This window comes from Adiantum capillus-veneris, chromosome 24, assembly GCF_014529385.1.
Source record: "Adiantum capillus-veneris isolate H3 chromosome 24, ASM1452938v2, whole genome shotgun sequence".
Taxonomy (NCBI): Eukaryota; Viridiplantae; Streptophyta; class Polypodiopsida; order Polypodiales; family Pteridaceae; genus Adiantum; species Adiantum capillus-veneris.
The window spans coordinates 130,354,149-130,426,237 of NC_140954.1; the positions used below are offsets into that span (position 1 = coordinate 130,354,149).

A 72,089-nucleotide genomic window follows, 5' to 3' on the forward strand; every position below is an offset into this window, starting at 1 on the left:
GGTTGCAAATCAAAGCCAGGAACAGACAACAGAACAAGTTAACCATTCGGCCATGGAAACACAAGATTCCTGTACTGCACAACCACAAGAGGTAGATACCTTTGACAATACAGAAGGTAACATCGACACTCAACAACAGAATGTCAACATTAGACATGACCAGTATGGACTCTTGTTTCAAGTAGATATGGTTGTTGTGGTAATATCCAATGTACTTAAATAATATACTTTTTTTTTCTCTAACTACTTATATGTATACACACAATGATTGCAGAGACTAATTATTTTGGATCTCAATGAATTGTTGCTCCTACGAGAGCCATACAGTGGACCTACAGAGATCTCCAATTTATGTAGTCTCCACCTGGGAAATCTCATAGTAGTAATTTGACTAGGCACCAAGGAATTTTTGAATTTTTTGATTCCACAGTTTAGGGTTGCTATCTAGTCTTCAGTGCATCCCCAAAATTTGAATTCCCTTGTTACAATAGTTTGCAATTTCGTTGAAATTCATCAGATTATTATTTTGTGTATAGTCAAACACCCAACTAAACCTCATGTACAACTTTTCTACAAGCCCTTTGAAGAGACCAGTGTGCTTATGATGCTCTCAATGCTTTGTTGATTGATGACACACCACATAAGGGTTTACTTAATCTACCCAACACTACTATTTCCTCACCTTCATTTGAAGGGCATCTTCGCGATTTTTACCTAGAAGACATTTTGGTCCCATACCTGTAAGGATTGTACTTAAGCCCATTGAGCACATCGGAATTTGTACTTACAAATGTACTTAGTAATTCATTGTTTATACATTAAGTTGATAATGTCTACCTTTCTATGTGTTTTGAATACATAGAGAGAGAGAGAGAGAGAGAGAGAGAGAGAGCTCTTAATACACATTTAATAGTAGGCTCCCATATTTGCTATTTAAGCTGCTTGCACAACCCACAATTTGTACTTGGAAATACACTTCATAATGATTCGTTGTACCTGTTTTGAGAGAGAGAGAGAGAGAGAGAGAGAGAGAGAGAGCTATGAGAAAACACTTGATATTAAGATTAAACTAGTTAAAAAAGTTACATCTGGTTGAAGCCATTCAGGCTAGATTACGTGGGCACGATTTGAATACGGCTAGAAAAATCTCCACACAGAAAATGCTTCGCCCTTCGTTGCATTACTCTTCATCCGCCCAGCAAGAAATAAAAGTTTACGGAGTCAATGACGGCACTCTCCTTCACTATGTCATGTTGAAGTTGCAAAAGATTGCATTGCTACCTTATTGTAATTACTATCATAAGATTTAGGTGTTTGTCCACCACTTCCACGTCTATGACAGCATTGTTTGCCAAACTTGCTACCTCTTGATCCATAGGCACATAGCAACCTTCAACAAGGTGAGAACGCTTATACCAAAAGAAGATTATGAGTGTCTGTGTCGCAAGCATATACTTGACAATGAAAGTGTTAAGATCAATCTTGCAACATATTCCATCTGTTTCTTTCACATACCACTCTCGATCAAGAAGCTTATCACACAAGAGGGAATCAAATGGTTTGCAGAGCAGCATAGTTTTAGCAACATGTACATTGTAGGTATGAAATAACTCAACAAAGAGACCAACATGACATAAGTTGGTCTCTCTGTTACCTAATGGAGTATGCTGGTTAGCATATGGAGTATGTTGGTTAGCATATGGAGTATGCTAGTTAGCATGCCTTGTGTTCTACCTAGCATACAAAGTTAGCTAGTCAACACAAGATGTATGCTAATTAACATCATTTATGCTAGTTAGCACCTAGTATGCTCAATAGCATGATGGGTGTCCTAATGCGTATACTAGTTAGCATAGTGAGTATGATAGTTAGCATATGGAGTATGCTAGTTAGCATATAGGTTGTGCTAGTTAGCATATGGACTGTGCTAGTTAGCATATGGACTATACTAGTTAGCATATGGAGTATGCTAGTTAGCATGCCTTGGGTCCTAAATAGCATACAGAGCTAGTTGGTTAACACAATATTTGTGCTAATTAGCATACTTGGTATGCTAGTTACATACCTAGTATGCTCAATTGCATGATAAGTACGTTGTCTAGCAGAAAGTGATAATGCTAGCTAGCACATGGAGTTTGCTAGGTAACATATGGAGTATGCTAGTTACCAGGCCTTGAGTTCTAAATAGCATACACAGTCAATTGGTCAACAAAAAAAGTGTGCAAGTTAACACCACTTATGCTAGTTAACAACTAGTATGCTCACTAGCATGATGGCTATGCTATTTAAGATAAGGGTTATGCTAGTTAGAACTAGCAGCTGGACTGGGTATGCTAGTTAGCATGCCTTGTGTTCTACCTAGCATACAGAGTTAGCTAGCCAGCACAAGATGTATGCTAATTAACATAATTTGCTAGTTTACACCTACTATGCTCAACAGCATGATGGGTGTCCTAATGAGTATGCTAGTTAGCGTATGGAGTATGTAGTTAGCATTATGGTATGTGCTAGTTAGCATGCCTTGTGCTCTACCTAGCATACAGAGTTACCTGGTAAACACAAGATATATGCTAACTAACACTCTTTATGCTAGTTAACATACGATGTTGCATGTACATTAGGATGTTGATTGTGCTATCTAACACTATAATTTGTTTTCATGAAAATGTTGGATGTCCTAGCTAGCAATCTGAATACTGATCATCATTTGGATGTTGCAGGTTGAGTTCTTTCGTAGATTCAAGGAAAAGGAAAAGCATCCAGATTGCAAGATTGGCATGAGAATGTTTGAGATGTTGAAGCCATTCTTTTGTAGGCGGCTGAAGGATAAATACACGTGCTATTGTGAATCATCCATGTGCAAATGCCCTTTTTGAAGGACACACTGAACCACTTGCACTCTCGTGCTTTTGGGCTGCATAGAGCAGGTTGTGACTATATATGCAGTATTTGTGCCCTGGTTGAGAACATTAGCAAGGGTTGCTTGGCTTCACATCACACGTTCAAAGGTGTCACACATATGTGGGAGTCTGTTCTTTGTCCACAGCTTGCAGATGCAGTTTTCCATAGATGGGAAGTCCTGATGGGAGAGTGTTTGACAGCAAAGCCAGGTAATAGTATTAATGTGAAAGTATTTGCATATGTACAAGCTTAAGACAAGCAGGGAAATAGTAGCAAAAGAAAAGATATTTTGCACAAATAAATGCAGTGCTGGGAGTTTCTTCAACTCTTGAAGACCAAGTTTGTTAACCCTCACGGATCACGGACACCCTATCACCTACAGCGGACATTGTATTATTTATTTGGTAGAGTCAGGTACCGGGCTTGGCGGTCCAATAGGAAAAGGGTAAGAGTGATCGTCGATGAGAGGCGCACTCTAACTGGAACATTCAAGAGATTAGTTGGCTAAGCATGGGCGCCCAAGTGTGAATGGAGTGAGCTCATATAAAAGTCAACTAAACCTAAAATTCACTCATTCTCTCATTTGTGCAATTGAAGAGTGATCTTGCTCCATCTCCTTCTTCTTCTTCTTCATCTCTTTGTGTGTTAGAGAGAGAGAGAGAGTGAGAGAGGGAGAGAGAGGGAGAGAGTGAGAGAGGGAGAGAGAGGGAGTGTGTGGGCGATCGAGCATTGCGACGATGGCATGGCGGCGGTGAAGCGGTTGAGCACGGCGTAGCGGCGTCTCCTTCTTCTTCGCGGCGAGGAATCCTCCACGAAGCAAGCGTAGAGCGGTGAGTGACACACCATCGCCTTCTTTGAGCTTACTAGTTTAGACTTGTTGTGTGCTTGGAGCCATTTGTGGCTCTCACACGGTGTATCGGCAAGTTCCTTGCATTGACACGTGCGACATACGCGCACATTTTTGGCACCGTTGCCGGGGAATGTTGTGCATTAAGCTCGAGTAGCACTCTATGCTTCTCCGTGGTGCAATTTCAATTATAGGAAAGGTAGGGAAAGAGTGTGTGTGTGTTGAGAAGAGGGATTTGGTGTTATACTGTGTGTTTTTTTTGTTAATAGAGTTTTCAAAGGTTCTGTGTTTATTCTCTGTGTATTAAGGTATTTAGTTTTCTTTGTTAATGGAGATTTCAAAGGTTCTGTGTTTATTCTCTGTGTATTAAGGTAGTTAGTTTTCTGTGTACAGCAAGTAGGAAGTAGATTAGTGAGAGTTAATAGAGTGTGTTAGTGTGTAAGAGTAAGTGTATTAGTTAGAAGTAGGTAGATAGAGTGTGTGTGTGCTCTCACGCAGGCCGCGGCGACCTTATTCTTAAAAAAAAGAAAAAAAATAAAAAATGTAAAAAAAATTTTTAAAAAAATTAAAGGTAGGACCGAAATCGGGAATATCTCCCAGACCCAAGCCCAAGCTCACGCTCAAGCCTAGGCCTCAGTCGCCTTTTAAAAAAAACGAATTTTAGCTTCACACGTAGCTAAAAATCGATTTTTTGAGGATCAACGGAACGTTAGATGCCCGAAAATTGTGTTGTAAAGCACACAGCGACCCTCTAAGTGATACGCTCATTTCGAGCTATCACACACTTTAATCAAAAAAATCAAGCATTAAAAAACATTCAAAAAACATCAAAAACAAGAAAAAATCAAGTAGAAAACGGGGTGCAAAACACCCACAAAACAAAGCAAGTAACCTTTGAGGGTACTTGCCGACACTTGTAGGGCACCCAAAGCACATGTATCTACGCTTTGGTCGTGTGCTAGAGTCCGAACAACTAGCTAGTGCTTCGATTTATGGGGGTACTCACTATCCTTCCACGCTAGGGTCTACGCCCTCGGCGGGGACCTAGGGTAGTGCAACCCAAGACCCAAATATAGCGACTAGCGACTCTTCCTCTAACTACGATATTATGGAAGAGCATCTTACACAAAGCCCCGGGGGAACAAATGAAACCGTGCCTAGCTGGGCCCAACAACCTGGAACTAGTGTTTTTAGCTGTTTGATGGAAACTTTTAGTAGAACTACATGCTCTGAACCTACGGCTAGTGAAGTAAACGAAGGGGGTGGGGAAGTAGAATCATCATTCACATCTCCTATAGACCCCACACTCCCTCAGAGTGTCCACGTGGACATTCTACCTACCTCATTTAATGAGGGCCCTACCGGGCTACCACCTTCCAAAGTCGCCTCTAAGGTAGCAGTGACTAAAAGTCAAAACACGAGAAGCAACATTGCATCCACCTCACGGCAACCCTCTAGTACACCAAGTTTGGACAGGGTATTTCTTAAATGAAAATTAGGAATATGACCTACACACGGAGACTTTGACCGACCTATACATGGGCTACATATACCATGTGGGTTGGTTAGAAGTTGTACAATCCACATCTAGTGCCACTAGTCTAGAGGAACGACAACACATGATCTGCAATATCATCCATAGGATTATCCACTCCGAGAGGCAAAATCAAGGAATAAACATACCTTCGACAGGTCCTATGCGATTTTTAGACACGGGCAAAGGGAAACAACCCACTCTATCACAAATGGAGACTCCCCCAGTGAGTCCCATCGATCCCCCATATGTTGTTTCGCCAGGGGTCTCAATGCAATTTGAGCCCACAAGTGATAGCTTTACTTTTCCAAGTCTAGCTCATCTTTCCCTGGATGACACCACGGATACCATGCCTACCCCAATGATGGGCATGCCAAGAAACACACCATGGACCTTGTTTGTTATTAAAGCACCGCTACATGGTAGCTCAATGCCTGCAATAGTACCTACAAGTGCGTACCAATCATATGCACCTATGGGTCCACGTACTCATGTAGTCCCTACCCCTCCCATTGTTTCAACTACCTATGCTCCACAACCACAATACACAAGTTCTTATTTCCATGGGACTATACCGGCTAGCATTAGCATGTCACATCCGATGTCTGCTATGCCTAGGGCCACTCATATGAACTATGGACCACCACATGGCACAACATTGTACCTAACGTGGAACCCAAGGGCTTCCTATGCGCCAAGCCCAATGCCAATACCTACTCCACATGTAGTCTCTGGAGCACCTTCACCCACGATTCCTGCTCACTAAGGTGACTTGGCAACATTTGCTCAAGCTATCGGTCGATCTATTGCTGAGAATATGCGTAACGCGCCTGATAGAGAACCTAGAAGTAAGGCAGTACAAATAGCCAAGCTCACACAAAAATTTAGTGGAGACGGGGATGTGAGAAAGCATATCGAAGTGTTTGAAACAATATGCGATTCTCTAGGAGAACACAATGACCTACATAAGAGCAATGCTTTAACACTAGGTTGGTAACCTAACAGGACATAAAAGTGTCCTTTCAGGGTTTTGAAAAAAACCTCCAAAACCATAGTAGATCCACTCATTTTGTAAAATCCTTTCATGAGGTTATAGTTCAAGGCCTAATACACATGTAAAAAATAAGAAACTTGTAAAATGTCTCATCTTTTGGTCACACCAAGCCTCCAAAGTTGATGGACCAGTACATTTTCATCAAAACAGTCATTTCTTACGTTTTGTTGCATAAAACTAAGATTAGGGATTTTCGTAGGACTTGAGATAAATTCCCTAGTTAACTTCAATGGGTTGGTGATCAGAACATATGATTGCTTCTCACTCACTATTTTATGTTTTGCCAAAAGAAATAGGTACAAAAAAAGTTGAATTTTTACCATTCTGCAAACCTATCATCAAAGTTTCTATAGCCACGCTCGATACAAATAATATATGCATGTTTTCTTAGTTCCCTATTGTCCTTTAGGTTCATAAGGAGTCATGGAGCATGTCAAAAGAATAATACATCTCTTACCAAGGGGAATCTTGGGGACACAGATGAAGTGCTAAATACAGCAAACATGAAAAAACTAGGTTCAGCATTATGAGTTGTAGAATCCCATAGAAACTATTCAATATCTAGCCAAATTTGATCCTTATGACTAGATATGGTTACTACCTACAAAATGCATGTAGTTGTCACAAGAAACTAACAATATTGGAAAAGCTATACTTGATATACTAGAATGTTTCGTTTTCTTCTATAATTGAAAAAATCAACCATCGTTGTCTACTATGCAAAATAGGGTATTAGGTGCCCCAAAACTCAAGGAATATTAGCTTTATGTTACAATATGCGACATAGAAAATCAAAACTGCATTTGGATATTATGAAAGCCACCAAAAAAATCATAGAAGAGCTAAAATTGGCTAAAAAACAGGATTTGATAATTTTTGCAATTTGGTCATAACTTACAACTTTAACATTTATTTCTCCCTAGAAGCATCAGGACATGTTGAGGACTACTAAAGATAGTTCTCTAGCATTATAGACCTCACAAACAAATTCTAGAGTGGTATAGTTGCAAAAAGTTGAAAAAAGCCAAAAATAGGACCCATTTTTTCACACAGTTTAGGTTGTGAAATGTTGTGCAAGGACAAGGTTAAAGATGGAATTGATATTCCAAAAAAATATCGAGTTTTTTTCAGCTCATGAGACAACTTTCTAGACAGATAGCACCTCAAAATCCATTTTGAAACTCTTGACATAATTCAAGGAAAATGGTCACTTAATAGGACATAAAAGTGTCCCATTACCAACCTAGTGTTAAGCCTAACCTTAAGTGGAAAGCCTGGGGATTGGTATAGAACCCTAAGGGTGGAAGAAAAAACGATTTACCCTACTCTTAGGAGACTGTTCTTAAAAGAATACATACGAGAGGGAGTGCTTTGAGGTGTAGCCTCTCAACTTCAGAAAGCCCAACGAGAGGAAGGAGAGTCGGTGAGAGACTTTATAAGTCGCTTGAAGCATTTGAATTCTCGTTGTAATCCAAATGAGCGTTTCAACAATAACCAATTGCTTGATAGATTCATTAGGGGGTTACGACATGAGGATATCTACAATGGTCCAGTCATTAGAGGTATCACCACTTGGAAAGCAGTCACCACCAATGCGATCCAATTGGAGGATAATATATTGATTAAAGGAGAAAGAGTATCTGTTGAGCCTAAATCTATTAGCTCGCAAGCATCAGGGCATCAACCAATGACCCTAAAGCCTATTGCTAAGGAGCCAAAGATATCTGAGATGACTTTAGCAGATCTCACCAAGGCTATTCAAGAGAGTCTCAAAGACAATCGTGCTCCGTAGAACAATCATATGTATCCAAGAAGGGAGCAGCAATGGTGCTCAGTATGCTATGGACCGCATAGTACCAGTGAATGCCCTACTTTTAGAGTAAAATTCAATGGGAACTGCAATGCATGTGGAAGGTATGGTCATCAAGCTAAGGATTGCATAGTATTTAAGCGCGCGATGGCCAATAGACCAACCTTAGCATGGACAGACACACCTCGAGTGCCTACATTGATGCCGGACCCACCTCTTGAACAAACAGCAAAACACATGGTCCCTAGGGCCCAAAATGTTGTTCAAACAACACCCTTACCACCTCCAGTGCTAGGACCACAACCACCACATCCGAGAATCACTTCTCTGAATCAAGTGGGTTGTGAGTCATCTATTTCTTGTTTGGAAGGCTATGAGGAAGATATAGATCCTAATATCGCCTATGGGATGGATGTGCTTGAAGAAAGTCCACAATACTACATGGAGGACTATTGGGGACAAGTCAAACCTGTATATCAAGTAGTTGCTCTTGCGGCAAGAGGCCAAAATATCAATTACACTGCTAAGAGACCACCTCTTCAATGCTATGAGTGTGAAGGTCCACATCGTGTAGCCAAATGTCCTATTAGGATACAAAAGAACGCCACTCTTATGCAAACCAATCAAGCGATCACGTCTACAATGCCAATACTCATGTGTAATCGATGTGGCATAGATCATTTGATTTCCCAATGTCCAAATAATCCAAATGCACCGAAGATCACACCATTAAACTTGATTGAAGTTACCGAGGAGCCATCACAAAGTACACATGTGGTACCACTAAACGTACTCACACGATCGATGGTCCAAAAACAAAACTATATTCTTGAGGAAAGAGACATGGCATCAATCGCCCAATCTCAGAAAAAGAAGAAACCACGAAGAAAAAGATCGCAAAAAGCAGCGAAGTCAGACCCCAGTTCAAAGACCAACATAGGGACTGGTGATGACCCCGTATATATGAACGACGCTGAAGAGGATTCTGATTCAGGTGAAACCATGGAGACCAAAACGACCACTAACATAGAAACCAACAAGGAAGATCTTCATGAGCCACAATGGCAAGGATCCAAAAAGAAGATAGGAACTTACCCAAACCCTATAGAGGAGATTGAGCGAGTAAAACAATTAAGGAGTTTGGTAGAAGATACCCAAAGGGATCTAGAACCAGCACTTAGGAAGATCCAGATTACAAACACCGTGTTCCCTACGCAACAACAACCTCACCAAGTCCATAGACCCTTGGACATACCTAGTGTCATCCAAGAAGAAAGTGACTTAAAGTCATGGGAAAGTAGGCGTACTCACTTCTTGATGGAAAGAATGTTTACAGAGGGACTACCTGATCCTATCGAAGAAATGGAGATCCCATCTTCCCCACGTCAAGGGACTCAAGGCCAAAAGGTGCCGTTAAACATTGCCAAATTGATGGATTTCATGTCTTCAGAAGTTAGAACCACCATCATGTCCGAACTATATAAAGACCCCGAGCTATTCTCAGCTCTTCGAGCCTTCCTCAATGGAGAACTGAAGTTTGGGCTACCACAATTTTCACAGATGGATGGAGCTGGGGAGATGCCAATAGAGGAGGAACACTTAGATCCACAACCCAACCTAGATGAGAATCTTGTTATAGAAATACCTGTTAACAATTTGGGACAATACTTTGAGGGTGATGAATCCAATGCGACTATACCAATCACTACTAAGGGATTAACTGTCAAGGGAATCCTTGATGGTGGCGCTGGGGTTAGCATTGTGACTAAAAATTGTTGGGAAACTATGGAAAGACCTCACCTTGCGACCACAACCATAGTAGTGAAGATGGACATTGGGTCTATTGTTAAACCTATTGGGATGCTAGAAGATCTCAAGATCAAGGTCTTTGGACATAAAATAAAATTTACCTTCATTGTTATGGATTTCTCCAAGCACACTATGGCATCGGAGATGATCTTAGGACGTCCTTTCATGAGGGAAGCAAAAATGGTGCATGACTGGTCCAAAAACCATGTCTACTTGCAGTTCCAAGATTCTGTCATTCGAGTGGATCTTGTGACGGGTCGAGCACACCCTCTAGGAAACATGTTTATAATTGATCATAGATCTGACACCACAGTTCACTCGGCCCCATTGCAGTATTGTTACACGTGTAAAGCGGACACTAATGTTGGGGAAGATTCTCCTTATATGGATGTACTACCTGGGATGACTGAGTCAGACAATGTGGATTGGGTCCACCTAGCAACAACCATAGACACTTGGGGAAACAGGGGGACGACCTGGGTAACACCTGAGAGGGATGAAATGCCCGCACCTTTAAATATGCTAGAAGCGATGTATATAGCTTCTGACAAGACTCATCCTCATATAACAAAGAAAACATACAAGTGGGTCCCTAAATCTTCTTTAGTGACCATAGCTAGTGCTAAAAAACAAAAGCCTTGTAAGAAATGTCCCACTCGCTCCAAGAAAAGTAAGAAAACATGGCGTTGGATTCCTAAACGACTATTGGAAGCCCAAGGCTACTATAAAGGAAATGATCAAATCTGGGTGCCAAAATGTAGATTGTGTTCTTACTTGTCACCTGACCCATGTTAGCTCAATCTCGTAGCTCCAAAACAAATCAACAATCGTGGAAAGAAAAAAATCACAGAATGCTACACACCCACTCCAGAGCTAGTTTGGGTACCGAAGAAAGAACGATTTGTTCCACCTAGCTCAGGAAGGGGGGAGTCCCATGAAGCTTCTAGCTCCTCATATAATGCATCCATAGAGGTAAAAGCTTCTCCACAGCCTCAACCTACAATAGTGGACCTCCATAAAGCTACAAAGGAATCCACACCTCCCAGTGTTCAAGAATCACCTAATGAACCACTTCAAGTTCGATCCTGGGAGAGTACCTTACCACCCTTGCAACTTGACGAGGCACCTAAGGTAAGAGAAAACTAGTGGCAAAAATCCTCACCTATTACCAACTGGAATGATTGGTTTCAAAGGGTAACGAGCTCATTTCAAACGGTATGATCTATCCAAGGAAGGGGGGAGTGGTTGCTAACAGTCATCATTCACTTGCTTCCCTCTCAACCTTGTTTCCATGACCTCTTAATCTCCAATCTTAGGGAATGTATATATAAAGCCTTATACTCACAAAAAACAAAAATAATAAAGAGCAAGAGCAATTAGCAAACGAGTATGCACAATAAAAGTCAAAACATTGACTCAGACCTACACGTTCGCATTCGGTACACTGAAACAGAAACCTATGTCATAAAACACCTTTGATCCTCATCACTCAAGTGATGGAGGGTAGGTAGAATTAGTATGATAGGAGTGTTTCTGTTTTAGAGTTGAGTGATTAGCAAAGTTCCTTTTTCCCACTGATGTGCCTCCTAGAGGTATTCTTTGTGTTTCTTAGTGTGTACAGGAACGTGTTGCTGTGGTTAGAATTTGGACCTTCATGGAATCCTTCTCTCATCCACTTTTCAAATCAAGCGCGACCATCAACACAAACAGGTGTTTCTTGTCCATTAGCATTGCCCCTTATCTTTTTTGCATCTATGATTGTTTGCTTTGATTGTGATTGGTAGCATAATATCCAGCACATTTGCTTAGTATCAAACATTAAATTCAATGAATTTTTTGTCATAATGAACTTGTCTAGATTTAAAAATCAAGCAGTCCGACTAAGCTAGTTTGACCAAGTTAGGTGTTAGAGATCTTCTCTTAATACCATGGGGAATGCCTTCCTAATAATCAATGGTTACTTAGGTTCTTAATCCAATTTAGGTAGCATTGTGTGAAATGTACTAGGGCTTTCTAGTGGGTTTGACCCTATTGACCTTTAGCTTAAGTATTATAAAGGGCGTTTATTAATGTGATGAGCCTGGGGAGGGTAACAGTGTTATATGACCCCCTAAAAAGTTACAAAATTAAAATGCTGAAAACGAACAAACAAAAACAAATCAAAGTGCCACAATGTAAAATCTTAAGCTGGAAGAGAAATCTTAGCTTGATTTGGTACTTCACTCACATGTATCGCCTATGGTACTAGAGCCCTAGAGGTTCCTAGTGTGGGCGCTTTTCCTTGAAAAGCAAAAAACCCAAGGCATACAAAATAAGCACACACATCAAAATGAAATCACTATGAAAAGACTTTGGGGGGTCAAAGAAAAAATAATCAGTCAGACGATGATTTCATGAGAAATTCCTTTTATCATAGCTTAACTACAAGGTCTTCTAGGTATAGCCTCTAGTCAGTCCTCGAACATGAAATACTTGGCTCTCGCGATTAAACAACTTAATTGACCAGAGAAAATTAAGAAGCTTACCCATGGTATTAATAGTCGATCTCTAGTGCCTTTCGACCGTTAAATTAGCGACCCCAGACTTGTTTAATTTTTTACCTTTACATCTGTTTATATTGATATTTAATGTTTATTGCTGACAAATTGTCTAAAATTCTGTTACCAATCAATTTGTCTGCCTAAAACTGCATATGCTTTTTAATCGCTTATGAGAATGCAATTACTGTGCCAATGTTGTTTGATTTTGCAGTGACTGAAGAAGGCTAAGAACATTCATCTCAAATGCTCTGCCACCTTGACCAACGAGCTTCAACTCAACAGCTTCCGAGGACGGAATCTACATCAAGAAGGGGGGCATGTTAACCCTCATGGCTCACGGACACCCTATCACCTACGGCGGACATTGTATTATTTATTTGGTAGAGTCAGGTACTGGGCTTGTCGGTCCAATAGGAAAAGGGTAAGAGTGATCGCCGATGAGAGGCGCACTCTAACTGGAACATTCAAGGGATTAGTTGGCTAAGCATGGGCGCCCAAGTGTGAATGGAGTGAGCTCATATAAAAGTCAACTAAACCTAAAATTCACTCATTCTCTCATTTGTGCGATTGAAGAGTGCTCTTGCTCCATCTCCTTCTGCTTCTTCTTCATCTCTTTGTGTGTGTGTGAGAGAGAGAGAGAGAGTGAGAGAGGGAGAGAGAGGGAGTGTGTGGGTGATCGAGCATTGCGACGACGGCACGGCGGCGGTGAAGCGGTTGAGCGCGGCGTAGCGGCGTCTCCTTCTTCTTCGCGGCAAGGAATCCTCCACGAAGCAAGCGTAGAGCGGTGAGTGACACACCATCGCCTTCTTTGAGCTTACTAGTTTAGGCTTGGTGTGTGCTTGGAGCCATTTGTGGCTTGCACACGGTGTATCGGCAAGTTCCTTGCATTGACATGTGCGACATACGCGCACAAAGTTGGAGCTCTTTATCACTCATAACTATGTGGCTCGATGGCAAGGACAACAATTCAAGGATTGCCTTCTTCGGTTTTTGGACGATGTCCTCATGTCAATTGTTGATTTTGCAGATAATTATGCCTTCAAGGAACAAAATGAGATTCAATCAATGCATTGGTACTCTAGTCAAGTAACCATTTTTTGTACACATAACGTACTACCACATGGCAGGACAGGTAGTCAAAACCATCCACTTCTTCATATCAGATGACAAGGTGCATGACACGTTGTTCGTGCAACACTGCTTCATGCTACACCGTGACTGGTGACAACAAGAGGGTGTCACTCCTAAGCAACATTGGGTGTGGTTTGATGGTGCGGCCTCGCAATTCAAAGAAGCCAGGTCTTTTTACTTTGTTGTAAGATATGGTGGACTCACAGAGATGGGGATGAGCTGGTTCTTCTTTGGATCAGATCATGGCAAAGGAGAGCATAATTTTGCAGGAGCCGTTGTGAAAAGAACCTTGACCCATGCACAACTAAAACCTAATGGAGCTATTTTGCGATGTGCAGCTGACGTAGTTGCGTATTGCCAAGCCAACTTTTCGCAGGGAGCACCTTCACACTATCCTTCAAAAGAAAGGGAATGTGCCCGTGCGTTCTAGAAGGTTAAAGAGGGGGAAGTGAATAGGGAGGTGAAGTGGAATTGTGACACTGTGGAAAAAACTTGCTCTCTGCATGCTCTTCGTGGTCACAACCCTAGGGATCCAACTGCCCTTGCAACAAGAGCCTTGGCATGCTTCTATGATGCATGCATGCATGGAAGATGGAATTTTTGCGTCAATAAAGCTCACGTGCAGCCTTGGGATTATCATACTCTGTTGCCATTACCTGATGAGGCTGTGTCAAATTCTGAGCCAGAAGATGAAGCAGCCATCTACAATGAATTTACGTACGAAGGTCATCATGATGTGTTGAGTAGAGCTCTATGTGCTGGCGACACATTTGCTGTAAATCTAGATGCTTTGACCAACGTTGAGGATGTGGATTTCTACCTGGTCAAGTGTGTTGCAGCAAAGGAGAAGGTGGAGAAGGGGTACCTTGATGAGTGGGGCAATGCAATTGATAGAGGCTCATACGTTGTGCAAGGTCTATAATTGGATGCATACACCTTCAAGCTAGACCACAAGCAGCCCATCGTCCATGTACTTTCACATCTGGTACGATGTATCAAAATACCCATGGAGCACATCCCAAGGAGACGGTAGGTACACAATCAACCCAAAAACCTATGAAGCAATCTATAATATCATGCCCTTCAGCTTTTAAGTTGTAATCACCGCATCTTCAATATACTTCTTGCTCGGAGATAATGCAGTTTTATCAAAAACTTGGGTATCTTATGTCTCTTGCATCTCTTGTGTGCTTTGTGTATACATGGCTTTGGTGTCTATCACGGAGGGGTCTCAGCTTCAGATAGATCATTTGTACAACCTGTCTCATTAAACATAGAGTATCTGAGCTCATCAAGAAAATGTAGAACTCTAGAGAGGTGATCAAACAAGCTCAAAGTCCACCTCCTTTGGTGTCTTACAATTTACGCTTTTTACAGCAGAACTCCATATGGTTTGGGCAGGTAACCCACAAATATAAATGGAAACTGTAAAAGAAGGCACATCTAGCTTATAAGAAAGGCATCAACTATCATGCACAATGTTCTAATTAGCATAAAAAGTATGCTAATTAGCATATTAAATATACTAATTAACATACCCTGCTTGCTAGTTAATTAACAGAGTGTGCTAACTAGCAAACAGGGTATGTTAATTAGCATATTTAAAATGCTAATTAGCATACTTTTTATGCTAATTAGAACATTGTGTATCTGTGTGCTAGCTAGAAAACATGATATGCTAATTAACATATTTAATATGCTAATTAGCATACGTTCTATGCTAATTAGAATATTGTGTATGATGGCTAGCATGCAAGTATGATAACTATAAAAAAAGGTATGCTTATGCATGCATACCTTTTTTTATAGTTATCATACTTGCATGCTAGCCATCATACACGGTGTTCTAATTAGCATAAAACGTATGCTAATTAGCATACCCTGTATGTTAGTTAGCATACTATGCTAATTAGCATATTAAATATGCTAATTAGCATACCCTATATGTTAGTTAGCACACAGTGTGCTAACTAACATACAGGGTATGTTAATTAGCATATTAAATATGCTAATTAGCATACCCTATATGTTAGTTAGCACACAGTGTGCTAACTAACATACATGGTATGTTAATTAGCATATTTAATATGCTAGTTAGCATACCTTGTTTGCTAGTTAGCACATTGTGCCACTAATTAACATATTCAATATGCTGATTAGCATACTTTGTTTCTAATTGGGAAACTCTCTATGCTAGTTAGCATGCATAGTTTGTTAACTAGCATAGAAGGTATGCTTATTAGCATACACATTATGCTAACTAGCATATAAAAAATGCCAACTAGTATTCACAATATGTTAGCTAGGATAAGCAGCGGTGCTTAGCATACACAATATGCTTACCACCATGACAATGTATGCTAGCTATATATCATAGTATGCTAGCTAGCATAACTAGGTTTGACAACTACCATACACAATATGCTAGACACCATACCCATTAAGCTAGCTAGCATACCTTCTGTGCTAACTAGCATACATAGGGCTAGTGTAGGAATCAAGGATGGATAATTGTTCCTTAACATTATCTTTCTAGAACTTTGTGTGATTGGAGGTCCTTTCCCTGTGACCTTGCCACACCATTCAATTGGTATACTCTGCTGGCAGGTGGAAGCTCTACATTCGATCCCCAGGGAGCGTGCAACAACAAAGCAGATTAGGTGATAGGTATGCTCACATAGCATTTTGACGATTGCACTGATTTTGTGTACTTCTAGTGGCAAACCACAGTCAGTAGACACATTGCTTGTTGTCCCATCGTGTACCCTTTCTATACACTCTGTAAAAGTGTCCATAGCTATCTTGCATAGGACAGTGGGGATGAAGGAGCCTTGTATCATCCTACTTATTTGCATGAGTAGCTGCAATTGACTATCGCAGGCGTGCACTTTCGCTTCCTGCACCTCTACATTAATCTACAAACCAATCAAAACAGAAGCATGGTAAGTACATAGGATAGTTGTGCACATATTCAAAACGTAAGGTTCAATCACAAAAACCATCGACACGTACACACGAAGATAGGTTATGTCAATATCAACAGCAGTGGGGGTGTCCTCACTGTGAGGAAACCCCAAATCATCCAGTGTCTCTTTCAATGTCTCGATCTTTACCTTGAGCTCTATTTCTCTCCTTGCATCCACACTGTCAGTGAGGCCTAAACACCACAATTCATTCTCAGCATCATGAATCTTTTGTCTCATAGCAAGTACTACAAGGCTGACCATATCATGGCTTGCTTTCAGAACCCTCACAGCTTCAAGCTCCTAAACCCGCATTCTTGAGCTACTGTTTAGCATCCTGCAGTCGATTTCTGAGATGGTCACTTGTACTCATGATGTGCTGCAAATTGAAGAGCCCAAAATACGACAGGCTTGCTGTCACTTTGTGAGAGCTGTTAATAGAGAGGGTGTTTCCTTGGTAGCAGAAACAACGTTTGGATCTACTTGGCCAGTGCAATCGTCCTTTGTTTCCGCGGACCCCTCCTCTGTTTTTTGACTTGAGGGGTGGATATTACACACCCTCCACTTTTCAATATGGGCATCGTAGTATCCTTTTTCTTGAAGGTATTGCAAATGATGGACAACAAACTCGGTGCAATTTAACTGCATGATTGAGCCACCTGCAAGTTCCACTGGACTGAATTGTTTTACAAAACCCTTCGAAAAAGCCGAATTAATTTCCATGTTGGTGGGGGCCTTCTGGCACACCCTGTAGTGCAGCTGAAGTACTTGGTCGTACATGTCGCTACGAATGCTACTACATTTGAAGCGATATTTGTTGCGATCCTTTGTCTCTCTGAATACAGTGAACGACTCCAAATATGTAATCTGCTCCCACTTCACCAATTTGAAGTCAACATCGTCCATGGAGAGGCCATGGACAACATTAAACTCTTCTGCTGTTACACAAAAATTTTCCTGCAGCGGGATATTCAGCTTGGGAGCTTCCCATTGGCCTACACACCACACATGATTATAAGATTAAAACCTTATAGAACCCCACTAGAATAGGGCTGTCAAGTAATTTCTACACAGGCAATTGCGCGGGCTCTCCTTAGATGCAATCATCTAAGCATGCACCTTGAATGCCGAAGACAATGCACAAGCACCTGATTAGCGTGAGAGAATCCACAACTAGATTGCAGCTAGGGGCTACTGCAAAAACAAGCATATAAGTTGACTGCATAGTCCTCTATGTTGATTGCAGCATATGCTTAGCAACACAATTTTCTCATGGGTAAGAGGATTCACTAACAGATTAGTAGTCGGGGCATGCTGGAGAAACGTGTCATGCTTTGCTTGATTTACAACTTCCAAATGTGGCCCCCTCATTGAAAAGAGAGAGAGAGAGAGAGAGTACCTAAGTCCTGCTTCCCCTTCCCTGCATGCATGTACTTTGACATTGGGGATCCTTGGGAATTAGAAGCCTTCAATCTTTTGCAGGGTGGAGGAGAAGCAATAGAACCTTTGCCCCTCGACTTCCTTCTCAGTGGAGTACTGTCAAGATTGTTGTCGGACGTGGTTGGCTCTAGTGGTGAGCTATCCTCCACTTGGGCTGACTACTGGCCTCTTACTGTAGACCTGCTTGTAGCTCGCAATCACTTTCCTCCTTCTCTCTGACTTGTGGCCCCTGCACTGTGCTTCCCTCCATGCTTCATGACTACACCACTACCTCAACATAACGGCTAAGCTTAACTGTTAGAGATTTTAAAAATATTACGATTCATTTTTTCAAAGTCCAAGTATACACTTTGTATAATTCATGATGGTGGCCCACATACTTGAAAAAACATGATTGTCCTATATATGTGTTATGCTTACAATATGTGTTTGTTGGCATATGTTAACTAGCACAAAAAGCGTGACATGTTAACATGCTTTCACCCTGATACGAGTCACTATTTCCAACTGACTGGTTTGATATCTTAGAATTAGGATCATCGACCAAGAGAGCAAGGGTTAAGCTAAATAGGAGAGTCAGACCAATAGATTTTTAAAAATGGGTCAAAAAATACAATGGATCTAAGGATCCATATGACCACTTAGCTAGCTTCAAGCAAGTACTAAGGGCAAAAAGCATTTTTGACTTTTATACACAGTTTGAAGATTCAAAATGACTCTGGAGGGTAAGGCTTTGACTTGGTTTTAGAATATACCCCCGAGAACAATTATGGATTTAACAATGTTGGCAAAAAGATTTGTGGCAAGTATTGAAGCACTAGACGACACAAATCCAACACCTTCACAAAGACTACAGTAAGTGCAAATCCACATCACATTAAAATCAAATCACATAAAGTCCATCAAGATCTCAGCCATGATCTCTTAGCAACGTGTTTATTAGCAATCGCATCTAGATCCACACCGGATCTCACTGATGTCGGATTGACTAATTCTTATTGTTATCATGTCCATCTCATATGAAACCTCAAGACCGAAATGTTGAAGTCATTTCATCTTTTAAACATGCACTCAGACACTACTCACATGAGAGAACACACCTAAATCAAAATCATTTCGGGAATTCCCATGTTGAAGTACTTATTTTATAAAGTAATCCAGAAGATTATTGTCAGCCCCATCAATATCCCTAAAATCCAAAGAAAGTCAGTGACTTTATTCCATCTAGATAATCTATGAAAGGAGCGGAGTAACTCCCCTCTTGTGTAGTCCCGCCTGCACCATATTCAACCCGCTTATCTCTTGGAATAGTCGAAGCTAGACCAAAAGCGTCAAGGAAAAGTTCCCAATCTGAGGAGTATATGCTAGGTCCTCCTCCATCATCTACTTTGCATCCAATGCCGGATAGTTCTTGACTAAGAACTGCCGTTCACTTTACCTTTCTCTTTTCTTTCCATGTATGCCAATACTTGTTTTGAACAAGAATCTCCTCGGTCCCTTCCCTTCAGGTTGCTCCTCAGGCTCCCTGTCCACCTCACCTGGACCTGGGGAGTTCTCTGATCTACTAGCTGATTCCCTTTTCCGTTCTTTCCTTATGCCCTGGGACCTTGGGGTAGCTAGTCTCCCCTGTCCATCGGCACGTCAGTCTCAATGAGTAGAGTGAGGCCCCAAGGGCTCTTATAAAGAGTACAAGGGATGCCCAAAAGCAAAGCCCTAAAAGCAATCAATTCAAAAGCATCCTGGACCAAAAACTGGCGCTAGTGAAAACTTCCATAGTTTACAAAAATTCGTAAAGTGCCACGTTATCAATCAATGAAAAATCTGGAAGCGTCCATACAGCCATTGCCACGTCAACATCTTTTTTTATAATCTCTATGTGCCCCCAAGGGCCCCATCCGATGGATACTCTATAAGTTGGAACAACTTATAATCTTTTAACTCTGTGAGTTTCCTGGTGGACATGCATGATGCCACATGAAAACGCGTTGGCTACTAACGTGGCATTGTGTACGAATTTACGTAATTTACGTTGGCTACTGAGAGCGGTAGCTTTTGGGCCTCAGATGCTTTTAGAACCTAAAGCTTTTCATGTACTTCTTTTAGAAGACCATGGGCTTATAAATTGTAACTAGAGCCTCTTTTCCCTCTCAGATTTACCTAGGAGAAGCACTAAGCGGAGATAACCCGTGGAATTTGTACTTTGCTCGATTGTTAATATAAAAATAAATACGGAAAGGGACACCAACTTTGGGCCCAATACCTATGGGCATAGAACTACGTCGGACCATGTCGAATCTATTGAAAAGTGTGTGTGTGTGTGTGTGTGTGTGTGTGTGTGTGTGAGAGAGAGAGAGAGAGAGAGAGAGAGAGAGAGAAGAAGAAGAAGAAGAAGAAGAAGAAGAGAATTTTAACGTTGTAGGAAACTATCCAGAGAGAGAGTCTCCTGAACCAATCAACTTTGACAATGAATATCCGATGGGGGCAAGAGGTCACATATAGACCCACCTCAGTAAATTGCCCTACCTAGACTTTGACAAATAAATAAAGTAAATACCTAAAAGCCAAAATAAATAATGGGATCACTTTGGGCAGTTCATTTGAACCCCCTTTCACTAGCGGCGGGTGATATTGCCACACTATATCCCATCAACACCCAAAAAACCTTATTCGGATTGAAGTTACACAGCCAACTTTGCCTACCTGTTTCAGACAGACAAGTGCTGCAGCAAATCATATGAAGGGCACCTGCCTCCCAACAAGTGATATCACGCTTGCACTTCCCGCATGGCATCAGATCCCAATTCGTTGTTCACTGCATCTCCCACCCACTTCCCACTTGGATTTGGCACATCCTGTCCAACCTGCTTATTCCCAGTTCTCCGCCGTAATGCCTGTAGAGATGTCCTGTTTGGCAGTGAAGCTAGGCCGAAGCAGAGAGATGCAACCAAACTTCCTTGCAAGCGGCTAGGAGTACTAAGTATTCCGACGCATGTCAAACACCAGAGGTGGCACACAATGCCGATTCTTCGTATTGCAATGTGACATACAAAAAATGCCCCCATCAGCACAAAAACTGCTGTACTCAAAGTAACTATTGACCTCCACCTAGGTGGAGGTAGCAAGAACTCCCAAGCATCTAATTTGTCCCGGTGCTGGTTGCAACGTCTCCCACACTCCAAATCTGACTCTGGCACCATCGGAGCTGACCTAGAAAAAGTCTACCTTCGTACTTCACGACTAAACTGGGTTACTGGGCCACTCCCTCTCCCATCGATGGCCTACCGTTCATACCCTCACTGGTTTCCTGCCGATAGGGCTGCATGTATGATACGCAAGCAAGCAATGTTCGCCCCCGTCTTCAGACGACTCTAGCCACCAGAAATCCGCATCTAGCAAGCTCAGCTGATCGGATGATGAGCGGATACAAAAGCAACGGCCCTGACTTGAACGGAACCTGGCGGTTGTGAACAGCCTTCCAGCATGTGCTCCAAGATTCAACGAACTCGAAATAAGATGGCCGTTCCAGAGCAGAGAGGAGAAGGACGTAGTAGCAGCTTGGATCCTTCCCATCCAGAGAGAGTCATGGAGAAGAAAAAACTGGGTAGCCTTTCTTATAAATCCAGTGCGAAAGATGGGAGGTGGGAGCACTTTGAAACAACCGGTGAGGCAGTTGAAGACGATGAAGTCATATGAGCACACCATGGCCGAGAAGAGGCCTCCCGCAGAGGATAGATAGAGGTAGTCAGAAAGGGAGCGATCTCCACCAAAAAACATGTGCTTCTGGCCTATGTACTGCGAGCAATTGCGGCCGCCCAGTAAGGCAGAGAGCTGGGAATGGTGACGATTGGGATACGGGGGACCAGGCCAGCCCTTCTCCGGCGCGGCTGCTGTAGGCCCTGAAGCGCCATTCAAGATTTCCATACCTGTGGGGTCGTGACACCAGGCGCCTGTCATTAGGGCCATATATAACCTGGGGGGGCGAACCATGACAAACCAGACCTCCTCCTCGCCAGATCTCAAAGTACCCGGGTTATTCCAGCCCTTGCAAATACACTGCATCCGGCATTGCTCCCGCACAGGAAGCCTATCCAGAATCAGATCAAGGACGTGACCGGAAGGGAGCAGCAACCACTGACGATCATCCCGTGCAATATATTCCTGCTTGATCTGCTGCTCACCAGTCAGGGCACAATAACGTGACGATGATCCACAAGGAGCTTTAACTTGTTTCCTATATATGAAAACCGTGTTTATGCAGGGCTTGCTAGATAGGAGGAGACGTTTTCCCTATGTATAACTAAGAAAAATCATATATCTAGAGAAAGCACGTTACCAACTAGGGAATCGAATAGTGCAACTAAGGAAATTGAGTTACCTACATAGAGAAAGCTTATTGTTGACTAAGAAATTGAATATGTCACTGAGTTCCCTATATAGAGAAATCTTATGTTAACTAGGAAATGAAGTGAATATATTCCTTAGATAGGAAATAGGAGAAATTATCGAAATACCTTTCTAATTTTTGGAGATTCTCAAAATACCCCTCAAATTTCATAAATTTCCAAAATACTCTGTGTCTATTTTGGTTGGATTGTTCAAGCTTTTCTAATCTTTATTACGTTGTGACAATTGAGATCCGTTTTTGAGTGCTTAGCATGTAATTGGTCACAAATTACCTCGCAAAGAAGTCAATTATGTCCAAAAAATAGCGAAGCAATTCATCTCCGAAACCGACATAACCAACTCAAGTTATAGTTTTAGCATCTTGTATTTATAGACAATCAGCCTTCTTATGAAAAACTATAAAAGAAAATCTTTGGAGAAATTTAATCTCACAACCAAGGGAATTTTGGAAAATTCGAAGGGCATTTTAAGAATTTATGACAAAATATTGGGCGTATTTTGAGACTTTTTTAAAATCTGAGGGGTATTTTGTGAATTTTCACAAATTAGAGGGGTGTTTCGGTAATTTTCCCTAGAAATTAATATGTGGAACAAAGCGGCCTTCATATGTGACAACCTAGAAAGGTTCGATTGCAATACCCCGAGTTTGTGACCATAGATGTTGCCCCCATTTTCCCACCTGTACCAACCATCCAGCACGACAATGCCATTTGAGGAAGTTATGTCACTCTCACTCGCTCAAAATAGAGGATGGTACTTTCAATATAATGAAGAGCTTCATAAGCTCATCTGGGTTTCCTTTTGAAACTTGGGGTGGCTACGACAACCCTCATGAGAGCTTCTATTCAAGATATAAGCCGATTACACTACGATTTAACGTAATTAGTAAAGTTATTCCTTATCAAGGAACTAGTCTTGCTTGGTGGGCCTTACTATATAACATCTATAGAATAATCATGCAGCACACGCCAATTGCGATCAAATCTAGCTCATTGAACTTAGGGTCTAGAAGCCACTCCTGAAGGACATTTATGTTACCTCCGTTTGTCTTTGTTTCAACTTTTGTAATGTTAGTTTGATTGTACAACTTATTCAAGGCAAGGTTGTTATAGTGTTGGATGTCCGATCTGTGAGTACAAATTAATTATCGTAGCAGAGTTGTTGATGTAGTCATGCACATGAGCTTCATCTATAATACATGCACCCAAGGTACATTTGATCTCGTCTAAACTGGTTTTCTTTCACGAATAATGGTAAAAAACTGAAGCAGTTCAGGGTCCAGTGCATGACATCTTGTACAAAGTTGCATGTAGGCAATGGACTGAGCTTGTGATATGGCATGTGTTACAAAGATTCCGTGCGTGACTACAAACTGGGAATAGTTGGGCAAGATCACCGAGCAAGCAAACACATTTTTTGCTAAAGGGATCTGCCAATGTACCGCTTATTACGTTGATATTTTTTCTTACTATAAGGTCAAAAGTCAACTGGGTTAACATGGATAGCTCGTCTATAATTATAATATTTGCCTCTTTTATGTCCAAATATCACTCATCGGTCTCATGAACAGAGAGGGGATACTGTTGATTCGTGGTTGGTATCTTGAACTAGTAATGGACTATAGATGCAATGTTGCTAAGTCTTGTTGTTGCCGCTCTAAAGATCCATCAATTTTGGACCTCCAATAACCACTTTCCGCATGCAAGGGGCACTAATATCTCTAGTCAAAGGATGCAAGTTGAAGGTTGTCAAGGTGCGATCCCTCCAAAAGATGCAGAATCTAGTGCTTATGACAAAGGTACTAGTAGTTCTGTTAATGATGCAATTGTGGTGGCGGCATGAAGCATGCGAGAAATCTAGCCCTTTTTTGCATACAACCAGATTTCATATGTTCAGTCCAATTGATGTCGCCGCCGCCACCCCATGTGGCCAACTCTCTTTCTCAATCCCTGGCAACCCTCCAATCCACAACACCCAACCAACCCATTAGGAGATTTCGGAGGTCTTTTGGAGGGCCTTTTGGAAGAGAGAGGAAAATAAGCTCCTCCAATGAGAGAAGAGCCTACGTTACGTAGAAAAATAGATTGATATTAACAAAAATATAAAAGGTGTCCCTCTCCTCATTTAATAATCTAGTGGTCCTTGAAGACGAGCACTCTCTTTCATTTAATGCGAGCACCTTTTTCAGAAGGTAGATGCGGTGCATTTGATACAGGCTACGTCATCACTAGAACTCAAAAAGTCACAAAACTATCAAGTGGTGGAAGATTTTGAAACTTTTGATATTGTCAATGCGTCCGGAACGCACATATCTCCTAGAAATGAATGTCCAATTGCCTCGCTCAGACATCCAAAGAGGCAAAAAAATGTCAAAAAGCCCTAAAGGAACATTTTACTAACGGCGCGCGAGGGCCATTCCAAATTTTGTAATGCCTCCTCGCGCACCGTTAGTAAAAAGCCCCTTTTTCCTCTTTTTAGGGAGCTTTTTGAGAGGAAAATGTCCAAAAACCTCTAAAAAGGGGCTTTCTAGAAAGATAAGTGTCCAAAAATCACTAAAAGGAGCTTTGAACTAACGACGTGCAGAGGGGCATTTTAGAATTTTGGAATGCCTCCTCGCGCGCCGTTAGTAAAAAGCCCCTTTTTCCTCTTTTTAGGGAGCTTTTTGAGAGGAAAATGTCCAAAAACCTCTAAAAAAGGGCTTTTTGGAAAGATAAGTGTCCAAAAATCACTAAAAGGAGCTTTGTGCTAACGGCGCGCAGAGGGGCATTCTAGAATTTAGAAATGCCTCCTCGCGCGCCTTAAGTAAAAAGCCAATTTTTTGGGATTTTTTGACATTTTTTGCCTCTCCGGTTGTCAGAATGAGGCAAGTAGACATTCATTTTTAGGGTATTTTGGCGTTCTGGACGCATTGGTGGTGTCAAAAGACTTAAAATCTATCACTATTTGACAGTTTGTGACTTTTCAACTTTTAGTGATGACGTAAGCTGCATTGAATGCGCCGCACCTGCCTCCTGAAAAAGAAGCTCGCATTAAATAAAAAAGTGACCGTTTTCAAGGACGATTGGGAATATAAATCTACTTTTTAGAGTGTCTGGTTGTCCTTTTGGACGTACTCACAAGGTGCAAGTGCATTTTATAAAAAGTTTCTAGAGAGAGAAATACAATTTCTTACAAGGCCCTCCAAATGACCTACGAAATTTTCTAATGCCCTCTGTCCAGATAACACTCCTCGAACTTTTTCCGATGTAATGGATCTTAAATGCTAAGCCAGTAAGAGATGCAAAGAAATTTGACTCACCTCTACAAGAAAATCGAGATAAAATGCAGCATCATGAGGAATGTATTTGCACAAGAGGGTGCTTGGCACCCAGCATATATGATATATTGAGTGTATAACAAAATAAGATAATCTTGAACCTTGAGATGGAAAAATGCATTCAACAGTAGATAAAATCTACCTTCTTGACGGAGAAATTGGTTCCGCACTCACATAATATATTAACAACAGCATGCCTTGCACTATGGAATGTTAAGTCGCTATTGGTAATAATTGCACTCGGCCCGTTCAGCATACTATAGCTGCTACATTGAGTTTCTACCTCGATCGCCTATTGCACAAAAGACCTTTAAGGAGATGTGAATAAATTTTCACTGCCCGCCTTGGAGTAGCTTTCCTCCAAGGGAAAATGAGGGTTTGTGTTGGCTACAATACCAAACTGATGTCTATTGCATACATGGACCTTTGCTCATAGGATCCACCATCAAATCATGTTTATTGGCAACACTGCAGTATATTGTTGTTGCTAATCTCAACTGCGCCCGCGTTGGCTACTGCCTGTACACGGTTTAGCAAGAGAAGCTCTTTACATGCCACAATATTGGTCATATTGTTTTTGCTATCCCACCCACTTGTTGAATGGCCATCACTGAACTGCTATTGGAGACCAATAGGTGTTGCGCAAATGTATTTGTGTGGATTAAAAAAGAATTAGCTTCCGCTTCTGGTCTTTGACTATTCTTTTGATCCTGGTCGGCAATGTAGGCACTTGCATGATTGACTAGGCCTTGACTTCCACTGCAATGTTGAGCATTGCATCTCCTTGGAGCTACACATTAACCAGCTCCTATGGACACCATATTCTGCATTGAATTGGTCGTGAGAGATGTTTCTGTTTGCCTACAGATCATTTCGAAATGCTTGTCTCTTCAAAATTTTAGATAGACTATCAACAGAGCTAGACAAGGAGTGTCTCTGAAGCCAACGGCTCATCAGACCATGACTTGCACTAGTGGCAATATTCCCTAATACGTTTCCCTCGACATTGAGTTGTTTGCCACTAATCCCCTCACACTCTCTGCTAGAAGCGCAAGCAGCTAGCACTGAAGCCACTGGCTTAATGTTATTGATCTTGCTAAGCTTTTGTGTCCACATGTCCACTTTGACAAAAGGAGGTATGCTTGTGGCAACAAAATTTAATTTTAAACATTTTTGGAGCTAAACATTCAAATTTCACAAGGCACTAAGGGATCAAAGGCCAAGAAATAAGCTTAGACTACCGCCACCGCCATGCTACGTGTACAGAAATTAAGCGTGTATGTGTGTGTGTGTGAGAGAGAGAGAGAGACACACACACACACACACACACACACACACACACAATTGTGTTGCTACAGAACAACGTTGTTGCTGTGAGGGGCCAAAAATTGGAGAGCTGCGCCTGATCTGCGCCTCCTGCAAACTGCTTGCCCAAGCTCATCCGCCTACGGCTAGCAAGTCGTACTCCTGCGCCAGGTATCTTTTGACGTTTTCTTTTAATTATAGCCTAAAGGCCTTTTACCAAAAGAATATTTTAGTTTAATTATAGCTTAAAGGCATTTTACCAAAATTCCCAAAACACCCACCTTTCAGCCTTTCAGTGTTGCCAAAATCCCAAAATGACCTTCAATGTTGGCAAATTTTTTAAAATACCCCTAATTAACCTCACAAATGTCTCTAAAAAAGATTCCTTTTTGCCGGCTCTTCAAATGAAATTGTTCATTTCTTTCGGAACAAAGATGTCTCTGTTGGGGTATAAAGCCCAATGTGGTCGCCCAGGTAAGTGGGCGGGCCGCCAGGCATGTACACATATTCTTTTGTAAAAACCTAATAAGAACTCACTATGTTCTACACATTATAGTAGAGCGAGTTCACCATATCGTCGTGCTCTTCTTCTCGCACTCTCTCTTGCGTCGCACTTCCGCTCGTACTCCTTCAACTGGTATCACAACTTAGATCGAGGCTCGAGGCAGCATTTGCAGGTAGCCAGAGTCACCTGCTCAGATTGGAGTGAGATTCGACAGGCGAATACACGGCCCCAAATCCTGTGGGAAAGCCCCAAGGGCTTGGTGTTCTCAGAATTTCATTCTGAGGTCATCTCGGCCATCGTTCGGCTTCGACAAAGCTCTACGTAGACCATTTTCGACTACGTGGTCTTGGCAGGTGCAGATCCGACTCTGCAAATTTGGGGTTTCGGCCTACGACTGCAGGTGCTGAGGATGTCGGCACTCCCAGAGTGCTGATTTGTGGTTGTCTACACATCGAAGGATGGCTCACAGTTCTTGGAGGCATGTCACATACGACACGGGTGCATCTACACACAGACTGTAGGCGACATCCACTAGTTCATCAGGTAGCTTGTGTTTGCTGCTTGATATTCCAGATTTCATCCTGACATTGCAGGTACTTCCACATGGGATGTATTGTCAGAGATGATGTATGTCTGTTGAGGGTTTGCTCGCTGTGAGTCACGCAGCAAACAACCACCGCAACGGTTACAGCATATAGTGGGAAATTTGTGGATGTATGACTTTGAGGGAAGTCTATGTATTGTCAGATTTACTGCAGCCTTTGTTGAGGTCGAGTGAGGTTTTATTGAGCTGGGGGATTCTCGAATGTTGAGATCCTTTCGGTGATACAAGTCTTGGAGCGATCCCTCAAGCACCCTTAGATAGGCAGCTAGGATGTATTGATTGTGAGTTAGACAGTTGGGATTGCATCTTTGCTTTACTGCCGTTGAGGCATTGTCACAGTTTATGCTTAGAGGATAGTGAGAGATAGTACAGGTGGAGTACAGGTTTACCCACAGCTTACAGTGTTAGAGAGACAGTGGTTTTTTCAGCTGTTTTTGGTCTGTTTTTTTCGTACACCAGAGCCATTTTACAAAGGAGACTCTGCCGAAATTTATGCAGAATCTGAAGCTTTCTTGGTTCATTTGACAGGTTGATATTGGTTCAGAGGTCAGTTTACAGGGGAAACTCTACTGAATTTTTCCCAGGAAAGTAAACTACTGTGAAGCGTAGCTATGGCTGGATCACAGGACACTGCTCTTTACAATATCAAGAAGCTGGATGGAACCAATTTTCCATTGTGGAAGAAGCAGATTTGGCACGTGTTGGTACAAAAGAAGCAGATAAAACCTATAAAGCTCAAGGGGATAAAACCAGAAGATATGGACAAAGATGAATGGAGCGAAATGGATGAATTGGCACTTTCTACCATTATGCTGACTTTGGCAGAAAGCGTTTACTTCAATGTAGCAGACGAGATGTCGGCTTATGAAGCATGGACAAAGCTGAGTGATCTTTATGAGAAGCAGAGTGCAGCTTCACAGGTATACTTGCCTAAGAAGCTTGTTGACTTGAAGATGAAAGAAGGGACACCTATGTCCAATCATCTGAATGAATTCAACACCATCTACAGTCAGTTGTCAGCTCAAGGTGTCAAGTTTGATGAACCTGTTAGAGCTATGTTCCTGTTGATCACATTGCCGGAAAGTTGGGACACTTTTCGCATAGCTTTGAGTAATTCTGCACCTCCAGATGGTTTGACCATAGCAGGTGTAGAAGGCAGTCTGCTTACTGAAGAAACCAATAGAAAGACAATGGACAAAGGAAAAGGAACAGCTTTAGTTGTCAGGGGAAGGACCAAAGAAAAGTACAAAAGTGGAAAGAGGAATCAATCTCGTAGTAAGTCCAGCAGTGCTAAAGGCAAGAGTGACATAGAATGCTACCATTGTGGCAAGAAGGGTCACATGAAAAGAGACTGCAGAGAATGGAAAGCAGAAAAAGGCAAAGAGAAAGCTGAAGACCATGGTGAGAAGAACAAGTCCTCAGTGAAGATTCAAGAAATAAATGTGACAAACACTATTGCAGAGGATGACAGTCTAGTGTCAGGAGACATCTACTTCTTGAAGAATACAATGGACTCAGCTCTTCTTACAGCATCTGATGGAAATGCACTGAGTGACTAGATTATAGACTCAAGGGCATCACTTCATGTGTCTCCAAACAAGGAGTGGTTTACCTCTTATGTGACCACTAAAGATCATGTTCGGTTAGGCAATGGGAAGACATGTGAGATCTTAGGTGTTGGAGATGTTCAATTGAAGTTTCAGAATGGCTCTTCTTTCATGCTGAAAAATGTGAGACATGTTCTCGCAATTACAAAGAGCTTGATCAACACAGGTTTACTTGATGATGCTGGCTACGTCACCACTTTTGGACAGAACATGTGGAAGATATCCAAGGGTTCTATGACAATAGCACATGGAGTAAAGTCTGGAGGACTTTACATGATTTATGTATCAAATGTCTCTAAAAATGTAATCAATGTAACCGAGCAGCCGAACGTTTCTTTGTGGCATAGCCGGTTAGGACATAGGTCCAAGAAGGGAATGGAAATCTTGTCTCGTTCTGGTTATTTGCATGGATTTTCATTTAATGATTTTGAATTCTGTGAACATTTTCTGTATGGTAAGAAAACACAACAGCCACATAAGCATAGAAGCAGTAGAAGAGATACACAGTTGGCACTTGTTCATAGTGATTTGTGTGGACCTATGCCTAACCTATCTGTAGGGGGAGCTTCTTACTTTATGAAATTTATAGATGATTACTCGAGGAAAGTATGGGTTTACTTTCTCAAGCACAAGGATGAAGCGTTTACTATTTTCAAAACGTTTGTGACACTTGTGGAGAATCAGAGTGGCAAGAAGCTTAAATGCTTACGCACTGACAATGGTGGAGAGTATGTTTCAAAGGCCTTTCAGGACTTTTGTGAGTCAAAAGGTATAAAACGTGAACTTACTGCTCCTTACAATCCTCCTCAAAATGGTGTTGCTGAGAGGATGAATAGGACCATACAAGAGAAGGTCAGAAGTATGTTGTCTAATGCACAAATGCCAAATAGGTTTTGGGTTGAAGCTGTATCAACAGCTATTCATCTTATAAATAGATCTCCTAGCAAGGTTTTGCAGAAGGATTCAGTGCCAGAGATGGTATGGTCACGCAAAATGCCCTCATGCAAGCATCTCAGAGTCTTTGGCTGTGAGGCATATACTCACGTTCCAAAGGAATTTAGGAACAAACTTGAGCCAAAGAGTAGAAAGTGCATCTTTCTAGGCTATGGTAATTTTGGTGAGATGGGGTACATACTTTGGGATCCCGAATCCAAAAAGGTTATCCGCAGTAATGATGTTCACTTTAATGAATCCAAATATCATTCTAAGCCAGAGAGGGTTGAGGAGATTAGAAGAGTTTTCTTCCAAGAAGATGGACCTGCACGTGCAAGACAAAATGTCAGGGCTCAAGAGGAGCAAGGACAGGATAGATTGGAACCACAGGTTGTGGCTGATCATGAGCCACCTATTCTGCGTAGATCTAGACGTATCACGCAACCTCCTGATCGGTTTGTTCCATCTATGAACCATGTCATGTTGACTGATTGCAATGAGCCTTCATATTACAAGGAAGCAGTGCAAATGAAGGACTACGGGAATTGGCAATTGGCCATGCAGTCAGAGATGACAACTCTGCATAAAAACCAGACATGGAAGCTAGTTAAATTACCACTGGGCAAAAAGGATCTACCTTGTAAATGGGTTTACAGGTATAAGATCACCGCTCATGATAGTCAGCCAAAGTACAAAGCAAGGCTTGTTGCCAAGGGCTTTAAGCGAGAACAAGGCATTGACTTTGATGAAGTCTTCCCTCCGGTGGTCAAGATGACTACATTGAGATGCTTTCTTGCATTGGTTGCCATATTAGATTTGGTGTTGCACCAAACGGATGTCAAGATAGCGTTCTTGCATGGTTATTTAGATGTGGAAATTTACATGCAGCAGCCAAAAGGGTTTGTTGAGAAAGGAAAGGAAGATTTGGTATGCCAGTTGTTAAAGAGTCTTTATGGCTTAAAACAATCTCCGAGGGCATGGTACCATAAGTTCCACAAGTTTATGCTTTCTCAAGGCTACAAACGTAGTGAGTTCGATCACTGTCTATATACAAAGAAGGCTAAGGATGACACTTGGTTGATCCTTATTTTGTATGTGGATGACATATTAATTGCTGGCAAGCACTTGGAAGAAATTTAAGCTTTGAAGTCAAAGATGGCAAAATCGCTGACATGAAAGACATGGGTGAGGCAAGTCATATACTTGGTATGCGCATTGAGAGAGACAGATCAAAGAAGTTGATTTGGTTATCTCAAACAGAGTATATTGACAAGGTTTTGCAACGTTTCAATATGGAGAAGGGAAAGGCATTGTGTGTTCCATTGCCACCATATGTGAAACTTAGCAAACAAGATTGTCCTGTGTCTGAGGAAGAACAGGCTGAAATGGATAAGATTCCATATGCATCTGCAGTGGGTAGTTTGATGTATGCAATGATTGCTACTCGCCCAGACATTGCATTTGCAGTGGGAGTAGTAAGTCGATACATGTCAAACCCAGGCAAGAAACATTGGGAGGTAGTGAAAGGAATATTGAGATACCTGAAAGCTACAAAGAGTATGTGTATATGCTATGGGAATCAAGAGCTAAGTGTAAAGAGTTTTACAGACTCAGATTATGCAGGTGACTTAGACAACCGAAGGTCTACGTCAGGGTATGTCTTTACATTGGTTGGTGGAGCAGTATCATGGCGTTCTAGATTACAAGATTGTGTTACTTAGTCTACTACTACAGAGGCTGAATATGTTGCAGCATCAGAGGCATGCAAAGAATCAATTTGGCTTAATCGACTAGTAACATATTTGGGAATCAAAGAAGAGATGCCTGTGTTATATTGTGATAGTCAGAGTGCTATACAATTGGCTCACAATCCAGTTTATCACTCAAACACAAAGCATGTGGATGTGAAGTATCATTTCATCAGGGAAATGCTCGAGGATAAGCAAATTCAGCCTGGAGCGTAAACAGAAATACCAAGAACTGAAATGGTCTTTACGTGAGATATGGACTACTGAAGAGACCACTCTCATATGATTACCCATCTTCCTATAATTGCAAGCACATCTCTATCTTCTACCTACTTTAATATCCAAGGAGTAACCATACAAAAAGGTTATCACGCAGGAAAATTTATATCACAAATGAGTGCTTCTGTTTCTAGCTATCGTTGCTGAAGTTTTCCTTATATTTGAAAGCCATTACATTCTCATAATTGATCTTCTACAGAGTTTCAAAGGTTGACAGAAGGTACTCCAGGCTCGAGTCGTAAATGTGTCGACGTGTCCTCAATTGCATGCACATCATCGCCACCTCGCAAAAGATCAAAGGAAGAGGTACATAAGCCCCACAAGCCTATTGCACGCGCATTGTTTCATTTGAACGACTTAGTGAACCTTGAATGTGAGCCTTTAGTTTTCCAAAAGTGTCTTTGTTTGAGAGTCGTTTTATCGACTTGTAGAGATACTTGCTGATTTTACTACCTTTTGGATTATGTAGGCAAGCAAGCTGTGGTGGACCCCATCAATGTCAAGAAGGAAACTTATCTTGAAAAAGCTATTCCACCTCATGCATTGAACGAGGGAAGAGCTCTCCATATTGAGCCTTTGTCTACTGAGCCTCTGGTGCCATTGCAAGGAACAATCAGCCAAAACCATATTGAGGGTGCACCTCCGAACATTACTAATGATCCAAGTCCGATTGAAGTCGAGCCTTCTATTCAAGATTCTAGGCTATATGGACTAGATGAATCATCTCAACTAGATAGCAAGACTATTGATCTTAATATTGTTCCATTTGCTCAAAGTCTTCTACCACAATTCTTGATTACTAACATCTCTGATTCAAGCCTGCAATTCTGTATTGAGGGCAAGATATTGAATCTGTATGGCACCTACAAAGTTGGCCTTGACCAACTGAAATAAAACTTGAAGGTCGACTTGGTTGATGAAGAATGCACCGACACTATTACGGTGGTGGTAAATGATCCATACATAGAGATGTACGTCAACAAGCTCCACCTTGGTGACTTTGTTCACATTGACAACCCAATTGTTAGGTGCAAAAATAGAGCAGACGGGGGATCAGCATTGTATTCCTTGTACATTGATGCTACAACTACTGTAAGCGCAGCAGAACCTTTCCTAGTGTCCCTCACCTTCGCCCTTGATTGCAAGATAGGTGCATTTCTTGATGACATAGCTGCACAACAATCTTCAACTGGACGTTCTCAGTTAAGCACACTTGCTTTTGTTATTTTACAAAAGCACAACTCATAGTCAAGATTTGGTGGGCCTATTGGTGACCTTCTAGTTGCAGATGGTCCTCTCCCATCGGATAGGGCATTTGTAAGAATTGACCTACCTTGCTTATTGTTTTCTAGTCTTCTATTTTAGATTTGAAATCTTTCATGATATAGTCATGGTCTTTCTAATTTGATTTACATATTTAATATTCTCTTGGAGCTGAGTTTTGTCAACTCTCGCAAAGATGACTGCCAACAATTGCTTCAAGAAAAGGTTGTTGATGGCCCTGTAATGTGTGTCGCAAGAAACATTGGAGCATTCCTCAGCAAACCAAACACCTTGTCGATACTAGATGTTACAATTCTAGTGCTTGTTCGTAGTGTGCTCCTCAGAGAGGAGCTTGTTGCTGTCTTCCAGGCTCAAACCAAAAATTTGGGGTACAATCGTGAGGTGTGCTCATATAGAATAAAGTGATATATTCCAAGCCTTCTCTCAAATCTGACATAGTTATCTTGTGCAGGTTGTTGGCACGCTTCAGTTCTTCAACTTCAACAGCGTGTTGTTGAAGAAGCATTGTTCAAATTGTAAATCCACAAAAATCTACAGACTCAGGCAAGCACCTTATTGTGGATCTTGCAATAACAACACCACAATAATCATGACCCCAAAGTTGGAAGCACGTATTGCAACAAAAGACAAAAAGCTTCTCGATGTGCAAGTCATTGGTGCAGCAGTTGATTTAGTCCTTGCATTGGATAGGACCTTCAACCAAATCTACATTGAGTCTCCTTTTGAGGCAAGAGACACTTTGGCAACAACCTCACGCTTTGGCCGCTTCAAGATCAATGCAAGTGGCCACGTGGTGGTGTACCAAACTGAAACTTAGTGTTATGAATGTCTGTCTTTCATTATTAGCTACCCTTAATTTTGCATGCTTGTTCTAACTATATCCTTGAATGAAACCAATGCTTCCATCCTCTACTTTTTTGTAACGTGCTTTCACACACTTTTGGCTGTGCTCCTAACTATTGTGGTTGTTGCTCAAAAGATTGTCTGTTTCTCTTTTCTCTCTCTCTCTCTCTCTAGCTCTCTCTCTCTTCCCATCTACAAACAAAGACAAATAGGCACACACAAATACACAAAACATTTCTCTCTCTCTCTCTCTCTCTCTCTCTCTCTCTCTCTCTCTCTCTCTCTCATAGAAACATAGATACAAACACACACACACACATAGACAAATACCCATATTGATATTTGCGTACATATGTGTGCAAATACCCATATTGATATTTACATATGTGTGCAAACATAGACACACACATCTAGAAACAAAGAAACACATGCACACAATTTCTGCTAGCCATAGAGAATTGCATTAAGAATCTACCTACCTTGTTGCTTTCTCTTTCTCTCTCTGCCTCTCTCTCTCTCTCTCTCTCTCTCTCTCTCTCTCTCATACACACAGAGATACAAACACACACATGTAGACAAATACCCATATCAATATTTGCATACATATGTGTGCAAACATAGACACACACACCCAGAAACGAACACACACACACACACGGTTTCCCATAGACATGCAGAATCCTACTAATTTCAGTATTCCAAAGAGATAGACATTGACATGATATTTATCAAGAAAAATCCTTTTAATCAAGAATTGTTTCGAGCACTCCATAGTGTATTGCAAACAAACTTAAGCTTTGAATCATTTAGGCTTATGATGCAACAATGCTTATTTGAGAACTACTTAACGAATTTTATCATGCATTCTTCACTTTCATTGTTCTTTGCATCACAGTTGGAGCCATTAAGTGAAAGAACTACGCAATTGAATGCTTTATACGAGACTTGCAAAGATGACTCTCACAATGGAAGTCATAAATGTAATTCTTCACAATGCTACAAGCGGCCACAACAAATAAGAAGTAATTGGAAAATCAATTGAAAAATTTAAAAAAGGGCTTCTAATTACAGATGCATCTACTATGGGCTTAATCTATTATCCTTTCACAACTTCGCAATCACACCATAAGCTTGTGCACTGGACAATTAGAGAGTGTGATGAATTAACGCGCTTGTGGAGAGAGAATACGGATAAACCGGCTACTCAAATCCATACACACTCTGCAATTACAACAAAACTAAAGCGACTAAGACATATAAAGGTGACAGAGACTACCTCATCGAAGCAACATGCTTCCATTCATCCACAACAAAGAAGAAAAATTTTGAACAAATTCCTCAAGAGGCTGAATGACACACCTACATATGCATGCGAAAAATGTGGCCGTCTGTTTTTCCGCTCGCAAGTCACACAATTCACTCCTCCACTATGCTCACATGTTGGAGGTGGAAAACGAAAAAGATGATGCTCTCTATTCTATTGTCGCGCATGCAAACGCAAATCAAACAAATCTAGGGTGCCATTTGAGAGCTTGCATACATTGGGCTTCAATGACCCACTGCTGCCAATTGTGCAACTAAAAAATGTTGAGGCACGCGTTGTCTCCATTTGCATACCGTTTGCAAAGATTCGAGAGCTAACTTATGATGGCCAATATGGTTTGCGAGGGAGTGCCGTCAATGTTCTTGCGAATATAAAAAAAACACAACAAGTGCTTCCTCGTTTTATCCAAGATGAGGCTTCAGTCTTGATAGGTCTCAAACGCAAGCTCGATTACACACATTGCTACTTATCTGGCCTTGTTAGACCATTATTGACAGTAAAGGACACACAAGCTCTTCTTCATACCTCTCTATATAAGAAGGGAAAACATAACCATAAATGATAAATGGCTTACACATTTTCAAGAAATCTCGCACTCATCACTTCCCCTACACACAAGCACATATGAGATAGAGGACGAGGAAAGTATTGACACTGATGTGCTCTTGCACAACATCACTGTACTGCTGAGCACGTCGTCGATTATAACGATAAAATTTTGCATGTTGCACCATCGAAGGGGAACACACCACTTGGTTTGTTTGTTGATGAGTTTTGTGAGGAGTTTAGTTTTCCTACCATCTTCTTTGGAGAGCCTAGAAAATACCACCGACACGTATGTAAAAATTACCAAGCAGTAGCCAAATGGGAGTTGATGCACAAAGATAGATTCCTTTGAATAATGGATACGAAGCCTCCATTTGACATTCAAAACATATACTTTGGCAATAGAAAACTCACTATCCACAACAACAATCTTCTTGAAACGAGATATAACAAACATTTACACAAACAATTTCAACCCCACGATTTCAACACTATGGGACGCAAACATTGATATTCAATTCGTCTTGAACGCACATGGCACAACAAGTTATTGCACATCATATATGACAAAACTCGACAACACATTGATAGGAGCAATAAAATCTCAATTTGATAATTGTGTTGCCAATAACGCAACAACAATTGAGCAGCTGCGTAAGCTCGGCAACACTATTCTTAACACACAACGAATTAGTGCATAACAAGCATCTTACATAGCATTATCATTGCCACTCCATTCTAAAACTCGTGACTTTGTCTACATAAGTACCAACCCTCTTGATCAACGTGCATTGGTCCTGAAAAGAAAAGCATCTCTACAAAAACTAGACTCATTTGACACAATCATATTCTTCCAAAACATTATTGATAAATATGTTGAAAGACCACAAACTCTCCATCATCTATGTTTGGCTGAATATGCATCAAACATTAAACAAGAGGGCACGACATACAAACAATTGCGCAAAGCTAAGATCATAAGATTCGTCAAATATAACATTCTTAAAAACCCAGAAGATCACTACAATGCTTGCTATATCTCCCTTGGATCAATAATGAACACCAACATTTGACAGAATCTTCTGCATGGAGTGATGTATATAACCAATATCTACAAGTCATAAAATCAAATGAAATCAAGTCCAATAAAGACCCAATCCCAATAGACAAATTAGAGATGCATTGCATTTCCACCCCAAACACAACTAGTATGACCAACAACGACTCACATGCTTCAGATCACGCAGACATTCTTAATGACTTGCAAATTAATATGCACTCTAAAAACCCTTTCCACTTACAGCATTTCAAGTACACCTCCATGACAAATGACGACTTCCACGTAGGCATCGAAATATTAAATGAGCAACAATGACACATATTTGATGACATCATGTTGAAAAAAAGAATTCAATCCAACAAACAAATACACCTCTTTCTCACAGGACGTGCAGGAACAGGGAAAACCTTCACATTACTATTGTTAGTAGAAGGACTACAAAGATTTTACAACCATAGAAACACCCCAAATCCAGAATCTCCAATAGTATTTCTCATGGCATACACATGAAAGGAAGCTTTCAGTATTGGTGGCACAACAATCCACTCGGTGCTTCACTTGCCTCTAATTACCTCTACAAATACAAGGTTGAGTGCCAAAAAGTTGGATTCCCTTTCTCTCCTTTACAAAGACTTGAGAATTGCAATTTTTGATGAGGTGTCTTTGATAGGTTCAAGTGTGTTCTCCATGGCCGACTCACGCTTGCGAGCAATCAAGCGCGTTCACAATAAACCATTCGGTGGGCTGGACGTCATTCTTTGTGGTGATCTATGTCAGGCAAGACCTGTTAAGGATAGCTGGATCTTCACGCAAAAACATACACTTTTAGAAGAAATTTCTCCATCATATTTGCACACTCATCCACAATGCTATGAGCTTACACTAACAATGCGACAAAACGATCCAACGTTCATAGAAATTCTTAACAGACTTTGGGTTGCACAACATACTTCTGAGGATTTGGAGTATCTTAACAACAATTACTACAGACCCGTTCCAATCAGCCATCAAGTTTCTCATCTATTTTACTCCAATAAAGAAAAGGACACTCATAATCTTGTTGTTTTCAATCAAATGGAGAGAACACCCCAAACTTTCATCGCTATTGATAAAAGAAATAACTCATGCAACAAAACAATTAACATCCCTACAGATCCCAAATTCACTGGAGGATTGCACTCAACACTAAGCCTGAAAACAGGTATTGTTGTCGAGCTATGTGCAGGAAACTTGGATATTCTTGATGGGCTGGTTAATGAAGTAGAAGACGAGTACAAAATCAAGTGAGTGTTCTATTCTCAATTTACAATGTGTTGTTTCTCCACACTTATTCAATTGGTCTAAAGAAATTTCTCACATTGTATTCATCAACCATTAACAAACAATGGACCCCAATAGAACATGTTGTTCGTGAATTCCAGGTCGGGAAAAACTACCTGAACGTAATCTCTAGATGCCAATTCCCATTGCAAGCAGCTAGTGTGCGAACAATTCATCGTTCTCAGGGTCTTACATTGCAAACACTAGCCTTCAATCCTGGAAACATACAAACACATGGTCTCTCATACACAACTTTGTCACATGTGCGAGACCCAACTAATGTTTACTTGCTCAAAACAATACAACCTTCCCACATCAAAGTCGACCAAATTGTACTACAAGAATTGGATCACTTAAAATCCAAGCTAAATGGATCTCCACCCAAAAGTCATTACAACCTTACTCAAACACACATATCATCATCCAATCTCTCAATATTGTGTCCTTTAATAAACACATAAGAAAGATTGCAACACATTCCATCCTAATGACATCACATGTACTTTGTTTTCAAGAGACAAGACTAACAAAAACAATACCGCATGCAATACCAGGCTTCCTACAACACCAATTTAATACAAAAGTGGGTGTCTCAATTCTCCACGAAGAAACACTAACCCACTTTGCCAATGGGAATATCTCTCGTCCAGGAATTGAGATGTTACATACAACGATCAAGTTCAAAAACAACAAAATCATCAAGATAGTTTCCCTCTACAATTCGTCTTCGACACGATTAACTTCAATCATTATCTTGGGTGACTTCAACATTGACATTAAAGTGCCTAATACTTCATACAACCACCTTTCCTCTTTCGTGCACAAATATAACATTAGACAATTGATAAAAGATGTTACAACAATCTATGGATCTTCTTTAGACCACATTTGGGCTAGCTCAATAATATCCAAATACGAATCAGGATCCAACTACATGTACTGGTCTGATCACTCAGCGACATACATTCTATTGCCTTTTGACCACTTTTGACATTACCGCTCACCATTCATTTATCATGTTGCAGGCCACCGTGATCTTTCACCTTGTTTGTTTACAAATCATATTCCTTATAATAAATATCATGTCTTTTCATTTCATAGTTTCTTACTTGTTGTTATACGATTGTGGTGATGTAAATGAAATTTCACGTTGTAGTTTTTCTCACCTTGGGAGTGTGAAGAGAGTACATGCTCCCAAAGAACATATTTCTTTGGAAGATAATCAAATTTTAGTATCGTGCAGACATACTAGCACATTTCAACCGTGATTACCCAGAATCTATGGGGATTCCTTTGCTTCCTTGGCCTTGTTGGAGGAGTAAAGCTTCAAATTTCCACAAATTTTGAACTTTCGCAACCCGCATGAATGCCTTAAATCCACTACTCTAACCAACATGCACACGTGATACTTGTAGGGTGTACTTTAACTTTTTTAGAAGGACTTTATAATTCCTAGCTTCATGCGGCACTGTCGCTTCCTTCCAAGCTTCGTGCTCCACCCTGGCCCACTGGTTCCTGCACATCGTGTTTTGCCTTGGCCTGCTGTGCGCCCCATTGCATATCACCTCTTCTCACTGCTCGTTGTCTCGTCGCCCACCACCTGGGATATTGCTTGGTCCGCTTGAATCTCGATGACTAAACATAGAGTCAACTCTTCTAGATTCTATATATGAACGATTTTTCCAAAATTGTTAAGACATATTTTCTGCATGGATCTCGTGTGATTCCACCTATTCTGACACTTTTCAAAATCGTGTAGATGTATTGGTTACATTTTATCCTTAAATTGAATATCATCTATTCTTATTCCAATGCATGCGTTATACATTGTATAGATGAGAACTTGTTCCAAAATTGAAAAGGGAAGTAAAGTGGAGAAAAAGAGTGTCAGAGTGAGAAAAGTAAGCATATAAAGCTAATGATTCATTTAGCTTTAGTACCATGCATTTACTTATGTTCAACCTGATACATCTATTTATAAAAAATCCCTATTGTCTCAATCCATGCATAGGTAACCGCAAAAATGAGATCCCATAAGGAAGGAAAGGTCACCTCAAAGCTCCCAAGGCTAAGAGAGCAAAAGTACAACTAAGATTTTAACACTAATATGTGGATTTCTATATTCTATTGAAACTTAAGAATGACTAAAGGATATTATTTTTATACCTTATGTTATTATTAGTTGATGGATCACAAGAGCTCGATCAAAGAAAAATGCATCTCTTAAACCCTTTCAAATGAAGTAAGCAACATCTCTTAAAATCTCTTAATCATAGGTCATCTTCAATTGTTTCATTAGTGTGCACATTCTCACTTTGTTTTTGTGTGGTTGTAGATCAAGGAGACACCACTAGAAGACCTTGAGACCATTTTCCTCAAATACATGGGAGAGGGAACAATAAGTAGTATGTACTTCTCATTAAGAAGTACATACATTACTTTTAAAAAAATAGAGCCTAGCTTTAGGTCTTTTATAGTGATGTAAAAAATCCCGATAGTGCGACCATGGTTCGCAAGATTTTAGGTTGGTTGATAGATACTAACAAAATAGAAGTAATGCTGAAAGATAATCCTCTTACTTTAGAGGACATTGTATTATGTGGTTGATGACACTGAAGCTCAATTAAGACACATGTTTTCAACTTATATTTTTTGAGTCATATTTAGGTAGATTTTTTTCTTTTCGAGTGCCTTAGCTTCAATTAAGACACATGTTTTCAACTTATATTTTTTGAGTCATATTTAGGTAGATTTTTTTCTTTTCGAGTGCCTTTGACAAAGTGATGTGAAGCGTTAGGATAAAGTGCAATTATTTGAGCTTGGGGATCTCTTTGATACCATGTGCTACTTGGTGATCCTAAAACATGAGGTTATGGTTGGGAAATAAATTATTTCCTATATGGCAATTTCCACGCCTTATAAAATCCCTAGATAGCAATGTCTTTGGTTATCTAGGGAAATAACTACCTACATCCCAAATTTTCCTACTTACATATGTAGGAAAATGTCTCACTTTTCCTAGTCTGGACTTTTCCTACATACGTGCATTAATGTAGGAAAAGCATATGCGAAACTCTTTTTTTCCAATATAGGAATGATCTAAAAGTTCCTTGTGTGACAAACCAGAACTCCTCCTCGCCAGATCTCAAAGTACTCGGGTTATTCCAGCCCTTGCAAACACATTGCATCCAGCATTGCTCCCGCACAGGGAGCCTATCCAGAATCAGATCAAGGATGTGGCCGGAAGGGAGCAGCAACCACTTACAATCATCCCTTGCAATATATTCCTGCTTGATCTGCTACTCACCAGTGATGATCAGCCTTGATCTGTGCTGCCTGTTGATGAGGAGGGGGCCCCTAAAGCATCCCTCCTCCACTGACCGCCTACATCTCCAACATGCGGTCTGTACCTTTTACTACTCTTTTGCGTCTCCATGGCCATCCTCCTGTGATGCCAAATCACAAAACCCTCCTTTTTTGGTGCAAAACACAAAAACGCCCTCTCGCTTCTCTCTCTTGGGGTCCAAATTAAAGACAGATGCTTTTGAAATCGGAATTGATAAGGAAAGCATGGTCCTCCATGATATCTCATACCGAGGCGTATTTCTCAGTTTGGCCAAGGATGCTTGCAGACTGCTCTCCCGCAAACAGCCGGTTACCAACCAATGGCCTTGACACCATGATGGCGGTCAAAATGCAGGTCAAAAGCTCCAAAAACAAACAGTGAAAATATAGCTGCAACGTTATTACAAAGCGACAACCCAGGCACGTCTTTCTACAAAATTCGTGACTCTAAAACAGTAGCAAACTATCTGTGAAGGCTGTCGGGCCAAACGCAGGACAAAACCGGAGAGAGTCTGCACGTGACCTAGCTCTTAGATATGTGATTTCTATAGAGAGAGAGATAGATAGAAAGATAGAGAGAGCTTCCATGCACTCCGTGCTCGTGCGACAGAGGGAGCTCTGTTGCAGGTCGCAAACTCCCCTGTAGTTTGTGGGCTCATCAGAGGCCCTTCGCAATCTGAGAGAGAGAGAGAGAGAGAGAGAGAGAGAGAGAGAGAGAGAGAGAGAGAGAGAGAGAGAGAGAGAGAGAGAGAGAGAGAGAGAGAATGTGCAGGGCTGCGCAAGCTACCCGCTACTTGGGGGGGACAGAAATTCCTCTTACATCTTTCCTCTACTCCTACCAACTGTTGAAGCTGAGAGAGCTTCATGCTGCTACCCCTTGCACGCGACACCAGCATATCCTCATCCCACAAACTCCCACACTCTATCCAACCCACCTATCACGGATCCATGCATGCAATGCGAGGCCGCGCGTACAAGTTCTTGCACCCCCCCCCCCCCCCCCCCCCCCCCCCCCCCCTATCGTGTGCATCCGACGGTCCAAAGCCCCCCGCCCCCCGTTAAAGAGCCCCGCTGTTGATCCCATGAGTGACACACCGTGTCACTTCTAAACGAGGCTCCCACCCCTTGCACGCGACACAGAAAGAGGTGTGAAGAATCATGGGAGTAGGAAAACCCATTGCCCTCACATGTCTAAGCCTTTAATGACCCCTGAGTAGTGGGATCAACAAAGTGGTTGAAGGTGGGGAATCCGGAGGGCGACGGACAGCAACTAAAATTGAATGCTGAGTGCATGGAATGAGAATTGAACCCACGCGTCCATCGCGAAAATTTGGTGCCCTAACCTCGCACACACGTGCATTTAGATGTCTAAATGGGAAAAGAGAAAACATATAAGGTAAACAAAAAAGTTAAAAAGTAAACTTGGACGAATCAGATGGTTGAGCGGCTTTTTCATTTGCTCGTCTCACTTCTTGTCCGTCGATCCCATCGCTCCCACATCCCTCAATATCCCGTGTTACTTAGTCCTGGGAGGGGGGGGGGGGGGGCTCGCTTATAGTGTCCACATGGTGCATTCATGGTTCAACCGTTCACGCCATGATCACCCTCCCAATGCCTGCCTCTTTGCACACATGATGACGGTCAATCATCCAATGTTAAAGCTGATTATATGCTGACATGTGTGGTGCAGACCAAGCAACAATTCAACACCCGGTACATCTCTTTGCTTGCAACTTTTGTAGACGAACGACCCTTCTCTTCTCTTCCCGCACAGTGAACGCTTAAGCGTTCATGTGAATGAGAATTGGGGGGGGGGGGGGGGGGGGGGGGGTGGCTTCATTACATAATAGTCGTTGTTCAACCGTTTGTGAGAAGACATGGACGTGGTGGGCCAGCCTGCACTTTTTTGCCAACGGACGTGTGAAACGTCTCATGTGCGCAGGATTTTTTCCGCCCACCACAACTTTTAGAGAGAGAAAGAGAGAATTTTCGAGGTGAGAAGAGGTTTCTAACGAAATTTTTGAGGATGACACAAATTGAATTTCCAATTTTCAAGTATGTCTGTAAATTCACATTGGAAGCAATCTTTTAAAAAAAAAAATTAAGTGGAATGTTGGGAGAATCCATGTTGGATGAAATCTTCTCTCTCTCTCTCTCTCTCTCTCTCTCTCTCTCTCTTCGAGAGATGTTTGAGGATGTCTATCACTTTGTCCTGTCGTGCACTCTTTGTGACACAAGATGTTTGCACGTTGTCTAAGGTACGTAGCGATGGAACCAAGGGACAAGGGTTACGTTGATGGAGCAAAAAGATGTTGTGCGCACACTCACACACCCACAACACAACACGGGAAATTTACTTAAATTTCACGCCACACACACCACCACTCAAGAGCTCCTTGAAAATTCTACCCACAAGCTCAATTTAAACTCCAAACACCTCGACCTACAAGCCCTTGCCTGCCCGCAAACCCTACAAGGTGAGTCGAGTTTATCAACACTTGAAATCACACTTGATGGTAACCAAAATAAACAAGAAAAACCATCAAAGACTCTAAAACTCCAGTCAAAAAGGTCTCTCTCAAACCATTGCAAAAGCTTCACCAAAATCCACTCTATTGGACTCTTTGGAGTAGCCCCAACCCTAATGGCACAGATACAAGGTCACATAGTCTTGCAGAACGCCGCACTTTCTTCCCTCAATTCCTTGCACATACACATCCATGGAAACCTTAGAACTTTCATAAACTCTCCCAAGTGAAAAATTGAAGTGAAAAGACTCTCATTTACTCCTCCACACACTCGAAAATAGAAGGCGAACACGTTGCCCCAGACCACCTGTAGAAACCCTGCTTCCTCCCACACACAGAGAGATGAAAGTGCCAATATTGCACTGCAATGTTTCTCCCTCAGCCTCAACACTCATTGCACCATGAATGATGTGTCAATTTGAAGCCTTTTAACACCATTTTTGGTCATTTTTAAACCTTTTTCGGCCTAGTTTTGGCTAGTTTGACCCCCGACGGGGATTTTTCACAGGAAAAACCCCAAACGAACTCCAAAACTCACCAAATTTTGTACACTTGATCTTTGATACGCAAAGTTATTTGTTACATCCCCACATTCTATTTTGACCACTTCTAGGGTGGTGCACGCATCATTGCAGATCAGGCATAGTAAATAGGCAGTTATTGCATGTGTCAAACTTCCCAGTCAGGATGAGGGTGAGTAGACCTCCCAATTACATTATTTACATTCTAAAAATCTCAAACACAATCCCTAGATCCAAAAGATGCCATCAAGAACCATATCTAAAGCATTGACACCCTGTCCAGACACGTACATATACTCGACTACCGGCACACAAGCACAAATAATTACAATGTGCACATATTGCACCATGTTTGAAATTCAAAACCACTTTACAAATCTCCCAAATGCATGTATTTACATCCTTTTGTACATATAACCATGGATATACACACTAATTTATACAATCCAAAAGTGGTTTATCATCATTGCCCAACACCAAGTTGAGCATTTATGCTCAACACTTGCATCAAACAATGTGTGGGACGCATGTCTAACCTCACCATCCTATCTTATTGCAGTATTAGCGAGAACCACGATTAATTTGTCAAACCATGGGACGAAGCTGACTCGACTAGTGCATAGAGGCTACAAGAGGTTGTCAATCTCTTGGAAAACAACTAACAACTCGCATCTAACTCAAGCCACACTCAAGTGACTGAAATCACTAAAAGACAATCGCTCATCGGCAAGCACATCACATCCGTACAACATCAAATGACATCCAAACGTAACGAAACTTCTAGGACAAGTTTATAATACTTAAGCACACATCTTATGGTTTCAAACCCCACTTTAGGTCAAGTTCCAAAATCGTGATTATTAACAGTAGTGGATTTTTGACCTAGTCGTTTTCGACCCAGAATGCATCTAAATGCTTAGCAATGATGCCCCAATACGCCACCTATCTTTAGTTTTTGATTTAAAAGTGTAGAAATTAGGCCGTGGGTCGTCGACGCCAAAAGCTACAAAATACTGTGAATGGATTACGTCAATTCGTAGACCTCTCTTACCTGCGATTGCAATGCAACAAATGCAATCGCAATGTGACAACCGGAGAGGGAGTAGGAAGCACGAGAAGGAGAGAAGTGAGCGCCATTAGCTCATGCTGTGTATTTCTTATCCAAAAACTTACAAAAATTGGCTTTTTAACCTTAGTCAAGGTTTTTGGGTGGTCAAAGCTAATAATGTGGAGTTCTACCAAAGCTGGGTAATGACTGGCTGATACAATCTAGAAGCTTGTAGCCCTGGCTCATTAATTACAAAATTTATCCAAGAAAATAGGAGTTACAATATTCTCGATTTATCAAAATAATAAATGTTTACAAAGAGAACTCCGAAAAATTGTGTCCGTGTTAGCTTGCTGCTCACATTCCCCCCCTCCTCGCATGTGTCGTCCCTTGACACAGCTTTATGGGCTGAAATAGTCTCCGGGTTGACGACTGGCGAGACGGTCTTTTAGCGCATCCAATGCCTTCTGGTATCTGATTCTTCTTTCTTTTTCGGGCACTTGCAGAAATTGCATTGTTACTTTATTCTTCATCTCCACCACTGAGTATCCTACAAACGTGGATGTTAGGTTGTTGATCACTGGTGCAAATATCTTCGTTTGCCAAGTGAAGAATCTAGTGTAGAAAGCTTCTTCAAAGGCCATCATATTATTCGATGGCAAGAACATACACCTAGCATAGAATCCATAAAGGACTTCTTTTGAAGATTGCCCACTCATATCATAGCATAAGCCTTTGTTTCCTTCCAAAAATGATAGTCATGGGGCTCCTGTTTGCTCAGGCTCATTAAAAACTTGTATACATGTGAGCAGCATTCTGTAGATCTTATATAACATGGCACAGGAGAGATCTAACAGACTCTTGAAGAAAGACATGGCGCCCGTTAGGATTTTCACCATGTATTCCTCTGTCGCTTGGCCTCTCTCTGGAGCTGGCACCCTCGGGAAGTTAAGCCAAGTTGGCCTCTTCTTTGCAGTGATTCATGCACTTGCCATGTCCTTATTCTGGGTACAAGACAAAAGGTTGGATCTCTTTGAAGGACTGTAGGTGCTCTTGTGAACAGAATCAGGTATCTTGGATTCTTGTTCAGCCAACTTAACCTCCACTTTGGGTGGTCTTTATCTGTGACATCTTCTTGCATATCTTTGTACAGACTCTCTTTCACCTGTAATAATGCCACTTTGATGAGAGGGTACGGAAGGGATTGTTGATGCCATTGAGCGTTGATCGGATTGGGAGTGAGTTGAGTAACATTGTGACAGAGTGTAAAACTCTCAACTCCCAAGACATAGCCGCTTTCCATTGCTCATCCACCTCCAGGGTGATCTTATCCTTCAGTGCGTCTTCTTCAATTTTTGACAGTTGGACCATTGGCACTGTGTCTTCATCAGTGATGTTAATCTGAAAATCTTCATCACCACTCGGCTCTGCTGTGGACTGTGTCTCAAACTCAGCAAACGAGACCAAGGGTATGTCTATCTGTGGCGGCTCTGAAGTGCCTGCCTCTTTCTGCGTGTCTGGTTTTCCATCTCTGAGGAGTTGATTAATCCTCTTGAGTTCTGCTATCTCCTTTAGGAGCTCCTCCTCTCTCTGAACCCGCATCAGTGTCATATCCCTGCGCTGTGATTGTTCTAGCTTTAATTCCAATTCAAGGTCTTTGCTTTTCTTCTCGAGTGCCTTGTACACTTGGTCAGTTCCTTTGATCGAGGCCATGGCTGGATTTTCTCTGATATGCTGTAAGAAAATTGCCTGATCACTGATCCACTGTTCAGAATCCTATAGAGAAGCATTGGAAACATCTAATTGCACCTGAATTTCTGAGCTGACAGAGATGTCGTAAGAAGTTCATTCATAACTTCTGTCAACTGCTCGTCTTTTGCTTTGTAGGCATCAGATAATTTGGTGAGTAATTCACCTAATTCTTCCATTTCCTTTTGTTGCCTATCTCTGGCTAACTGATGTTGTTTAGCTTCTGCCCTCATCTCTTGCACCTGCCTTTGAAGATCAGTGATGACAGTCATCCTATCTTCTAACTCTCCTTGGAGAGCGTCGATCACCATCTCAAGTTCCTTGGCCTTTGTGCTGTGGTTTAATGCTGCTGAATGGAGTCTCTCCATCATTTCCTGCATCTGCCATGCATATTCATTGACATGGACTATTACCTCGTTGTTTGTTTGCCAGCCTCATGTGTGGTTTCCTGTTGCGTTGTAACTGTTGGTGGTTCTTTTGTGGAGGTAGATGGTTGGTCTTCTTCTTGAGTATCCTGAGGCTTTGATGCCTTGGCAGTTTCTGGATGAGTAGAAGTAGAGGGTGTTGGCTCAGACCTTGCTGTCTCTTCAGGTGCCGGCCTTTCTTCCTTCTGTGGCTCAGTTTCTTTCTCATGTGCAGTGGTAGACTCTTTCTCCGCATCTGCCTCTTTATCAGAATCTTGTGCAGATTCACTTCCCTTTTTGTCTTCTCGCTTTTGAGTATCTTCTGCGGCCTTCTCCTGGTCTGGGCTTGTCTTCTTTTTCTTTTTGTTTGTCGGGATGGTCAGCTTCTTGTGCAGATTTTGTTTGTTTGGTGGACTCAAAATGTTTCTCTTTCTCAGGCTCCGCTTCTTTATTGGTGTCTTCGCTTGCAGGTGATGGTGGTGGGTTAGGCATGGGATGGTCTTGTTGTTTTGTATGCGTTGAGGTGGGTCGAGGAGATCCATAACTTTTTTCTTGTCTAGTCGTTTCCTCGGCTTGCCTTTGGTTTTTTGCCTCCTTAGCTTTCTTAGCAGCTTCTTCTGCCTCCTTCAGCTTTAGAGTTGCAGCCTCTTGGTACATTCTTTCTAAACACTCTGTTGGATCATCCACCTCTTTTCTTATATGATGCTTCGTTCGAGGGCCTTTAAGTCCAGCAGGTACCCATTTTTCTAGGTCATTCCCTTGTGCTTGCCTACTGCGCTGGTACGCCTGTTTCTCTCTTTCAAAGCGTTCTTGTTTTTGAGCTGGCTCTTCTTGGTGTGCGATCATAGCTTTTCTCTTCATCTCTTCTCTCCGAGCTCTCTTTTCTTCGTTGTCAAAGCTCTCGCTGATGTGTCATTCCAACGAGCTATCAACTAACTCTTCATCAAATTTATATAATCTTTTACCTGACCTTGTAGATCTTGGAGAGGGTTGTGTTGCCAATATCCATGTATTTTGATTTGGAGCAGGTGGTAGGTTTTCGGCCATGCCGATGGCATGATATGCTATGCTAGTCAAGACTTGTGGCGCACCCAAGTACGTGATTTTGCCTTCCTTTTTGGTGCCCTTCAAGGTTGTCAAAACATACAGTGCGTGGTACACTGATTGTCTTGTTGTCGACTTGAGAACCTGAGTGAATGTGGTGGCCACGGCGTGATTTGGTGTAGTGTACCTTGGTGGCCTTTTTGCCAAGAAATGGAAGTGCTGGTGGTACAAACGGGCTGGCTCTTCCACTTGTTTGTGAATTAGGTAAGCGAATGTAGCCGCGGCTGTCTCTTTGGTAAATGTGCCTGCAGTTTTCCTATCCCATGCTCGCATGGTTATTTCTTCTATGGGCAGCATGAGTGCCTCTACCACTATCTCTTTAGTGATCACTACTTCAACTTTGTTCCCTTGGGTGTTGGATATCTGTGCGGTTTTATCCTCTTTTACTGTGGATAGAAGCTCATAAGCTTTTGAAAATCTACTCTGCAAGGCTCTTGTTCGTAGAAATCCCTGAGCCCCAGCCTACGATTAGCTTCTTTTGTCTCTGGATTTGCGGCTACATCATAGACTTCTTTGGGCAAGAGTTGCAACTCCACCTGATGCCCCTCTTCACTCTTGAACCTGCTACTACTAAAGACCGTAGTGTGGTGCTCTTCTAGCTATTCTCTAGAGAGGTAGGATGCCTTTGTTGCTTTGACTGACTCGGGGTCTAGTTGATAAGAGGGCAGTTCCTGTATTTTCTTCTTTTGGTTGAGCTTCTTCTTAGCCCTCTCCGCTGCTTGCATGGCTCCTGATCAGCGAATACAGAGCAAAGTTAGCAGATTTGTCGGAATTTTCTCTGAAATTTCCTTTAGACTGAAATGCTGACAATTTGGTCCAATTTGCTTCAAATCAATTTTTGAACAAGCAAAGATGCATAAAAACATGCAAGGAACAAAATTGTATGGGCAAAACAAATATTTGCAACCAAAGTAAATAAACGCGATTATTTACAACTGAGAAAATTTTTCAGCTTTTTGCAAACTTGGCTTTATAGGCTTGAAGTATATACCAAATACATGCTTTGAGTAAAATATGGGCTCATTTGGATGCACAGGGTGAAAATGGTATCAAATTTTGGCTTTAGGTCTCTGAAACAGTAGATATAAAGGAAATTTGAGATTTCGAGCTCCAAATTGATTCAAAAATTGGTTAGTGGGCTTAACACATAATGTACTTTTAATGTATGATGGCAAAATATCAAAACTCCCCAATTTTGACCAGAAAGTAAATAATCGCGATTATTAACTTCTCTTCCAAAATTGACATTTTTTTGTACAAAATGATTCTAGGCATTGTATAGACCTTGGGTATAAGATATGAAGTGATTTGGATCAAGAAATGTTGTCAATAACCCAAAATTTGGCTTGCAAAGACTTCTTTGCATTTTTTGACAATTTTACAAGTCATGGGTGGTCATTTTGGCTCATACATGTATACATGATAGGTGAGGTGAGGTTATAATTTTCAAGAAAAACTGATGCAAAAGTAAATAATCGCGATTATTTACAACAGTGACAAGATCTTTGCAAAACCTATCAATTTTGACCTAGACATGTTTCATACACCTAATACAAGTCCTAAACTGAATTTGGTCAAGTTTGGTCATGCCGGCATCGCTTTGTGCTATGTCGACTCTTAAATCACCTTTTTTTGTGACTACACTGCCTGTTGGGTTGGTCGGTCAACTGAGGCTTTGGACTTGTCTGCAACATAGTCGTGAAGCAACTTGTCTAGTTCTGGCTCATTTGGAGTCAGTTTGACCCCGTATGTCGAATTTGATGCTTTGTAACCGTCGAACTGTTTTCTTCTTTTCGAGGGCTTTGCTTGATGGATTTCACCAAACCAATCATATACATTGTATATGGACCTCATAAGCAAGCCATCTGTGGAGTCAGGTCGCAATTCTAGCATTTGTCAAAACCCTAACTTTTCTACTGGGGACCCCCTTGATCCCAACCGAATGGTCATCTGATGATATAGAAAGGTTCTATTATGTTAGGGCATGCTATGGTTCAAATCCCATTTGATTTGGTCAAGCTGGCAGGCCGCTACAGTCAGTTTTAGGTCGTAGGTCTTCGTGCACTGCTCGATTTCTTGGGTTTTTTCTCGGGCTTTAGACTAGCTACTGGCCGTACAAAATGGATCATTGTCAAGTAAAGAACTTACCTCTCATGTCACGTGTGAAACGGCGCTGAAAATGGTCAACTGTGGGCTCCGGAAAAGTCGCGCAAAAGAGGCCGAAATCTCTCTCTCCAAAGGCTCAAAGTGGAAATGAGGTGGTTTTAGCCTACCTTGGATATCTATACCCGGACTTTCCGAACCCAATTTCCCCAGATTCTCCCATTAGTCCTACTAGGCCATGAAATCTATGTTAGTCTCAAAAATTTCCCTGATCGGATTACTGTAGCTCATTCTGCAAGAATTTTGCAAAAGTAGGCTTGGCCGCCTAATTTAGGCTTCCTGCTTCCATCTTCTGATTTCATCGAAAATTTTTGTGCTTGTCCGTCTTGTCTTTCTGATCACCATCATGTCTTCTGTTTTTCCATTTGAGCTTCCTTGTTATTTATTATTAATTTTTGACTTGTTTATTTGAAAAAATCAAAGAAAATAGAAAAATGCTCTAAAATAATTAAGAAAATCCCTTCAAAAAACACAGCTGTATTGTTTTTTGTTGGACTTTTTTATTTTTAAGCCTAATTATCAATAAAAATGATGAAAAATACCCAAAAAGGACTATTTTTTATGATTTTATGATAGTATATACACTATTTACACTCATCGAGAAGATATTATGTGTGAATCTTGCCTTGATGATGAATTATAAGGATATTATTAGGTAATTTTGCAAAAATCACACATTAACATCAAACTTTTTCCTCCCTCTTCAAACATTGCCCTTAATTACTCAGTACTTAGTACTTAGTGCCCTTCCACCCCTCATAGATGGCGTACTCCGGGACGACTATGTGCATGGGTGGAACAATCGTGTCTATGCATAGCTGTGGTTGGCTCTACCATGATATGAAGATCAATGCATTTCAAACGAATATGCTGTGAAAGAGCTGGGTCTTGAGTAATTAACTCAAGGGTTTCCGATGTCGAGGTTTGCTGCTAATGTCTTCCAAAGAGAAAATCTTGTAACTTGTGTGCTCTCTATTTGATTGTACCATCAGGATGCTTTAGCACACTGATTGCTTGAGTTGTTGGTAGCACTTTTGACTGTTGTCGAGCTTTTTCTCACCATTGGTAGCTTGGTCGGTTTGGTGCTGCAAGGGGTGGTGGAGTCTGTTGAGACTTAACTCGCCATTGCTTGATTGGTTTCGCGGTTTGTGGAGAAGATAAGTACTCTTTTTTCTTCCAAACCATTTTCATGTTAGGTTCCTTGCTCGGAGATGCCCGTCTCTGTGTTTTAATCCTTTGAACCTTCTTTTGTTTTGTCGGTGAAGTTCTAGGCACCCAAATTTGAATCGGTTTATCCTTAAGCTGTGCTTTTGGTACCCAAATTTACCTGACTCCTTGCATGCTACATGTAGAATTTGATTGTCGAGGGGATGGAGAATATTGACTACTTCGTGGTTTGGTATGCTGATTGCTTCTTTTCCGTTCCTCCTTGCTTGGTGCAATTGGAACAATGAGTTGCCCTCCTTTAGGTGATAGCTTAAGTTGATTTGTATCCCATTCTAGTACTGCTTTGTATGTATGCATCCAGGGAATTCCAAGAATCATCGTTTCATTCATGTGTTCATCTGGCAAGCATACAAACTGATGAGGACATGAATATCCATGTACTATCACGTTCAAGTTGACTACTCCCAATGTTGGATTTGGGTTCTTGTTGCATCCTTTGATTGTCACTATTACTACCGTCAATGCTTGACTTGTTGCCATCTTGTATGTGGAATGACTTATTGCATTTACTCTCGCTCCTGTGTTGCCATCTTGTATGTGGAATGACTTATTGCATTTACTCTCGCTCCTGTGTTGAAGCATTGGTGCTATGATTGTTGAGTTGTACTTTGATGCGAGGTCCATTCCATCTAACCACTCATCATCTGTTGAAACTGCATCTTTAGGTAATTCCCATTGTCGATCATCTATTTCCAAAGTATTGATGGAAATCGGTATCTGTTGATTCTTGAGAGCAGCTTTTCGGTTGAGTACCCGAAGCTGAGCTTCCTCTTGGGCTTCATCAATAACCTGCTGTCGTTTGATCTTCCTTTGTTTGGCTGTATGCATTCTTTCTAGCAATTCATTGATTAGTGGCAAATTGTATTTCTTTATGCGACATCCACTAATCCAATTAGCCATTGGTTCACCATCTAGGATGGACAATTTTACTGCTCCACTTGGAGATACATCTTCAATGATAAATAGTCCGTTTCCCTTTTTCTTAAACTTGGAAATGTGTTGCTTAAGGGAATAGACTAAAACTAAGTCCCCTGTTTTGAAGATTTTTGTGATTAAGTGGGAATCAAAAAACTGTTTTTGTTTCTTCTTTTGGGCATAGATATGAGCTACAGAAGTTAGCCTTTGCTCGTCTAGCTTTTCCAAATCTTCACGTCTTTTTGAAATTCATGTCCAGTCCACTTAAGATTCTGTGCTACCCTTAATGTCGGCAATAGAAATTCTATTGGCAGTATGGCATCAAGACCATAAACAAGGTTAAAGGGTGTAGCATTTAAAGCTATTTTGAATGAAACTTGAGAAGCCCATAGAGCAGCATGGAGATTCATTTCCCAGTCTGTCCTTTTCACTTTAGTCAGGACCAAGCTAAGAATTTTATTCGTAGGCTCAGCTTGTCTGTTTGCTTGTGGGTGATAGGGAGCTGATTCGTTGTGGATGACCATAAACTCATTAAGCAAATACTCTATTACCTCGTTGAGGAAATGAGTTCCCCGATCACTGACAATCTCTATTGGCCGTCCATATCTCGTGAATACATACTCATATAAGAATGCAACGGTGATTATGGCATCATTCTTTTGAGTTGCTTTAGCCTCGGACCACTTGGTCAAATAGTCTGTAGCTACAATGATATATTGAGCTTGGGTTCTATAGGCTGGTGGTTGTATTGGTCCAACAAAATCTATACCCCATTTTGCAAAAGCTCTAGCTCCCATCATTGGTCTTAAGGGCATGCTATCTACTCGTGTTGGCATTTTTCCTCGTTGGCAAGCATCACATCTTCGAACATATTCTTTGACATCTGCAAAAAGTGTTGGCCACCATATGCCTGCCATCAAGATTGCTCTTGCGGTGGTCTCACTAGAAAAGTGACCTCCAGCTAGTCCAGCATGTGCTTGTTCTATAATCGCAATATACTCATTTTCATTTGCACAAAGATGCGAATGTTGATCTTTACCTCTCCGATACAATTGGTTCCCAATAAGAGCATAGTCTCTTGCTTCAATTTCAATTGCTCTTTGACGGCGTTTACTCATATCCTCAGGAAATGTTCGGGTCGATAAGTAAGTAACCAGATAATTACTCCACTTAGGAACATGTGACATTTGAAACAATGTTACATGAGGTACGGGTGTCTGTTTTTGACATTGAGGGTAATCTTTTACAAAAGATCGAACATCTCTCCTCATAGTCGGCCAAAATACTCCAAGTCTCAAGATTCGTTGCATAGTTTGGTCTTCTGCAAAGTGAAGTCCTACTATGGTAGCATGTGCTTGACTTAGGTACTGTTCTTTTTCTTCAAGATTAATGCATTAAATCAATATCCCATCCTGATTTCTTTTGTATAGCCTTCCAGCTAGTGATTGATACATAGCAAATTGCTCGATTAATCCGATTGCGATAGGAAGTAGTATTTGTGAATCCACTTGAGCTATTGTCATTAATGACACAATGTTTTCCAACCATCTAGGTATCATTTCCACGAAGAACAAATAAGTATTTGGTAGATCATCGTCTACCCCTTTAGGTGATTCCCCTGAAATAATCCTTGACAAATGATCTGCTCGTTGATGTGTAGTGCCTTTTTTTACAACCACAGTGAAATAAAATTCGAGAAGAATGATGAACCATCTCACTATTCTCCATGTGTTGCATGGCTTGTTAACCAAATACAACAAAGCTTGGTGGTCCACACACTTGTTGGCTAATAAGTAATGTCTATACTTTTTAACTCTATAGATCATTCCTTGTCCTTCTCTTTCGATGGTGGTGTAACTCTTTTCTACCATGTTCAATTGTCGGCTAGCATAAGAAATAGGAAAGTCAATTTTCCCACCTCCGGGTTGAGCTAGTATACAACCGATAGCAAAATTAGAAGCATCTACATGTACGTGGAATACCTTATCCTAGTCTGGTGCTTTCAATATTGGAGCTGAGGTGAGAGCTTGCTTAAGCTTCATGAAGGATTCTTCACATGTCTTGGTCTATTCAAAGTGCGTCATAAAGCTATACATGGGTTTTGCAATTATAGCGTACATGTAGATCGTGAGGTCCCCACCCCGTCGTATCAAACAACGGATCTGATGGTAAACCTGGTGGCCACTAGATCTATAGCGGAAGCAAACAAAATGGTTCAGGGTTCAACTAGCGAACGATCTCTCATCACAAAGTGAGAGTTCGAGCCTACTAGCAACGAGATCTAGCTCCACCTCGTAGGGGAAGCGTACTTAACTATCTAGCGATCCTAAGACCCACCTTCCAAGAGGAGAGAAACCCCGAGTGCCTTTTTCCCCATGTTTCAGAGGCACGTACTCTCGAGGATTCGCCGCTCTAGGGGCAATGAGTAATACCAATATCGAGTAAGCACAATGGGGACAGAGAGTTTCCGACCAATCGGGACCACCCATCTCGTAGGCATTGGCAACCCGAGCCAAGCCCCCACTTTCCAACCCCACACTCACACTTCCTCGTGTGACCTAATTACTACCACAAAGGTTGTTCAACATAGATATTCCTTGTTTAATTCCCAATCACATGGTTCGTTAAAATAGTCCTTCAACCAGTATTGCAAACAACACCAAGACAGAATTCTAGTAAAAATTCTACTCAAACTTATTCATAAAAGTTCCAATGTTCTGGAGGCACAACATCCCTCCTCCAGCGAGAGTTCACTACTCCCGTTGTCGCCTAGCTGCCCATACAACTAGGTATGTCCACCGCATAGAAAGCACGTCATGGACACTCCCACCGCATAGAAAGCAAGACGTGGGTTCCCACCGCATAGAAAGCAAGTCGTGGGTATCCACCGCATAAAAAGCAAGTCGTGGATTCAAGAGCCCTAACGAGGAACTCTGCCCCCTGTGATCAGTAGGGGGGTCAGGACTGATTCAACATTGGAAATAAAATGAACATGTTGAGCTAAATTTTCCCTAGCAAACATTCTTTTCTCTTGCAAACAGCATACCCATCAATCATTTCTTTCCTACTTTATACTTAAATGCACTATGCATTCAATGCCGAGGTTTCTGTCGGATTTATCCAACATGTTCGGGGATATGTTCATTCCTAACTAATCGTATGCAATGTTAATTAAACAATTTGAATAGAAATTGGGACCTACCTCTTCCATTTCTTCGTCAATAGCCCGTGAGATGGCCGGTATTTGCTCGTCCATGGGAGCCTTTCCTTTTTCGTTGACATTGCTTGTTCCCGCCTCGCGGTCGTGAGCTCCACCGAAGCGAGTTCTCTTAACCGGGGCCATTTTTCTCACTACTTAAATGATAGACTTGAAAAAAAAGAGCTAAGGTCCGAGAGTAACATGACAAACCAATCGGTAGATTATATTTATTTAAAGACTCCTCCTTATGCACGAGGTTAGATTTTTCCCTTTTTGCCTTGGCAGTTTTTAAGGGTAATTCTGTATCCACCCTATGGGAAACGACTCTAAGGTTAATTACTTGGCTTAGATGATTAAGAAATTCAGAGTTTTTCTAATTGATTCACGAAAGATATGAAGTAAGCAAGCTCATTCATTTTCCTAGAGCAATATGAAGGTGCAGAGTGACCGCAGGCATGTTCGATGGAAAAACCTTCTTCTTATTGGACTAATGACGGATTAATTTTCAGCCTTAATCGCATCTAATGTGGGAGAAGATTAAGTATAATTTAATTACAACTCTATTGAGTAGTGAAAGATTGAATTCTGACAAATCTACACTATTACTAGCTGACAATTTATTGACTATACCGCCTAGAGAGAGAATCTTTCCTAATCATGCATTAATCCTTGATTAAGGATGATGAATGGCTGAATAAATTAACTAAATGAATGATAATTATGTAATGAAGTATAGCTATGAAAACTTAGAGAGCAGCTATAGAGAATTATAGCTAAAAGTAGGTATAGTAGACAAGAATTATGAGTGGGTAATGATGAGATTAAGAAGAGCAGTAATTAAACCATAATTACCGTGATTAGGGGCTGAGAATCCTCTTAAATTTCTGATGCAATGAATCCTCGAGATGGGAATTTCGGCAGCACCTCCCTCCTTGCTTCTCCTTCAAAAGCTGTGTGTGTGCCGGCAGCACCTTCCCAGTGTGTAGGTGTGTGAGTATGCAATGTGTGTGTGTGAGCATATCCCTCTGTGTGTGTGTGTGTGTAGGCCTTTAAATAGGCTCCTACAGGCTGAAAATCGATTTGTGTTGCTAATTGCATCTGGATGAGCACTCAGTCCTTGCATGGAAAGTCCAGTTGCCTACCCACCAAGTGTCCAGTTGGCTCAGTAAACTGACTCTCACACTGAGTTGCAGGCTTGGCAGCTTCCCCAAGACTCCCACAAAGCAAGAGGGCGCCCCCTAGCTGCTAAAGCAGATCTAGAGTGGGCTGGGACCTGTTCCCACACAGCCTCGGGCCCCCGGTGCCTCCCGGACAATTTTGTGAAAAATTGGTTTTAGGCTAAATCGGGCCATACGAGTCGGATTTTGATGCCGTAAATTGCTATACTAAGCTCTAACTAAGACGTACGGGTCTGAGTACCTGCCATATTTAGCAGAGCCCCCCCCCCCCCGGGGTCTGAAAATGCATTTTTTTCAAATTCGAGGTACGGGTGCAGATTTTCGAGACGGTCGAGACTGGACGGTTCGGGTGACCAAAAACTTACTATTTTTAGAAATTTTTCACAAAAATTATTTTTATTCACATTTTGAAGCTTTATAACATTCTGAACATCATGGCACTGACAGAATTTGGAACATCATGGCACTGACAGAATCTGGAAAACTGCTAAAAATAGTAACTTATTCCATTGTATTCATTTCGTGGTACAAGGGTGCTCTTGTGATCGGGTCAGAGACGTTACAACCTCCCCAACGTGAAAAATTTGAGATGTCCTCATCTCAAGAATGAGTTTGGGTAATCTTTTAAGAGCGTCGATTCATCCTCCCAAGTTGCATCTTCTTCAGGATAATCCTTCCATTTTACTAGATGCTCCGTGATAGTTCTGTTGCGTAACTTTCTTTCCCTTGTTTCAAGTACATAGTCAGGTTGGAGCTCGAGAACTCCTTGTGCTGGCATGACTATCTGATCTGAGTCCAAGAATTAATCAGGATTGGGAATATAGGGTTTGAGTAAGCTGACATGGAATACATCATGAACCTTCAAGTTCGCAGGTAACTTTAGCTTGTAGGCCTGGTCACTTACAACCTTAACGATCTCAAATGGTCCACAATACCTTGGGCTTAGTTTCTTGTATCTGCCTAGCGATAAATTTCTTTTCTTAGGTCGGACTCGGAGAAAAGCCTTATCTCCTTCCTTGAAGGTTCTATCTGTGCGGTTCTTATCTGCATAGTGCTTCTGCCTATCTTGAGCTGCCTGAATGTCCTGGCGAATGGCTCTAGTCTGTGCTTCCATATCTTCTAACATCTTTCTAGAGGCTTCTACTCTGATGGTTGGATCTGAAAAGTTCAGTGGTGCTAAACAGTCCTGTCCATAAAGAGCTTTGAAAGGTGACATTCCAATGCTTCTGTGTTCGGAAGAGTTATAAGCATATTCTACCAAAGGTAGATATTGTAACCACTTCTTTGGTTCTTGAGAACAATAGGCTCTGAGAATGTCCTCAATGACTTGATTAACTCTTTCAGTTTGCCCATATGTTTGTGGATGGTATGCTGTACTGAAAGCTAATTGTGACCCAATAGATTGGAAAAGAGAAGTCCAAAATTTTGATGTAAACTTGGCATCTCTATCACTGACAATACGCTTGGGTAGACCATGTAGCCGGAAAATCTCCTTGATGAATACCCGATTAATATCTGAAGCAGTAAAGGTTGTCTTTACGGGTATTAGATGAGCCACTTTTGTGAGCATGTCAACAACCACGAAAACAGAATCATAACCTCCTGTAGAAGGTAACCCTGTAACAAAATCCATACTAATGCATTCCCACTTCATCTGGGGTATGTCAAGAGGTTGAAGTTGCCTTGGTAATTTGATCCTTTCGGCTTCGAGGGATGCTTCTTTGATTCCATCCCAGATAGGGTTATTTGGAATAGAGATAGCTCCTAGAAACAATTTTCTGCTAAGACCATCTGCAACTGCGTTTTCCTTCCCTGGTCTATACTTTATGTCAAGGTCATATTCCTGTAATAGCTCTATCCATCGCCGTTGTCGCATATTGAGAATGGGTTGAGTAAAAATCCACTTTAAACTCTTGTGGTCTGTAACCAACTGAAACTTGCGTCCAAGAAGATAATGTCTCCATAACTTCAGTGCATGTATAACTGCTAAAAGTTCCAGATCATGAGTGGGATAATTCTTCTCATGATCCCTGAGCTTTCGCGAAGTATATGCCACCGGTCTTCCTTCTTGAGTAAGAACTCCGCCTAGAGCAGACTTACTAGCATCTGTCGCTACTTCAAATTCTTTACTGAAGTCTGGAAGCTTTAAAATAGGAGCTGAGACCAAGAATTCTTTTAGCTTAGCAAAGCTAGACTCGTGCTCGGTCTTCCAATCGATCCTCATTCCTTTCTTCAGGAGTTCCGTCAAAGGTGCAGCAATACGTGCATAATCCTTGACAAAAATCATGTACCATCCCGTTATTCCAAGAAATCCCCTTACTTCGCTGACAGTGGATGGTTGAGGCCAGTCAACGATGTCCTTCACTTTGTCTGGGTCCACTGAAATCCCTTCAGCCAAAATGAAAAATCCAAGATAGTTGACCTTTGGTGAGCAAAAAGTGCACTTGCTCTCTTTAGCGTAAAGCTGGTGTTCTCGAAGGAGATCAAGTACTTTGCGAACATGTTCCTTGTGATCTGTTTCATTCTTAGAATAGACTAGAATGTCATCAAAGAAAACCAAGACAAAGTCGTCCAGGTAAGGTTTGAAAATATCCTGCATGAGTCGATTGAAGCTTGCAGGAGCATTTGTTAGACCAAAAGACATTACTGTGAATTCGTAGTGTCCATACCTGGTGTTGAAATCTGTCTTTGGAATATCTGATTCCTTGATCCTAATTTGGTAATATCCTGACCTTAGATCAATCTTTGTAAATATTTTGGCGCGTGGAGCCTGTCCAAGAGTTCGTCCATCCTTGGAATTGGATAGTTGTTCTTGACAGTTACCTGATTCAGCCCACGGTAGTCTATGCATAGCCTTAAGGTCCCATCCTTCTTCTTCTGAAAAAGAACTGGAGCACCCCAAGGAGAAGTACTGGGTCGAATGAATCCTTGCTCAATGAGTTGCCTAAGTTGTTCTTTGAGTTTGATGGCCTCCGGAAGTGACATTTTATAAGGTCTTTTTGAGATAGGTTCACACCCAGGGATAGTCTCAATCCCATGATCTACCTCTCTGTGTGGTGGAAGATTCGTAAGGTCTTCGGGGAATACGTCATCATACTCCCTCAACCAGTCTGGTCGAAGTGAGGTATCTGATTGGTCCACCTTATTGAGTTTAACTGCATATATTTGTTGACCCTTTCTTAGTCCCTTCAAGAGTCTGCTGGCCTTAACTAGAATAGCCCTAGGTCTCCCATTTTCCCCCTAAATTAAGGCTTCATTACCCAAGTTATCTGTAAATGTAAAGTTTCCTTGTGCACAATGGATATGGGCCTTATTTTTCTTTAACCAGTCCATCCCTAGTATCCCATCAAAGAATCCTAAGGGTAGGGTTCGAAATTGGGCAGAAGTTGGGTGTCCCCCTAAATCGAAGTCAATTTTGCCTGCAGAGTGTTGAGATACTACCTCCTTGCCGTTTGCTAACTCGACAACTAGCTTGCTTGACGAATACTTATCTAGCTTAAGCTTTCTCATGCATCTGGGTGAAAGAAATGAAAGAGTACTGCCACAATCTATAAGGAATTTAACTTGTTCACCTCTGAGAGATCCTGGCGTATGAATGACTGCGTATTGCTCGCAACCATTGGGATTGTCAATTGCAGCATGTAGGGTTGCTCTCTCCACTGCTTCATCACCCACAGTTGGTTGAACTACTGCGGCATTCACTCTGGCGGTAGCTCCACGCCCTCGCCCTCTGTTCATTCTTCCGCGTCCTCCTCTTCCATTAGCTTGGCCACGCCCACGGGTATTCAAGGGTATGGCATTGGTGTTGGTTGCATGAATGTTCCTGGGGCAATTGGATCTGTAGTGTCCATGCTCGCCGCAACCATAGCATCGAACATCAAGGAACTCCATGGTTGAGGTGGTAGCCACAATAGGGCGCTGGTTATAGGTCTGGTTGGCTGGTCTGTTGTCCTAAGCAGTGTTCCTTGCCCTCTTTGCCCAATGATTCCTCCTATTCTGATTAGCCTTTTGTACTTCGAGAGCTAGAAGTTTAGCCCTCAACAAGGCATCCTGTAGTGTTGACGACCTGAGAGCCTCCAGCCGAGTGTTCAAGGGATCGATTAGTCCTTGACAGAACCTTGCCACCTGTTGTTCCAAGGTCATCTTAGGAGCATATCTCCGAAGAGTGACAAACTTCGCATAGTATTCTTCGATAGTTGAATTCAGCTGCCAAAGTGAAAAGAATTCATTCATTCTCAAGGTCCTATAGGCAGGTGGTAAATAACGCCCCATTATCGCAGCTTTGATTTCTTCCCAAGATTGGGAAGATCCTTTAATGTCCAGGTCTCTGCAATGTTGCTTCCACCATATCTTGGCATCGCCAGTCAAGCGGAACATCGCAAGCATAATCTGATTTACGGGTTGGGTTCCCGCAGCTTCAAAGTAATCGTCCATGGCTTCCATCCATACTTCCGCATCTCTCTCCACAGTTGCCCCCTCGTCCTTAAAGATCGGAGGTTGGGCTTGTTTGAGGAGAAGCTTCTTCTCTTGCGCTGCCGAGTACAGAGCAACAGGCGGTACCTACATGGGTTATACGAAATTCTTGATACCATTACTTGAATTTCAAGATAGACACGAGACTTTAATAAAATTCAAAATTCCACTTTATCAAGAGACAGAGATTCAGAGACAAAAAGCACTTTATTGATGGAAATTTATTACAATCGAAACTCCTCAAGGTTTAGAATGACTGATGACCGCTTATTACATGGCTTTATGGATTGCGTATAACATACGCCTAGGAAATGGTATTGACATGATGCACTACTTCATTCGTGTAATAGTTCTTATACACATTCTTGAGGGGACAATAAACTAAGATATCGGGCGGGAGTTCTGCTTTCAGTAATCCAAAGGTTTTGACTCGGTTTGCTGGAATCACATTGGTGACCTTCTCCAAGAGCCAGTCGTTGATGGTTTGGTTGGAGTTGCCCGAAACAGTCTGGTCCAATCGTGTGGGCACCAAGTAGAATATCTCTATCACTCTCAACTCTTCTCCCCAACGTATCTTCTTCAAGTCGGTAGCCAGGCACCCTAGCTTCCGAGCATTGATGTAGTAAACCCCTCTTGGAAATGTCCAATCAAGTTCCCATCCTTTGTCAATGCGAGTGGAGTGTGGCGTATAAGCCTTCAACAGTATCTCCATGCAAACTCGCCTGAAATGGTAAACAGGGGATCTTCGAGCTTGCTCATAAATAAGCTCAAACACTTGGAACTTCCGATATTCAAGCATGGGGTCTTCCTGCAACACCAATGCAAGGAATTCGGATCAACTACCTATATACTTTCAGTTCCTTTTAAATGTTCAAACAATACGACTTTATTTTCCCAGCCTAACCTAGGCTCTGATACCAGGTGTGAGGTCCCCACCCCGTCGTATCAAACAACGGATCTGATGGTAAACCTGGTGGCCACTAGATCTATAGCGGAAGCAAACAAAATGGTTCAGGGTTCAACTAGCGGACGATCTCTCATCACAAAGTGAGTCGAGTTCGAGCCTACTAGCAACGAGATCTAGCTCCACCTCGCAGGGGAAGCGTACTTAACTATCTAGCGATCCTAAGACCCACCTTCCAAGAGGAGAGAAACCCCGAGTGCCTTTTTTCCCATGTTTCAGAGGCACGTACTCTCGAGGATTCGCCGCTCTAGGGGCAATGAGTAATACCAATATCGAGTAAGCACAATGGGGACAAAGAGTTTCCGACCAATCGGGACCACCAATCTCGTAGGCATTGGCAACCCGAGCCAAGCCCCCACTTTCCACCCCCACACTCACACTTCCTCGTGTGACCTAATTACTACCACAAAGGTTGTTCAACATACATATTCCTTGTTTGATTCCGAATCACATGGTTCGTTAAAACAGCCCTTCAACCAGTATTGCAAACAACACCAAGACAGAATTCTAGTAAAAATTCTACTCAACCTTATTCATAAAAGTTCCAATGTTCTGGAGGTACAACATCCCCCCTCCAGCGAGAGTTCACTCCTCCCGTTGTCGCCTAGCTGCCCATACAACTAGGTATGTCCACCGCATAGAAAGCACGTCATGGATACTCCCACCGCATAGAAAGCAAGACGTGGGTTCCCACCGCATAGAAAGCAAGTCGTAGGTATCCACCGCATAAAAAGCAAGTCTTGGATTCAAGAGCCCTAACGAGGAACTCTGCCCCCTGTGATCAGTAGGGGGGTCAGGACTGATTCAACATTGGAAATAAAATGAACATGTCGAGCTAAATTTTCCCTAGCAAACATTCTTTCCTCTTGCAAACAGCATACCCATCAATCATTTCTTTCCTACTTTATACTTAAATGGACTATGCATTCAATGCCGAGGTTTCTGTCGGATTTCTCCAACATGTTCGGGGATATGTTCATTCCTAACTAATCGTATGCAATGTTAATTAAACAACTTGAATAGAAATTGGGACCTACCTCTTCCATTTCTTCATCAATAGCCCGTGAGATGGCCGGTATTTGCTCATCCATGGGAGCCTTTCCTTTTCCGTTGACATTGCTTGTTCCCGCCTCGCGGTCGTGGGCTCCACCGAAGCGAGTTCTCTTCACCGGGGCCATTATTCTCACTACTTAAATGATAAGACTTGAAAAAAAAGAGCTAAGGTCCGAGAGTAACATGACAAACCAATCGGCAGATTAGATTTATTTAAAGACTCCTCCTTATGCACGAGGTTAGATTTTTCCCTTTTTGCCCTAGCAGTTTTTAAGGGTAATTCTGTATCCACCCTATGGGAAACGACTCTAAGGTTAATTAATTGGCTTAGATGATTAAGAAATTCAGAGTTTTTCTAATTGATTCACGAAAGATATGAAGTAAGCAAGCTCATTCATTTTCCTAGAGCAATATGAAGGTGCAGAGTGACCGCAGGCATGTGTGATGGAAAAACCTTCTTCTTATTGGACTAATGACGGATTAATTTTCAGCCTTAATCGCATCTAATGTGGGAGAAGATTAAGTATAATTTAATTACAACTCTATTGAGTAGTGAAAGATTGAATTCTGACAAATCTACACTATTACTAGCTGACAATTTATTGACTATACCGCCTAGAGAGAGAATCTTTCCTAATCATGCATTAATCCTTGATTAAGGATGATGAATGGCTGAATAAATTAACTAAATGAATGATAATTATGTAATGAAGTATAGCTATGAAAACTTAGAGAGCAGCTATAGAGAATTATAGCTAAAAGTAGGTATAGTAGACAAGAATTATGAGTGGGTAATGATGAGATTAAGAAGAGCAGTAATTAAACCATAATTACCGTGATTAGGGGCTGAGAATCCTCTTAAATTTCTGATGCAATGAATCCTCGAGATGGGAATTTCGGCAGCACCTCCCTCCTTGCTTCTCCTTCAAAAGCTGTGTGTGTGCCGGCAGCACCTTCCCAGTGTGTAGGTGTGTGAGTATGCAATGTGTGTGTGTGAGCATATCCCTCTGTGTGTGTGTGTGTGTGTAGGCCTTTAAATAGGCTCCTACAGGCTGAAAATCGATTTGTGTTGCTAATTGCATCTGGATGAGCACTCAGTCCTTGCATGGAAAGTCCAGTTGCCTACCCACCAAGTGTCTAGTTGGCTCAGTAAACTGACTCTCACACTGAGTTGCAGGCTTGGCAGCTTCCCCAAGACTCCCACAAAGCAAGAGGGCGCCCCCTAGCTGCTAAAGCAGATCTAGAGTGGGCTGGGACCTGTTCCCACACAGCCTCGGGCCCCCGGTGCCTCTCGGACAATTTTGTGAAAAATTGGTTTTAGGCTAAAACGGGGCATACGAGTCGGATTTTGATGCCGTAAATTGCTATACTAAGCTCTAACTAAGACGTACGGGTCTGAGTACCTGCCATATTTAGCAGCCTTCCCCCGGGGTCCGAAAATGCATTTTTTTCAAATTCGGGATACGGGTGCAGATTTTTGAGACGGTCGAGACTGGACGGTTCGGGTGACCAAAAACTTACTATTTTTAGAAATTTTTCACAAAAATTATTTTAATTCACATTTTGAAGCTTTATAACATTCTGAACATCATGGCACTGACAGAATCTGGAAAATTGCTAAAAATAGTAACTTATTCCATTGTATTCATTTCGTGGTACAAGGGTGCTCTTGTGATCGGGTCAGAGACCTTACATAGATGAACCTTCGGTAATATCCACAATGTCCCATGAAGGCTTGTACCCCCTTTACTGTTGTTGGTCTAGGAAAATCAACAATGACATGAATCTTTTCAATATCAGTAGCTATGCCATTTTTAGACACTATATGTCCAAGAATTTTTCCTTGTCTACCCATGAATGTGCACTTTTCAAGATTTAAGCAAATCCTATAAAGTCTACATTTTTTAGATACCTTTCTGAGGTGTTCAAAATTATCAACTCGGATTGATGAATGTATGAATAGATCATCCATATATACTTCTAATAATTTCCTATTATATTCTTTGAAAGCATGGCTCATCAAGCTTTGAAACGTGGCTGGAGCATTAGTTAACCCAAACGGCATAACCCCATAGGCAAATATACCCTATTCTATTGCAAATACAGTTTTGTGCTGATCTTTTGGGTCAACCAAAAGTTGATTGTATCCCAAAAAGCTGTCAAAAGAAGCTGTAGGCTTCTTTTCTTGCAACTCATCCTAAAACATGCTCAGTTATTGGAAGAGGAAAGTTGTCTCTAATGGTAGCTATATTCACCTTTTTGAGATTGACACACACTCATAGTTTTTCATTCTTCTTGGGTACTACCACAATTGGAGACACTCATTCGGTGTGTTCAATTTTGTAAATGAATTTGGCTTCCTTTAGTTTTTCAATCTCTTCTTTTATCTTCCTGGAAAATGTTTCGTTATACGTGTATGGTCTCTGTCTACTTAGTTTCGCGTCATCTCTCATGGGTATGGTATGTTGACAGATTTTTGGATCAACACCCTTGAGATCCTTGTAAGACCAAACGAAGATATCTCGGTATTCCTTTAACAAGTTCAACAAATGCTTTTCTTTTTCTTCTGTTAGGTCATTCGCAATGTAAACAGGTCTCGACTCTTCTCCTGGTTCAGTCAAGTCTATCCTTTTAGCGTTTTCAGGTCCTTCATAAGACTCGCCCTGTTTCGGTAGTTCCCTAACAGGTTGTTCAACTATGATTTTCAGATCTTGGAGAGTATAATTTCTGTAATGGGATGGAACATGCATTACATCCTTACCATCGTCTTCCATGGTTTCCATTTCGGTTGTGTATATCTCCTTTAAAGATTTTTTCAACTCTTGATATTTCTTTTTTCGCTCGACTTTGGTCATGAGTGGTTTCTTATCCTGTGATTTTCCTTGAGTACCCTTCCTTGTTCTCCTTGATGTCTGAGACATTTTTGAATTTTTGTTTGAAGGATATATGCCAGTTATTTTGTCCTTGACACAATCATTAGCATCTATCTGCATTAGGAATTGTATTTTACTGGAGACCGAGGACATAGGTCGTGTTTTCACAATTTTGGTGTCTCTCTTTCGTCTATACCACTTTTGTCTTCTTGATTTCTGGTTTGGAAAGTCAAAAAACTTTTCCTCCCCTCCTTTTAAGAGTAACTTAGCTCTCGTATGCTCTTTTTCTGACCTCGAATCTTCTGAGGTAGCTGAGTGTTCATCTAACTCATCAGTTGCATCATAATAGAGGTCTGAAAATACTTGTTGAGCTTTCATTAAGTCCTTGGGTTCCTCATCTTTGTTTTCAATGTTGAGGATTGAAATCATTTGGATGGGAATTATGTCATAGCCATCCTCATTGCAAAATTGAGTAGGCATAGACGTATTCACACATACATCCATTGTCGCTAATATTTGAGTCCACTTGAATGGCTCAAACAAATGCTCTGGGAAGGGTTCAGGTACGTAGGCTTCGTCTGTGCAGTCCCTTTCTATGATACATTCAACTCGTCTTAAGATTTCGTTTTCTAAAGCCCCACACATCCAAATAGGATCCTGTCACATGAAAGGTCTTCCCAATATGATTACATAGTTGAGTTTTTTCCCAAAGTCTACTATGGCAAACATGTGTTGATATTCAATTCCACAAGAATTAACTATCACTTTTTTATGCAGCCCTAAGGGTCTCTCAATGTGTCCGTCAACCAACTGCAATTTCATTCAAGTTTTTCTAATGGTTGGTTGTCCCCAGGATTCCCATACTACTTTAGTGGCTATGGCTATGCCAGCTCCACTATCCAATATTGCCATGGTTTCAATGTCATTATATTTCATTGGGAGGGTGGTGTTTCCTTCTTTACCTTCATAATATTCTCTGACCTTGTTCATGGGAACTGATCGAATCTCTTTGTTTTCCATTTCATTTTTCAATTTTTCCAAATTCTTCGAGATTAGCCCCATTATCACCACCTTCTCTAGGGTTTTCTGTAAATCATTCCATATGTATGGTCTGAATTTTAACAGTTTTCCCAAGATAAGAGTGCATTGGATGGGTGTAGACATGATTGAATGAATGTTGTCTACTTCTAGGGTTTGTACAACTCTTTTTACTTGAGTGGTCTTGCACACTATGGATTCATCTTCGTTATCTCCCAAGTAAGAAGGTAATGTTTTCAAGGCCAATGGTTTCGACATTCCTAAAGCTTCCGATCCACAATCCCATACAAGGATTGTATCTCCATGTTCATATTAGAAGGTAGGTTATCCAACCATACTTCTTCTATAGGAGCTGACTTTAGAGTTAGGCTCCCATCATTGATCTCTCTTACTTTTTCCCATAAGTGTCTTGGCTAGTCTTCCTCTACGAATGGAATTCCGTCTAAGGCATCTTTGTTGTCTGACACTATAAGCTCTGGTTCGTTTGTTTGAAGGTGGGGTTCTGCCACCACATCGGATTTTGCTTTCGTTTCTTTTACTACAAGCTCCTCAGGTTTTGCAATACTTTCAAGCTTGGGTTTTTGTTTTTCCAGCATTTCTTGCATGATTCTTACCAAATTTTGAAAAGCTTCCAGCTTAGCTGCTTCCATGTCTGGATATGGATAGTTTTTCCATGTTTTGGCCTGCTTTAAGTCCTGCTTGGTAGGCTTCCAAGGCGGCATTAATAGGCTCAGAAACTTTATCAACCAGAATGGATCCTCCAGATTTCACGGTTGTTTCCTTGAATTCACTACGAGTTTCTTTCAACTTGTCTTGGACTAGCTTCTTTGCTTTCTCCTCGATTTCAACCTGTTGTTTTTGTTTTCTCATCTCATATCTTTTGCTTCTGATCCTTTTGATTCTTTGAGAAGAAACTTTCGTATTTTTCGAATCATCAGAGGAGTTGTGTTTCTTTTTCTTTGCCTGGGCTCTAGTGATTACCTTGATTGGAATAATTGATTCACTCTCTGATGAGCTACTAGGCATCACTTGGACTACGTTTACTCCGGTTTTACCCTTGTTCAAAGGATTTTTAGGACAATCTTTCGAAAAGTGTCCTCCCTTTTTGCAACATTGTATGCAATAGGCTTCAATTGGTTTGAGGTTTTTGTCAGGCTCTGGGCGTTTGTTTTTCCAATGGTCATCAGCACCACAGTTATGACAGTTTCGTATTCTAGGCTTCATCATGGGTCTTCCCATGGGAGTTCTGACACCTTGATTAGCTATATAATACATTGATGTGAGCTATGGTGGAGCATAAGTCACTGTTTATTCCATTAGTGGTGGATGTAGATTATACCAATCTCCTTCTACCATTACTGTAGATGGACTAGGCTCTGCATAGGGTGTAATAGGCTCTAATGCTTGTTCATATATGACTCCTTCAGAGTGCATGTACTTTACAGGCATTGCATTATGTCCTGGATACGGAGGTTGTTGTCCCAAAACAGGTTGAAGTCTTTCCATACCCATTGGTGGTTTTTGATCTTGGGCCATATTAGGCTGATATCTATACATGGGTTGTCGTTGTGGCCTCATGGGCACGTACTGAACATTCCCATCATACTTTGGTCTGAAGTAGCACTCATGGGTCTCATGGTTGGTCCATTTACCCTCGATTTCACACCATTTTTGTGGCCTAATTGGTTGTCCTTGTGGAGGTATCCCTTGTCCTAGTCCTCTCATATGTGCTTTTTGCATGTTGTTCATCATGTCGTTCATCCTTTTTAGCATATCTTCTATGGATGAGAGTGGTGCCGCAACAGCCATTCCCTCTAGTTTTTCATCCTTAGGGACATCTTCTTCGTTGAAAATCTCGCAATTGTCTCCTAGGTCAATAGCATCCGATACACACGCTTCTAGGGTTGTAGGCTTTTTACTATAGAGATAGCATGAAGTTATTTGTTTAGCAGTCTCTCCAAAAACAAAGATACAAGTCGTTCTTCTGCAGGTATCTCCATCTCTGGGCATTTGGCAATGTATTGTTTCATTTGAGTTGCACAATCCCTAACAGACTCACCATGTTTCTGTTTAAAGCTATAGATTTGAGCTATCATATTATGTTTTATTCCCATTTTGGAACAAGCAGCTACAAATCCTTGAGCTAATGTGTTCAAGTCCATGATTGACCTTGGTGGAATGTTTTGGAACCATGTCAATGCTTTTCCTTCTAATGTCATTCCAAATCCCTCGAATTGAGTATGGAAATCGAAAATACGCTCTGCTCTTAGCACTTGCTTAAAGCTTGCTAAGTGGTCGTATGGATCCCCTGATCCACTATATTTTTTGACCCATTTCTGAAAATCAGCTGGTCTGACGCGTCTGTTTGGTTCAACTCCCGATCTTCTGGGAGTTGGTCATGTTCCAAGTCCTTCTGAGATGATCTCTCACGGTGTTCATCCCTTGGAATCGTTTCTGGTCCTTGCCCTAATATCCAATCCCGTATGGAATACCCTTGGTATTTGGTTTGTTCTACCTCCTCATGAGTCATCATAACAAAGTTGTTGTTATAACAATACCTAAATAGATAGGTTGGTAGGTCTGCTGATCCCTTATCTTTGATCTTGAAGATGTACATGATCTTCATGGCCGTTAATTGTCCTGGTTTGGCATGAGAAGTCCACTGAAGATCTTTTATGTTCCTATCTTCCCAACAATAGACTCTGATCCAAGGATTATCCGTACTAAGCTGTTTCAAACGCTTCAAGTCTACTTGATCATATCCCTCGAATTCTAAAGTTGGTGGTCCTTCTTTTGCTGACATATTTGGGATTATGGTGTTTACTTCAACCCCCATTTGTCTATCACTTTAGGGTTTTCGACTTGTAAATATTGAGTTCCGTTTCGATCTATGTACATTTTTCCTTGTTTGTTTTCCCTAACCTCTTCTTCGAACTCAATACCATGGTCATCAATGTGAATAGCATACTCCTCTTTAGGGTCCAAGTAAACATGGGCTCCATGACGATTAGTCTTGTAAAAAGATAATATATGCTTATAGCGCATTGTCGTTCCGGTTTTCGAGTGAATCGAGTAAGAAGACATTTTGGATGTTGAATCTGAAAAAGTGTCTGAGACTTCAGGAATTGTGTACAAGGAATTGCCTTGATTCACGTTTTCTTCGGTGGATACTCTAATTGAGGTTTCTCCGAGTATGCCCT

The 72,089-nt window shown here is 41.4% G+C and overlaps 2 protein-coding genes and 1 pseudogene across 2 annotated transcripts; 1 reads left to right on the top strand and 2 right to left on the bottom strand.

Annotated features, from left to right (window-relative positions):
* Positions 1-20,412: 20,412 nt before the first annotated feature.
* LOC147427134 (uncharacterized) lies at positions 20,413-21,226 on the bottom strand. The gene has a single exon (XM_086498517.1). The coding sequence runs from the start codon at positions 21,224-21,226 to the stop codon at positions 20,795-20,797; it is 432 nt and encodes a 143-aa protein (XP_086354643.1). The 3' UTR covers positions 20,413-20,794.
* Positions 21,227-21,314: 88 nt separating this feature from the next.
* Positions 21,315-22,258, bottom strand: LOC147427135 (uncharacterized). Its single transcript, XM_086498515.1, has one exon. The coding sequence runs from the start codon at positions 22,086-22,088 to the stop codon at positions 21,315-21,317; it is 774 nt and encodes a 257-aa protein (XP_086354641.1). The 5' UTR covers positions 22,089-22,258.
* A 10,586-nt stretch (positions 22,259-32,844) lies between these two features.
* Positions 32,845-34,870, top strand: LOC147427136 (uncharacterized; annotated as a pseudogene).
* Positions 34,871-72,089: the final 37,219 nt, after the last annotated feature.

Coding starts and splice junctions, on each gene's coding strand:
- LOC147427135 (XM_086498515.1), bottom strand. CDS start 22,088: ATGCAGTGTATTTGCAAGGGCTGGAATAACCCGGGTACTTTGAGATCT.
- LOC147427134 (XM_086498517.1), bottom strand. CDS start 21,226: ATGGTGCCAGAGTCAGATTTGGAGTGTGGGAGACGTTGCAACCAGCAC.